At 42.6% G+C, this 70,735-nt stretch overlaps 3 protein-coding genes across 3 annotated transcripts; 2 read left to right on the forward strand and 1 right to left on the reverse strand.

The window, feature by feature from the left end:
- The first annotated feature begins 5,187 nt into the window (after positions 1 to 5,187).
- LOC129861492 (piezo-type mechanosensitive ion channel component 2-like) lies at positions 5,188 to 41,274 on the forward strand. The gene is made up of 52 exons (XM_055932874.1): positions 5,188 to 5,251; positions 6,524 to 6,619; positions 9,310 to 9,411; positions 9,634 to 9,679; positions 9,774 to 9,927; positions 10,194 to 10,410; positions 10,653 to 10,866; positions 11,668 to 11,839; positions 12,097 to 12,189; positions 12,291 to 12,300; positions 13,076 to 13,257; positions 13,832 to 14,210; positions 14,413 to 14,594; positions 18,424 to 18,572; positions 19,242 to 19,409; positions 20,375 to 20,416; positions 20,877 to 21,004; positions 21,181 to 21,353; positions 21,529 to 21,705; positions 21,934 to 22,086; positions 22,349 to 22,549; positions 22,693 to 22,897; positions 23,104 to 23,205; positions 26,525 to 26,690; positions 26,881 to 27,124; positions 27,423 to 27,519; positions 27,662 to 27,821; positions 27,953 to 28,042; positions 28,149 to 28,231; positions 28,546 to 28,611; positions 28,846 to 28,958; positions 29,041 to 29,161; positions 29,268 to 29,330; positions 29,435 to 29,601; positions 29,709 to 29,908; positions 30,136 to 30,297; positions 30,545 to 30,820; positions 30,976 to 31,234; positions 32,678 to 32,866; positions 32,953 to 33,154; positions 33,307 to 33,436; positions 33,635 to 33,782; positions 33,900 to 34,114; positions 34,207 to 34,365; positions 37,696 to 37,843; positions 38,108 to 38,296; positions 38,393 to 38,485; positions 38,580 to 38,749; positions 38,985 to 39,101; positions 39,304 to 39,383; positions 39,540 to 39,768; positions 40,320 to 41,274. The coding sequence occupies exons 1-52, from the start codon at positions 5,188 to 5,190 to the stop codon at positions 40,570 to 40,572; spliced, it is 7,998 nt and encodes a 2,665-aa protein (XP_055788849.1). The 3' UTR covers positions 40,573 to 41,274.
- Positions 41,275 to 50,323: 9,049 nt separating this feature from the next.
- LOC129861143 (PRELI domain containing protein 3B-like) lies at positions 50,324 to 53,002 on the forward strand. The gene is made up of 6 exons (XM_055932306.1): positions 50,324 to 50,586; positions 51,519 to 51,687; positions 51,842 to 51,931; positions 52,034 to 52,104; positions 52,209 to 52,311; positions 52,410 to 53,002. Exons 1-6 carry the CDS (start codon positions 50,555 to 50,557, stop codon positions 52,524 to 52,526), a joined length of 582 nt encoding a protein of 193 aa, XP_055788281.1. The 5' UTR covers positions 50,324 to 50,554; the 3' UTR covers positions 52,527 to 53,002.
- A 3,145-nt stretch (positions 53,003 to 56,147) lies between these two features.
- On the reverse strand, positions 56,148 to 65,628 carry LOC129861142 (lipopolysaccharide-binding protein-like). Its single transcript, XM_055932305.1, has 16 exons — positions 65,532 to 65,628; positions 65,231 to 65,340; positions 65,026 to 65,137; positions 64,640 to 64,768; positions 61,580 to 61,735; positions 61,431 to 61,494; positions 61,243 to 61,303; positions 61,056 to 61,147; positions 60,716 to 60,892; positions 60,253 to 60,312; positions 58,947 to 59,114; positions 58,776 to 58,843; positions 58,648 to 58,690; positions 58,393 to 58,456; positions 58,106 to 58,182; positions 56,148 to 57,057 (listed from the first exon to the last, which is right to left on the reverse strand). Exons 2-16 carry the CDS (start codon positions 65,328 to 65,330, stop codon positions 56,998 to 57,000), a joined length of 1,431 nt encoding a protein of 476 aa, XP_055788280.1. The 5' UTR covers positions 65,331 to 65,340; positions 65,532 to 65,628; the 3' UTR covers positions 56,148 to 56,997.
- Between the last annotated feature and the right edge of the window lie 5,107 nt (positions 65,629 to 70,735).

The raw sequence follows: 70,735 nt of genomic DNA on the forward strand, positions 1-70,735 counted from the left end.
CTTACTTTAAATGGGAGATTACCTAAAATAGTAGGATTCTATGGGAGATGAAAGCAAGCTATGAAACAAGGACCACATTTCGGTGGAGATATTGAGGGGATGAACATTTTAAAACGCATTTCCTTTAATTCACAGTTTGACATGGCGTATTATGCTTCTTTTGAGAGGTATTTTTAGGGATATTTGAAGGGGTATTCTGAAAAAACAATAAGTGGAAGGATAAGTGGAAGGCCTCCCACCCCCGTTTTGCCATGGGGCAGAGAGAAAAATGTGCTGTTTTATAGCTCATTTTATTGCTCATCTCAGTTTGCCATGAGAATGAGAGAACAATTTACTGTTTTAAAGTAACTATCCAGTGAAAATCTCACATGCTGTTAACTCATACCCAAATAATATTGTGGACTCATCATATATTCCTATTTGTGGCCAAAGCATAAATTCAAGAAAAAACACTTCAAAAACCTGACCTCAAACTTGTATCTCAAACAGATAATTTAAAAAATGCTTGCTATGTCCTCACAAAGGATGATGTCATCCTCCTGAGGAGGATGAGCTGGCCAATCAGCGGTATACTCGCCTGAATATTTTTTATTACCGATATAAGCCCACACCATTCCAACACAGAAGAGCTGATAATTTTTTTTATGTTTGGAAACAAAACTATTTCACTCATATTGTAACTAATTATAGGTCATATTTCAAAGAAATCTGGAAATCAAATCAAACTTTATTTGTCACACGCGCTGAATAAAACATGTGTAGACCTTACCGTGAAATGCTTAATTACAAGCCCTTAACCAAAAATGCAGTTCAATAAAGAGTTAAGACAATATTTACCAAATAAACTAAAGTAAAAAATTATAGAAGTAACACAATAAAATAACAATAACGAGGCTATATACAGTGCGTACTGGTACCGAGTCAATGTGCGGGGGTACAGGTTAGTCGAGGTAATTTGTACATGTAGGTAGGGGTAAAGTGACTATGCATAAATAATAAACAGCGAGTAGCAACAGTGTAAAAAACAAATGGGGGGGGGGGTCAATGTAAATAGTCCGGGTGGCCATTTGATTAATTGTTCAGCAGTCTTATGACTTGGGGGTAGAAGATTTTAAGGAGCCTTTTGGTCCTAGACTTGGCGCTCCGGTACCGCTTGCCATGCGGTAGCAGAGAGAACAGTCTATGACTTGGGTAACTGGAGTCTTTGACAATATTTTGGGCTTTCCTCTGACACTGCCTAGCATATAGGTCCTGGATGGCAGGATGCTTGGCCCCAGTGATGTAATGGGCCGTATGCACTACATTCTGTAGCGCCTAACGGTCAGATGCCGAGCAGTTGCCATACCAGGTGGTGATGCAACCGTTCAGGATGCTCTCGATGGTGCAGCTGTTGAACTTTTTCAGGATCTGGGGACCCATGCCAAATATTTTAATTCTCCTGAGGGGGAAAAGGTGTTGTCGTGCCCTCTTCACAACTGTCTTGGTGTGTTTGGACCATGATAGTTCGTTGGTGATGTGGACACCAAGGAACTTGAAACTCTCGACCCGCTCCACTACAGCCCCGTCGATGTTAATGGGAGCCTATTCAGCCTGCCTTTTCCTGTAGTCCACGATCAGCTCTTTTGTCTTGCTCACATTGAGGGAGAGGTTGTTGTCCTGGCACCACACTGCAGGTCTCTGACCTCCTCCCTATAGGCTGTCTCTTCATTGTCAGTAATCAGGCCTACCACTGTTGTGTTGAGAATCAGTGTGGCAGACGTGTTGTTGCCTTCCCTTGCCACCTAGGGGCGGCTCGTCAGAAAGTCCAGGATCCAGTTGCAGAGGGAGGTGTTTAGTCCCAAGGTCCTTAGCTTAGTGATGAGCTTTGTGGGCATTATGGTGTTGAACACTGAGCTGTAGTCAATAAGCAGCATTCTCACATGTGGGAAAGGGCAGTGTGGAGTGCAATTGAGATTTCGTCATCTGTGGATCTGTTGGGGCGATATGCGAATTGGAGTGGGTCTATCGTATCTGGGCTGATAATGTTGATGTGAGCCAGGACCAGCCTTTCAAAGCACTTCATGGGTACCGACGTGAGTGCTACGGGGTGGTAATCATTTAGGCAGGTTACCTTCGCTTCCTTGGGCACAGGGACTATGGTGGTCTGCTTGAAACATTTAGGTATTACAGACTCGGTCAGGGAGAGGTTGAAAATGTCAGTGAAGACACTTGCCAGTTGGTCAGCGCATGCTTTGAGTACACGTCCTGGTAATTCGTTTGGCCCCATGGCTTTGTGGATGTTGACCTGTTTAAAGGTCTTGCTCACATCGGTTACGAAGAGCGTGATCACACAGCCATCCGAAACAGCTGGCGCTCTCATCCATGCTTCAGTGTTGCTTGCCTCGAAGCAAGCATAAAAGGCATTTAGCTTGTCTGGTAGGCTCTCGTCACTGGGCAGCTCGCGGCTGTGTCTCCCTTTGTAGTCCGTAATAGTTCAAGCTCTGCCACATCCGACAAGTGTCAGAGCCGGTGTAGTAGGGTTCAATCTTAATCCTTTATTGGCGCTTTGCCTGTTTGATGGTTCGTCTGAGGGCGTGGCGGGATTTCTTATAAGCTTCCAGATTAGTGTCCCGCTCTTTGAAAGTGTCAGCTCTAGCCTCTAGCTCGATGAGGATGTTGCCTGTAATCCATGGCTTCTGGTTTGGATATGTACGTACGGTCACTGTGGGGATGACGTCGTTGATGCACTTATTGATGAAGCCGATGACTGAGGTGGTATACTCCTCAATGCCACAGACTGAACATATTCCAGTCTGTGCTAGCAAAACAGTCCTGCAGCATAGCATCCGCGTCATCTGACCACTTTCGTATTGAGCGAGTCACTGGTACTTCCTGCTTCAGTTTTTGCTTGTTTTCAGGAATTAGGAAGATAGAATTATGGTCATATTTAACAAATCGAGGCCGAGGGAGAGCTTTGTAGGCGTCTCTGTGTGTGGAGTAAAGCTGGTCTAGAGTTTTTTTCCCCCTCTGGTTGCACATGTGACGTGCTGGTAGAAATGAGTTCAAACGGATTTAGGTTTGCCTGCATTAAAGTCCCCGGCAACTAATAGCACCGAAACACTGGACAGTTACTTTAAAGCTGCAATATGGACCCAACCAAATTCACATAGAAATGTGAGTTATAGGTCTGACAGATTACCAGGACGCATACTCAGAGCATGCGCTGACCAGCTGGCAAGTGTTTTCACTGACATTTTCAACGCCAAAGGTAACCTGTCTAAATGACTGTCGCCCCGTTGCACGCACATCTGTAGTCATGAAATGCTATGAAAGGCTGGTTGTAGCTCATCGTCCAAGACACCTTGGACAACCTCCAATTCGCATACCGCCCGAACAGATCCACGCAATCTCTATTGCACTCCACACTGCCCTTTCCCACCTGGACAAAAGGAACACCTACAGTACAAATGTAGGATCGTAATTTGATCACTCTTTTCTTGCTGATAATTTTTTCTGCACTGCACAGCAGCAAATGCAAACTTGTAGTGTATTTGAGTTTTAAAAAGGCTTCCAAAGTTTGTAATTTCTACTTTGAAAATTCCTACTTCTTTTGCCCTCATGAAAAATGTATCAACCTCTACAAAAATGTCTGTTAATTATAATCCACATGATAATTCACATTTCCTGTTGCTTCAGGATTATTTTCCTGCTGTAGCAAACTGGCTCAAATTAAATTCCTACATCTGTATACACACTGCTATAGCTTGATAAATATCCCTGCGATAACTGCAATTATTCCTTATTGCTCCGATCATTGACTAACAGTGAAATGTTTCCCCTCAGAGCTTCTCATGTGCTTACAGTATCAACACCATGCTTGATTTACTTTGAAAGTACTCTAGACCTGCTCTATTATTGAGTCAGAGACAGAACCAGAAATCGGCCCGGGCAGGCCCACTGGGCTAAAGATTGACCCGTCCATCTGGCATTTGCCAGAATTGGCAGTCTGCCCCTTCAGTGAGTTCTCTTCATATTCAATAACATATTCCATGATCTCAGTGTTGATCTCAGATTGGATTAGTTTAGAACTCCAATATTTGAAGGTGCACGTTAATTGAATTGAATGACCTGATTAATAAATGTCCTTAGTAAAAGAAAAATACACTGGATGTGTAGCCTAGTTTCTCCACTCAGACAATTTGTTGTGTTCACCATGCGCTGCTGTCACGCCCTGACCATAGTAAGCTGTTTTTCCTCTGTGTTGGTTGGGGCGTGATAGTGACTTGGGTGGTCATCTAGGTGTTTTTTGTATTTCTATGGTGGCCTGATATGGTTCCCAATCAGAGGCAGCTGTTTATCGTTGTCTCTGATTGGGGATCATATTTAGGTAGCCATTTCCCCATTGGTATTTGTGGGATCTTGTCTACATTGAGTTGCCTGAGTGCGCACACCTGTAGCGTTTCGTTTATGCTTTATTCTTTTGTTTTGGTGAGTTTCAGTTTATAAAAAATATGTGGAGCTCTATTCACGCTGCGCCTTGGTCGACTCATTTCAACGAGCGTGACAGCTGCTGCTGCAGTCATTGGCTCTTAATGGCCTTACGGCCATGAATTTTAGATACACTTCCCCTCACCAGCAGACAATGATGATGAGACGCAATAAAGTACATGGGCCGGTCAAGAGCTGAAAAGACAATGTGTGAAAAACACATCAATGTCCCATATTTTATTTGAATTGTATAGCTTGGTCTCTGTAACAGTAATTGACAATACCAACAAATGGCCACAAAGTGAAATAGTCTAGCCACATCTATCACTAAGTGTATGATTTTGCTCTGCCTAATGAATACTCAGAGAGAGATGGAGAAAAGGGGGGTCAAAATGAGACAGAGGAAGGGAGTCACACATCTGCATCTAAAACCAACGAAACTCCATTTAGTTCTTGCTCCTCTTGTCTTGGAACTTCCTTTCATTTTGACTGAAGCTCCTCTAAATCAGGACCGCTGAGTGCGATCATTCTTCCAATGTATCACTGTGCCTGGTCTTTCCAGTCCTGTCTGTCTGTGTGCTGAGGTCTGGGATTCTACTGTTCAAGCCAGTGTGTCTGCAGTAGGGAAATGTGTCAGAGGATGGGAGTTACCTGCAGCCACAGGCAGCCCAGAGAGTAGTCTGATCAGAGAGCTGGGTGTCTCTCACATGCTAAGGAGACATGGTGGGGGATATTGTGGTGGGGATACTCTATAATTTAGTACTACCTCTTCTTCTGCTTGCAGGTAAGTTGGGTTTGGAAGAATATAAGTTAACAATTCAAGTGTCAGGTAATAATATAGCAGGATGGTGGACTTGTTAGTTATTTACGTCATAGCAGTGGTTTTTCCAGTTCTATTGAGAGATTTTGCTTTTATGAAGTGCTTAAAGAATATTGTTAGAAACACCATTTTGGATGCTTTACAGAAAGCACAAATAATGTATGTGAGACATGTTGTCTGGGGGAATGCGGAGATTAAGCCATTATTTCTTGTTTCCCCTGATGGTAACTCTTTGAGTGGACACAGAAACATTGTAATAATGTGATCATATAGTCATTGAGTAAATTGTGCCGTAAAACTGTAATGGGAAATAAAATGTTTTAGCTGTTGAATAGTATGTTATTGTATTGTTCTGTTCTCAACAGTACAATATTGAGCATGTGAGTTCAGAGATGTGTGTAATTGTGCACTAAAATCAGATAACTTTGAACTTTTCAGATTGTGGAATTTTCACTTTGCCCTCAAATGACATAATTTCCGAGTATTCCAAAGGCACATGTTGACAACTGGCCATGCCTCTCTTAATGTTATATCAAGGATACAAAATCAACTCTGACCAAAATATTATTGCAGATAATTTTATGATGTATTTAGCTGTTGTATAAGAAAGGAAACATAAACAAACAGGTAAACTTTTGCCTGTCACTTTTAAGACACATTTTCCATGTTAATTGTATTTTTTTAAAGTGTATTTTCTACCTCACCATCAAGTAAAGCAAATCAAGATTCCAAGTAATTTCAATAACAAAGAAATATAATACTCATTAAATTATACTTTCCTTCATTTGAGTGTTTTGTATTATTAAAAGTTTTAAGTTAAAACTAGAATCCATGATTTTGTTGTCAGTTTCATTGCCATTGTCGGCAATAAAATGTGGTGTGACCAGTAAGCAGCATTGTTTTTTAGCTAGCTACTTGTTTACTGTGTGATGGGGCTTTGTTCAGTCCAACACATATGCATTTTGTACTAGTAGGTGCAATGGATCAGAGCATTCTATTACCAATGCCTTTTCTCTTTGATGGATAAAACAGTAGGATATTTGTTTCTAGCAGCTGTTGATTAATTATTAATTTCTGTTTCAACTGTGCTTTTTTGGATTTTACATAAGATGGACTCAACATAATGAACAATCACATAAAATACAGCACCCAATAAAAAAAATACAGTATGTACCTAGATATTATATTATACATACAAATAAACATCCATGTAAAATCTTTGTTATCTCTCCATAGCGTCATCCTTCCGGTACAATGGTCTGTCTGTGGTGTATTTCCTTTTTCTACTCACCCTTCCCCTGCTGCCAAACCCCTCTCTCACCTCCATGCAAGGTAAGAGCTCAGAGGAACACCACTTGGTCTGAAATGGCACCTCAAGTTTTAGACTATAAACAATAAGGCACATTTTATTCCAAGTTACACTGTATTTTATTCTATGCTACAGGGTCCTCTATAGGTTTTAATGTTTGCTAATAAACACCATGTTTGATCAATGTGGCTCTTGGGAGACAAATCATTTTAATGTTCATGTTTATTGGGCTGCCTGTCTATTATTTCCAGAATAGTGTTAAATTACACTCATATAGGGTTCTTCGGTTTGTCCACAATGGGGAACCCTTTTTGGTGCTAGGTAGAACCCTTTGCAAGGTTCCTACCTAGAACCCTCTATGTGGGGTTCTTCATAGAGCCCCCTGTATAAGGTTCTGCTTGGAACCCTCTATGAAAGGTTCTACCAAGAACCATTTTATAGTCTAAAGATTCTTACTAGAACCATCTATGAAGGGTTCTACCGATAACCGTTTTATCTTTGGAGGGTTCTTCCTAGAACCGTCTATGAATGGTTACACCAGCCTCATTAGCTTTTAAAATAAAATTCTTTATAACAATAATTACATATATCAAAATGCCTTTATTTGAGGGCCTGCTTATACCCTAACACATCAGGCTTGGAAGTCACATTATGCTGGCTTGCAAATAGATGTCTAATTCCTACTGGAATCTAGCCAGAGTTAGGATATCCAACAAGTGGAACTTTTTATCACCCGCAACCTGCATTCAGAATGAATGCCAGGGTAGGGAAGATTGAATACTGAGACTACCTCAATCATCTAAACTGGAACTACAATCCCAGTAACAGGCATAATAAGTTGTGTGTAATAAGTACTAACAGATTGGATTAGTTTCAAAAAAAGGTTATTTATCTTTGTGTAGCATAAAATGTATCAACCAATTAATGTACATGCAAAAACACAGATATTAAAACCAACAATTCTGAAAATAACCCACAATAGAGCATGCTGGGAAATATGGCTCCATGTAGAACCCTTCTTGCCTTCCAAAGAACCCTTCTTGACTTTCAAAAAATCATTCTTGCCTTCCAAACAATCATCATAGGATGTTAAAGGTTCTAGGTAGGACCCTTTGCCTTACAAAGAACCATTGTCTTCCAAAAAGGGTTCTTTGGATAAAAACAGTTCTAGGTAGAACCCTATCCCTCCACAAAGAACCCTTTTGGAACCCTTTTTTCTAAGCGTGTTGCAGTGTGTGTGTGTGTGTGTGTGTGTTGTGTGTGCAAGTTTGTGTGATTCCTCAACTCATATTGACCAACATACAAACATGTGTGTGCATTCTATTGTATGTTTATCAATAAAGTTGATGAATTAAAAGATTGGCCATGTACTTTGTAAAGGGATGTAGCCAGTATGGCCTGATCTATAATGTATAACCTACTAATTACATACTGTAGTGGAATGAAATGTTGTGGTGTCAGCGTTTGCGAGATGGTTGCATGCTGGACTGTTAGCCTTTTTCTCTTTAAAAGCTTTGTTGATCATTTTTCAATCTTTGTCTTGCTAATATAACACCACCCGTGGGTTGAGTGGTCAGGGGTGGGGTGCAGAGATTAAACACATCATACTGAAGCAGAATTGACCGGCCTTCACTTAGTAGAGCAGAAATGAAACAAAGCTTTTAGTAAAAACCCGGGCATCGGAAGCCCATTTGCTGGCTCAGCTAATGCTGCACCATTCCACCAGGCCTTGTTTTCCCTCTTCTCTCTTAATTATAGGGGTCAGCCTCTGTTAATATGCCACTGATGTCTTACTGCTCTGTTCTGTTCGGTTATTGCCTACAAAGGAAATTGTTGTCTTTTGTTGGAGTTGAATATTTTAACATTTCAAGAACACCCCCTTAATATAAAGAAAAAACATACAAATTTCAAAGAGCATTATAAATCTTTGTCTTCATAGATACGGTACCTATTCGATGTACACACACAAATAAACTGAAACCAAATGTCTTTGTTAAGTACAACTGTTATCTTTTTTTTGATTGAATTTGTTCTGCTGTTCAGGGGAATCAAGATCCATGAAGCCTACTTTATTAAACTATCAATCACAGAAACTGCTCTTAAGACACAGAATAACTGTGGTTTAAATACTGCTGTTAGGCATCCTTTGGGAAGGCAGAATGTGACGATCCTCGTTTAGTAAGCTCAGCTCACTATGTCTCTGTAAGTACAGAGACCTATGGTATCTGCATTCTCACAGTAGACTCTACCACTATCCTCAGCCATTAAGATGGGGGAAAATGGAGTAAAAAAAGGCCATTAAAAGTAACAGCCTAATTACATGCAGTTTAATTTTGTAATTAAAAATAAAATAATATTTAACCAGGGAAGTCAGTTAAGAACAAATTCTTACTTTCAATGACGGCCTAGGAACAGTGGGTTAACTGCCTCGTTCAGGGGCAGAATGAGAGTTTTAGCAGGTCAGCTCGGGGATTTGATCTTGCAACTTTTTGGTTATTAGTCCAATGCTCTAACCACTAGGCTTCCTGCCAGTGACCCCCCTGTGGATGATAACAGAATACCGACTGGCTGATCTGAATACCTTGTATGTGTCTTGGAGGGGTAGGGAATAGGAAGAAAGACATATTATTTCTCACAAAAATTGAAAGTAAAGTTTCCATTCTCTTCTATTCTCCCCCCAGTAATCTGTGTCTCTGCTCTTCTATTTCTGAAGGAAAAACAGGGAAGTTCCTGCTGCTCATCTGTTCTACCAGCGTGACGTTTCTGGCTCTCCAGTGTTTCATGCAGATCACTTTTGCCTACGTGCCTCAGTATGGTAAGATAACACCAGCCGCTATCATCTCACTGAGCTACTAAAAACAAATACTCTGAGATGCTGCTGGACAGCAACCAAAGGAGAGACAGATGTTTGTTTTAGCATTTTAATACACAGAGAGTATAATGAACTTACTCATTCAAGAAAATATTTATGAGGGCGGATGTTGCTTTGGAATTTTGCTGATAAGATGAGACTTGATTTCTATTTGTTGTTCAACAGAGAACGAATATTGGGAGAATATTCTCTACCATCTGGGCATTGTACGGTAGGGCAACATTTTCTTTACTTTTTAAAAAGTGACTTTGGTGTTGTTTCTAATGTGGGTGTTGTTAATCACTTGTTGTGTGTTGTGTCCCCAGGTTCAGTTTGGTGGATGCAGGGAACATTGTGCGTCTCTTAGCCCCTGATCTGGGGCTCTTCCTGTCAGAGCTCTTCATACTGCGCTTGATCAGGAAGCTGCTGCGCCCCATGCCCCAACTTAACCAGAACTGTATCGCACCCTCTGACCCTGAGGTATGCACATGGCCAATTTCATCTGCCTCTTTTGTTCAATTCACAGTACACAGAAGTTGAACCATTATTGTTTTAAATGAGAGCGTTAGAAATGTACATCGTACATGCCAATATGTTGTAAAGAATTTGAAGGTGAGGCGCATCACCTTCTAATGCAGTATTTCAGCACTTCTTCTCTAGTGGTTTGAACATGGAACTCCTTTAGCTTGAATCTGTTACTAAGTAAAATGTTGTTATGTCTGTCAAACTAGTGCTCTTTTGACAAGCAGGATGTGGAGATGTCCGACTCAGAGTCTGAGGTTGGCAGTGAAGTCACAGACGGCTCGTCTTATGACAGCTCAGATGAAAGCATAGCGGTGTCGGCAGACCTTCCTCAGTTTGTCCAGAAGTTCATTGCATTTTCCCTTGGACTGCGCCTCTTGCTGTCTGCCATCATGAACACAGCAGGGAAAGTAGTGGTCACCATTCTACTAGGGCTGGCAGGTACATCTCAAAAGGCTTTCCTTTCCTTGCTGTGGACTGTAATCTAATTCATTGCATTCAAAGAAGTCACTTTGTACTCTTATGTACTATTCTTGAGAGCCAGACTCAAAGTCTTGCATTGGCTCAGCCTTCTCCGCTGTATAGCCCAGCCAAATTAAGACAACTCATTTACTATCTGCTCCCCCACACTACTATAATCTTCTCCTTTCTCCCCTTGACTGGTCCTTATCCCCATGTACCAGGCATTGCTCTACCCTCCCTGACCTCAGTGGTGTATTTCGGGACGTTCCTGGGCCTGGTGTGGTGGTGGGTTTTTCTTCACTCCGTCAGCTTGCTGCTCTTCGGTACCCTCTGTGTGATGATGGCTATATTCAGCGCCGGTCACCTGTTGAGCCTCTACCTGTACCAGCTGCCCCTGGCCCAACAGATCATACCCCCACAGGACATCTACGCCAGGTAGGGCCATGGGACCAGAATATAGCATCACAGGATACTGGCTGGACACCGACTGTACAGATACACACAGTCCTTTTTACCATATTGGTTTGCAGGCTGAAACACAGCCACTGAAAAACGTATTGTATTTATTAATATTTTTATTTTATTTTTTATTTTATTTTTTATTTCACCTTTATTTAACCAGGTAGGCTAGTTGAGAACAAGTTCTCATTTGCAACTGCGACCTGGCCAAGATAAAGCATAGCAGTGTGAACAGACAACAACACAGAGTTACACATGGAGTAAACAATAAACAAGTCAATAACATGGTAGAAAAAAAAGAGAATCTATATACAATGTGTGCAAAAGGCATGAGGTAGGCAATAAATTGAGTAATTACAATTTAGCAGATTAACACTGGAGTGATAAATCATCAGATGATCATGTGCAAGAAGAGATACTGGTATGCAAAAGAGCAGAAAAGTCAATAAATAAAAGCAGTATGGGGGGTGAGGTAGGTAAATTGGGTGGGTAGTTTACAGATGGACTATGTACAGCTGTAGCGATCGGTTAGCTGCTCGGATAGCAGATTTTTAAAGTTGTTGAGGGAGATAAAAGTCTCCAACTTCAGAGATTTTTGCAATTCGTTCCAGTCGCAGGCAGCATATTGTCGAAATAGAAAATAATTACACACTCTACTACACTGGACACAGACATACACAAATCCCTGTTAAATTTCATAAACTGATACATGCCATCTATCCACTGTGAATATTGTTTGTTAACCGATCTGGTGCATCTCTCTCTGATTTTGTTCAGGCTGTTTGGTATAACAGCGGTCATCCAAACCAATGAGACTGAGCCATACAGTCTGGGTCTGCAGCCAGACATCAGCTGGCCTGTCTTCACCAACCCCATGGTGCTGCTACTCCTTTATTACACACTGGTGGCTCTGCTGCACAAGTGGGTCAACCTCACTGAGGAGGAGGAGGTACTTTAACTAAGACTGAGGCACCAATGCAACTAAGAGGCCTAAGTTATTGATTGTGTCCGAAATGGCACCCTATTCCCTATATAGTGCACTACTATATGGCTAGGGCTCTATACAGTGAATAGGGTGCCATTTCATATGCAGCCAATGACTTGTTGATGAAAGAAAAATGGGGTTTAAGCTGCTGGTTTATGCTTTATTGGAGGTGTTCATTGTGTGTCAGTCATTTCATGGTGCTGTCTGTGTATTTCTGCCAGGATACTCTGGAGAAGTCTGAGAGTCCAGTAGAAGCTCTTGAGGATCCCCCCAGCTTCTCCAAGATCTTATTCATCTCAGGAGACAGATTGGAGGTGTTAAAATATTCTACATTTCCCAATCTAGCCACTTGTAGTGTTACCAACAAGATTCTCTACACATTTCTTGAACAGTTGTCTTTCTTTGTCTACCACAGCTACTGACCAGTACGGATGATGAAGCGTACATGCCAGATGAGGAGGTACATGAACTACATTCTGCTCTCCCAATCTACACCAAAGTCTTGTTGTTATAACTACTTTAAAGAGACTTCAAATGTTGGGTTAGACACTGTAAATTTGGTGTGCATCACTTTTCTTCAAAGACAAAATTCATAGTAAACAGTTTTTCCTCTGCAGCCAATGGTTTTACTGATGAGCAGATCATGGCATGATCTGAGAGGACAGGAGATGGGGTCACTGATGGGAGGGCCAGCGGCAGGATATACAAACTGCTACCCTCCACCACAATATGAAGGAATAGACTTGGCACCCTCACAAGGTAGATGACGTATGGGAAGTATTATTGGTCACATTTTATTTGGATAGTCCAGAATGCTCATCTGTAGATGCATAACTATCTGTTGCTGAGCAACTGCTTGCTAACGTTACGGTTAGGGTTACGGTTAGGTTTAGAATAAAGGTAAGGGTTAAGTTTAGGGTTAGATTAAAGGTTAAGGTTAGGGTTAGAGCTAGGGTTAGGATTAGTAAATAGTGTAAATGTTACTGATAGTCTGTAGAGAATCTACAGATGGACTATCCAAATAAAGTGTCACCGTATTATTTATATCCACTTGAATATTTTGATCTTACCCAGTCATGAATAAATGGTAGTTAACTGATATTGAATAAATATCCCTCACTAATGTAGAAACTGACACGGCACAGTTTTAAAATATGCCAATTATATGGAATAGAAACTCTTCTAAACTCCTTCTTCCAGCTGTTTCTCCTCTCTCAGAGTCAGAGGAGTTGAAAGAGATGAGTGAGGAAGAGAAAAAGAGGAGTGAGGTGTCTATGAGTGAAACAGAGACTGTTCTCAGCCCTCCTGGCCCCAGTGGACTGGTTGTGTTCGGCTTGTTCATCATGAAGCACAGCTACGTCAGCGCACTCATCATCATGATGGTAAACAACTTTAGTCACTGAACAATGAACTTTCTGAAAACAATTCCTTTAAAAGTCAAACTGAATAGAGATCAATTACCTTCACATCTCTGTAACATAAACATGGTTATATAACTACACTAGGGGAAAAAAGTGCTATCTACAACCTAAAAGGGTTCTTCAGATGCCCCATAGCAAAATCCTTTGAAGAACCCTTTTTGGTTCCAGATAGAACTGTTTCGGGTTCCATGTAGAACCCATTCCTCAAAGGGTTCTACATGGCACCCAAAAGGGTTCTCCTATGGGGACAGCTGAAGAACCCTTTTGGAACCCATTTTTCTAAGAATGAATTTAAGATGTGTAGAGTGTCAGCGGCAGGTAGCCGAGTGTTTAGAGCATTGGGACAGTAACCGAAAGGTTGCTGGATGGAATCCTCTAGCAGACAATGTAAAAATCTGTCATTCTGCCACTGAGCAAGGCGGTTAACCCACTGTTCCCCGGGGGCTGAAGCTGTGGATGTCGATGATCTCTCTGATTCATTCTGTTGGACAACTGACTAGGTACCCCTGTGTCCTGTGCTCCTTCAACCCCTCAGGTGTGGAGCATCACCTATAACAGCTGGCTGACGTTTGCCCTGCTGGTGTGGTCGTGTCTGATCTGGATAATGCGTGACCGTCGGCGCTACGCCATGATGAGTGCACCCTTCCTGGCAGTGTACGGCACCGTGCTGCTACTGCTTGCCTTCCTGAGCAGTCTGAGGCTGCGGCGGGATGAGCTTTACCCTGACCTAGCCCACGCCGTGCTGGTAGACTTTGACATGGCCAGTTACCCAGCACCCTGCGTCCACCTGGGAGCCAAGGTGTTCTACGCCTTCAGCTTCTTGCTTCTGTTCCGTCAACAACTGAAGGAGAAACAGGAAGAGCAGGATCTGAAGGAGTCAGAAGAGTCTCTGGATGAAGTCAAAGTGCTACCACGTCTGGACTCTTCTCCTTTTATGCATGCTTTATGGATTCAAACTGATAAAGTCACATTCTCTAATACAGTAACAAATGCATTAGAAGTGAAAATTATATTGTACCCAGGTGTCTGTAACATTCTTCACTTAACAGTGCTCTAACCCACAGAGGTGTTTGACCCTTTGAACCAGTTCTATGTTGTGTTCCTCCTCTCCCTTAGCGAATGAAGGTGATACCTCCCTCATAATGGAGATGCTAGGTTCAGTGGTCAAGGGAACCCTGGTGAAGTACTGGATCCTGTTCTGCTGCTCCATGTTCTTTGTGGTCAGCTTCTCCGGGAAGGTGATGGTCTACAAGATCCTCTACATTGTGCTGTTCCTCTTCTGTGTCGTCCTCTATCAGGTGGGCCTCATACTTACTTCTAGATAATGTTAAACCAATGTTGTTGTGTATACTATACAGGAAATACCATATGGATTGTGCTATATAAATAAAGTTTATATTATATAAGATTCTATCTACAATGTTATTAAAAAGAGAAGGGAATTAACAAACTGAGTGAAAGATTGTGTCAAATGAAAAGGAAAACAACTGTGAAATTGTTTGATTTAAGAGCCATATAATCTAGTTGACCAAAAAGTTAAGTTCAGACCATCGCTCTGTAAATACAGTACCTTATCACTGACCCCACTCACCCTTACACAGTATGATTGTCTCACACGCTAGTAATGCTACTGATATGATAATTAACTAACTAACTAATGGTCATCATTAGCTGTTTACGGCACTTAAGAAGCGAAGAGGGTCAACAAAACGTTATGACACATTTACTGCCCATTTGCATCCAATACCTCAACAACAGCTCGAGACTCTCATCAATACCTCAACGACAGCTAGAGACTCTCATCAATACCTCAACGACAGCTCGAGACTCTCATCAATACCTCAACGACAGCTAGAGACTCTCATCAATACCTCAACGACAGCTAGAGACTCTCATCAATACCTCAACAACAGCTAGAGACTCTCATCAATACCTCAACGACAGCTCGAGACTCTCATCAATACCTCAACAACAGCTAGAGACTCTCATCAATACCTCAACGACAGCTAGAGACTCTCATCAATACCTTAACAACAGCTAGAGACTCTCATCAATACCTCAACGACAGCTCGAGACTCTCATCAATACCTCAACAACAGCTAGAGACTCTCATCAATACCTCAACGACAGCTAGAGACTCTCATCAATACCTCAACGACAGCTCGAGACTCTCATCAATACCTCAACGACAGCTAGAGACTCTCATCAATACCTCAACGACAGCTAGAGACTCTCATCAATACCTCAACGACAGCTCGAGACTCTCATCAATACCTCAACAACAGCTCGAGACTCTCATCAATACCTCAACAACAGCTCGAGACTCTCATCAATACCTCAACGACAGCTCGAGACTCTCATCAATACCTCAACGACAGCTAGAGACTCTCATCAATACCTCAACAACAGCTCGAGACTCTCATCAATACCTCAACAACAGCTCGAGACTCTCATCAATACCTCAACGACAGCTAGAGACTCTCATCAATACCTCAACGACAGCTCGAGACTCTCATCAATACCTCAACAACAGCTCGAGACTCTCATCAATACCTCAACAACAGCTCGAGACTCTCATCAATACCTCAACGACAGCTCGAGACTCTCATCAATACAGATCCGGTTATGAATATTGATCCTACTTCGTAAACACAGACACAAAACATTTATGCTGCTGTTTTCCTGGTTTCCTGACCCATCTTGTATTTCTGCTGACCTTTTAGCTCTGAGCACTTACAGAAGCTTAATGGCTTGACTACTACCTCACACCACACATACTGTAAGAAAGCCAAGATGACCCTTTTGTTTATCATTGCCAGCAGTATAGTTGTTTCACATGCAGTCTGACTGAGGGGAAATATATATTGTGTATATTGCTGCATTAAATTTAATAATTTAGTTATTATTATATAAATAAATTGTGAATGTGTAATTAACATATGAAGACAGGGGACACATTCTTTTCACACCACTTTGATACAGCTACGACTGGAAGGGATTTTCATAGCAGGTTAGGAGAGCATTTTTGCTAACCCTAACCCTTTTCCTAGCCTTACCCTAATTCTCCAAACCTGCTAAGTTAATTCTCCCAACCTACTGCATAAGTTTTCCTAACCTGCTAAAAAAGTAACTTCCGGTTGTACACTCTTAGAAAAAAAGGGGCTAAGTAACTCTTTTATCTTTGGAGGGTTCTTCCTAGAACCCGCAATGAGCAGTTCCAACAGCCTTATTAGCCTTTACAATTGCATGATTTATGATAATACATTACATATATCGTAAGGCCTTTATTTGAGGGGCACAATAATACCCTAACATAGTGATGTTGCCATATCAGGCCTGCAAGTCACATTATGCTGGCTTGCAAAGTGATGTGTGATTCCTATTGGAATCCAGAGTTAGGAATTGTTAACCTCTAAGGGATCTTTCCCCCCCCCCCCCCCCCGCGGGACAGTTGAGCTAACCTAGGCTAATGTGATTAGCATGTTAGCATGGGGTTGTAAGTAACAAAACGTTTCCCTAGGACATAGACATATGGGCAGAAAGCTTAAATTCTTGCTAATCTAACTGCACTGTCCAATTTACAGTAGCTATTACAGTGAAAGAATGCCATGCTATTGTTTGAGGAGAGTGCACAAGTAGGAACTTGAAAATGTATTAATAAACCAATTAGGCACATTTGGGCAGTCTTGATACAACATTTTGAAGAGATGCAATGGTTCATTGGATCAGTCTAAAACATTGCACATACACTGCTGCCATCTAGTGGCCAAAATCTAAATTGCGCCTGGGCTGGAATAATACATTATGGCCTTTATTTTACATTTCAAAGATGATGGTACAGAATTTTTTAATTGATTCTTTGTAGTATCCTTTACTAGATCTAGTGTGTTATATTCTCCTACATTAATTTCACATTTCCACAAACTTCAAAGTGTTTCCTTTAAAATGATATCAAGAATATGCATATCCTTGCATCAGGTCCTGAGCTACAGGCAGTAGATTTGGGTATGTCCTTTTAGGCGAAAATTTAAAAAAGGGTTGGATCCTTACCTGCAACTTGCATTCAGTTTCGTGTAACACGGAACCCAAACCAACTGCGCGCGTGCGCCATCGTGCATAAATGTATTTTGTCCCCCCGCACCAACACGCAGGTTAAAATATCAAAACAAACTCTGAACCAATTACATTAATTTGGAGACAGGTCGAAAAGCATTAAACATGTATGGCAATTTAGCTAGCTAGCTTGCACTTGCTAGCTAATTTGTCCTATTTAGCTAGCTTGCTGTTGCTAGCTAATTTGTCCTGGGATATAAACATTGAGTTGTTATTTTACCTGAAATGCACAAGGTCCTCCACTCCGACAATTAATCCACACATAAAACGGTCAACTGAATCCTTTCTAGTCATCTCTCCTCCTTCCAGGCTTTTTCATCTTTGAACTTATATGATGATTGGCATCTAAACTTTCATAGAATTACCACGACGACCGGCAACAAAGTTCATCTTTCAATCACCCACGTGAGTATAACCAATGAGGAGATGGCACGTGGGTACCTGCTTCTGTAAACCAATGAGGAGATGGGAGAGGCAGGACTTGCAGTGTGATCTGCGTCAGAAATAGGAATGATTTCTATTTTAGCCCTTGGCAACGCAGATGCTCGTTGACGCGCGCGAGCGCAATAGTTGAATAACATAGATTCCTACATTTATTTTGCAACGCTCGCGCACACGACGCTCCCGGTGTAGTCGGCCTATTAAAGGTTTTAGGTAGAACCCTTTGCCTTACAAAGAACCCTTGTCTTCTTAAAAGCGTTCTTCAGATCAAAACAGTTCTTGGTAGAACCCTATCCCCCCGCAAATAACCCTTTATTCTAAGAGTGTAGCTGTATCAAAGTGGTGGGAAAAGAGTGTTTCTCTCGAAGACTGCGATGATAAATGGGTTTGAAAAGACAACTTGTTTTGTGGACGCCTGTTGTCATGAAATGTGGGTAGTAATTGAGGGAAATCAGAGTGCTTTAATGATCTATGTAAAATAACATATTTTACTGTTAACATTGCTCCCTGTGATTAGTATTTGTAGAGTGATTTGACCTTGATTATCATGGTATCGATGTTACCGTTCCTCAGATCCGTTATGACGTGTGGAGGCGAGTGCTAAAGTACTTCTGGGCGGTGGTGGTGGGCTACTCCATGGTCGTCCTGATAGCCATCTACATGTACCAGTTTAAGACAGTGTCTGCCCTGTTCAGACAGATCATGGGCATGTCTGAGGAAGGGTGAGTGTGTATGGTGGCACTGTGGCCAACCCTATACATTCACAGTGCTTCTTATGCCTCCATATTGTTGTAGTCACCCCAAGACTTTAAAGTGCTACAATGTTTTTTTATATTGATTTTAATTTTAACTTTTTAATTTTAATTTAAATTTTTAATTATTATTATTATTGTATTTTTTTAAGGGGTGGATCAGCTTAATATTGCGGAAAGAATGTTGCTTCCAATGTAATTGTCTGCATCATTTCCAATCCCCCATATCTTTTGGGTAAATATATATATCCACACACACACGCATGCATACATATACACATATATACATACACAAACCTATATAGACATACTTTTTTTTAAAGAATATACCATTATTAGTGCTACAGTGTTAAGTGATTCATTGATTCATTCATTGGACAGAAATTCCTCATATCTTGTACCCTGTGTCTGAAAGTCTTCCTGATGATGACTAATAACATACTGTAGGCATCCCAGGAGGTTGATGGCACCTTAATTGGGGAGCACAGGCTTTTTATAATGGCTGGAACGGAATCAGTGGAATGGTATAAAATACATCAAACATATGGTTCCCATGTGTTTGATGTCATTCCATTAGCACCGTTAACACCACTGGTAGACGTTATATGCTCAGTGCTGTCCCTGTCCTCTGTCCTCTAGTCTGCGTGATCTGGGGTTGGAGCAGTACGACACTGTGGAGCTGTTTGCTCGGATCCTCCTCCCTGCAGCCTTCCTATTGGCCTGCATCCTGCAGCTGCACTATTTCAACCAGGACTTCCTGGAGCTCACCAACCTGGACAACATACCTGTCCGCCAGGGACAATCCAGGTGGGACAGCTAACCTGATCACAACCCCTGGGATACTTAAGCAATAAGACCGGTGGGGTGTGGTATGAGGCCAATATACCATGGTTAAGGGCTGTTCTTACGCACAACGTAACGTGGAGTGCCTGGATACAGCCCTTAGCTGTGGTATATTTGCCATATACCACAAACCCCGGAGGTGCCTTATTGCTATTATAAACTGATTACCAACGTAATTAGAAGAGTAAAAATAAACGTTTTGTCATACAACGTATACGGTCTGATATACCATGGCATTCAGCCAATCAGCATTCAGGGCTCGAACCACCCAGTTTATAATGTGCTTTATATCAGGGAGGAGGGAACTGTTACTAGTTCATCAAAGTGGTCCTTTCATGTCATTTTCATGTCAACTGGTATTTTTAGAGGCATTTTCTTAAAGGTCCAATGCAGCTGTTTTCATCTCGATATCAAATAATTTCTGCGTAACAATTAAGTACCTTTTTTTCAATGAAAATGGTCAACAAGAAGCAAAAAAAGCTTCTTAGCAAAGAACAATTTCTCAATCAATAATTTTGCTAGGACTGTCTGGGAGTGGTCTGAGTGGGGAGTGGAAAACAGAAAACAAGCTGTTATTTGCAGAGAGGTTTGGAACTCTCTTTTGTATTGGTATATTAACTCATTTACCATCTAGTGATGTCTTCCCACCAAAACAGGTTGATAATAATCATAATTTTCACAATTTCACTGTATTGTTCCAACCTCATATTGTGGAAATATATTTAATAATGTTTTTGACTGTGCTGGGCCTTTAATAAAAAAAGATGTACAATGGCATTATCAGTATAATCTAAAAATTGAAAACGGAGTAAATTAATGTAATGATCTGATTGCTCCAATTATTTTTCTTTCTTTGGAAAAACATGCTGTCATTCTCCACTCATCTCTATGTTGTGTCTCATCTATTCTGTCCATCTCTCTTCATCCAGAGAGGAAGAGCTGAGAAAATCAGTCAATGTGATAGCTGACATGTAAGAGCTGCATTTCTGTCTCAGTGAATGGCATGCTTCACACACCGTGGTTTGCCCAGTGTCTCAGAAACCTTAAACACCCTTAGTTGGGCAAACTTAAAAAAGGAGTCAAGCTCATGCTTTGATAATGTGTTGCATTAATATACAGAGAAGGCAACCCCATTTTAATGGTCAAAAATATTTTTGGGTGATATCATTTCATTTCATCAGTCCATTACGAATTATTAAAAATGGTAATGTAATATTTTTCAGATAATTTAAAAGAATGTTAGCACTCTAAGTACAATGTTTAACTGATTTGTATCTTTCCTCAGAATTAAAGAAAACATTGAAAAGTTAAAGAAACGGTACATTCTTCCATACATTTCCTTCCTTTACATGTACTGTATCATTATTATACAGTATGTACTGTATATAGTGTATTACTTATTATATGACTTGCCTACCGTCTCCCTGCTAGGATGGCGAAGGAGCAGAGTAAGCAGATGAGTGGGGAGTCAGGATGTGTGGGGAGTCAGCACACGTTGGACAGTGATGGACTGTCTGCCTCATCAGAGAAGAAATCTGAGAAGGACCGGGAGGAAACAGGTGTGTGCCACTGAGATTCGGATTCTAATTCACTGTACCAAAAGTAAACTAATTTTAACAGCACATAGAGAGTACAAACAAATATGCCACATAAACAAAACAGTCTGTGAAATCGAGCACAGCATATCACATCTTTTATCTGACCCTGAGTCTGATGTCCTTGTTGTGTTCGCTAGGCGCCCCAGAGGAGAGTCTGACCCAATGGGGGTTGATGGTGGACCGGGCCGGCCTGCTGCTGCTCCAGGCTCTGGCTGTCTTCCAGCGGGCTCAAGAGATAAGTTGGAGGCTGCTGGAGCTCCACAGCCTCAAGATCGTCTCTACCGGCATTATCTGGGTGTCCTTGCAAGAGGTCAGGTGTCTTTACGTGACCCTGAAACTCCATGTTGTCATTGTACCTTTACCCCATTTAGAGTACATTTTATGTTGCATCAACTGCATTTACACTGCACTGATTTCACCACAAATGCTGTGTAGGGGGTCTGCACTAAACATGTGCTTTCATGCGTTGCGTTCCTTTGCCCAAGGTGTCTCTGATGAACTTCCTGTTTCTGGTACTGTGGGCCTTTGCCCTGCCCTTCCCCCGGCTCCACCCCATCGCCTCCAGTGTGTCCTCAGTCTGGGCCTGTGTCATGGTGGTGTGTAAGATGCTGTACCAGCTCAAGGTCATCAAACCTCTGGAGTACTCCTCCAACTGTACCACTGTGAGTTCACTTTCCTCTAGAATGCAAAACACTGATCAAATACTGAAAATTAATTATTCTGTAGCAGCAATATCTACTTGGTAATGGTTGGCTCCCAAGGGAATTATGTCATGTTTGCGTGCATGTGTGTGTGCGTGCGTGCATGTGTGTGTGCGTGCGTGTGTGCATGTATGTGTGTGTGTGTGTGACTATCTACATTTACAGTAGTATGCATCTCTGTTTGTGCAGAGCCTGGTGTCAGTTAATGGGACAGGGCTGGAGCTGGAGGGGAACATGGCAGAGCTGCTGAGGAGGTCTGTGCTTTATGTGAAGCCTGTTGACCCAGCCATATGGTGTGGAGAGCTGCGCAAGTGTGAAGACAGGATCCTGCCCTGTCTCAGGGTAAGACAAGCTTTTCACTCAGTATCTGTGGTTATTTAGTAATATTGATGTCAGATGTCATTTGTCAGTCATGCCATGCACTGTGTGGCCATGAAAACCATTGAAAGAGAGATATTGAGATGTATGCATTTTAATAACAGATTAATACATAATGGCAAGTACTGTACATAGAAATTAATATCCTATTATTAGTGTGGTAGCTTCATTAATCTATGGTTCTATCGTCTGAGTGTTCTTTGGTTGTGTTTTTCTTTGATGTCAGAACCACCTGATGGTGCTGGGGCTGCTGGTGTTTGAGGTGACGGTCCATAGACATCAGCTCTACTATCGCCTCCACAATGACCTCAAGGTCCCCACCTTCAGCATCATCTTCCAAGGCATCACACGCCAGCACCTGGACCAAGGTATCCTGCCCTGCATCAAGTACTTCATCAACTACTTCTTCTACAAGTTTGGCCTGGAGGTAGAGTAGCTACAACCAATATAGCTCTTTTACTGTAGCTTCCATTTGAGATTTTGTACTGTTAATCTATATGTTTTCATTTTGAAGGATCATCATGTCACAGTGGTTGCATAGCTCTTTGAGATGCTCTACCTGTCCCTCAGGTGTGCTTTGTGGTGGCGGTGAATGTGATTGGCCAACGGATGGATTTCTACGCGCTGCTGCACTCCTGTGCTCTGATGGCTGTTCTGTCACGACGACGCAGGAAGGCCATAGGGGAGATGTGGCCTAAGTACTGCTGCTTCACTGCAGGACTCATGGTGCTGCAGTACCTGCTCTGTATCGGCATCCCTCCCGCTCTCTGTGTCGGTAAGGAGAGATATCTGGAGATTACAATGTACTACAGTAGTAACTACACCATAATTGATGTGTGATTAGGATTTGAGTCACACGATTGCATATTACATAGGCCTCATTCTAGAGTTGCTGCCATTAAAAACATGTGCAGTTACCTGGTGATAGAATAGTAAATAGTTTCTATCACTGCTTTCTTAATTTTCTACTCTATCTGTCAGATTATCCATGGAGGACCTCCAGTCAGGCCCTGACCTCCAACCTCATCAAGTGGCTTTATCTGCCTGACTTCGCCATGCGTCCTGCCCCTTACTTCATTTTCTGTGAGTCTCTCTGTCTTCATCCCAGCCATTTCCAATTTCAGTCATTTGTGGGAAATCTCCTATTGACATTCTTTCTTGATTTACATGAAAGTATGAATGCATATCTCAAGGATTCAGGCCATTGTCTAATATACAGTGCATGTGGAAAGTATTCAGTCCCCTTCCCTTTTTCCACACTTTGTTACGTTACAGCCTCATTTTAAAATGGATTAAATAAAAAAAGTCCTGATCAATCTACACACCATACCCCATAGTAACAAAGCAAAAACAGTTTATTCTTATTTCAGCAAATGTATTACAAATAAAAAACAAAAATACCTTATTTACATAAGTATTCAGACCCTTGCTATGAGACTCTAAATTGAGCTCAGGTGCATCCTGTTTCCGTTGACCATCCTTGAGATGTTTCTACAACTTGATTGGACCCCACCTGTGGTAAATTCAGTTGATTGGACATGATTTGGAAAGGCACACACCTGTCTATATAAGGTCCCACAGTTGACAGTGCATGTCAGAGAAAAAACCAAGCCATGAGGTGGAAGGAATTGTCCGTAGAGCTCCGAGAAAGGATTGTGCCGAGGCACAGATCTGGGGAAGGGTACCAAAAAATGATTGCAGCATTGAAGGTCCCCAAGAACACAGTGGCCTCCATCATTCTTAAATGAAAGAAGATTGGAACCACCAAGATTCTTCCTAGAGCTGGCCGTCCGGCCAAACTGAGCAATCGGGGGAGAAGGGCCTTGGTCAAGGAGGTGACCAAGATCCTGATGGAGATGGGAGAAACTTCCAGAAAGACAACCATCTCTGTACCACTCCACCAATCAGGCCTTTATGGTAGGGTGGCCAGACGGAAGCCACTCCTCAGTAAAAGGCACATGACAGCCCGCTTGAAGTTTTCCAAAAGGCACTGTTCTGCCTGCGGCTATGGAACCCTGACCTGTTCACCGGACGTGCTACCTGTCCAAGACCTGCTGTTTTCAACTCTCTAGAGAGCGCAGGAGCGGTAGAGATACTCTTAATGATCGACTATGAAAAGCCAACTGACATTTACTCCTGAGGAGCTGCACCCTCGACAACTACTGTGATTATTATTATTTGACCATGCTGGTCATTTATGAACATTAGAACATCTTGGCCATGTTCTGTTATAATCTCCACCCGGCACAGCCAGAAGAGGACTGGCCACCCCTCATAGCCTGGTTCCTCTCTAGGTTTCTTCCTAGGTTTTGGCCTTTCTAAGGAGTTTTTCCTAGCCACTGTGCTTCTACACCTGCATTGCTTGCTGTTTGGGGTTTTAGGCTGGGTTTCTGTACAGCACTTTGAGATATCAGCTGATGTACGAAGGGCTATATAAATAAATTTGATTTGATTTGACCTAAAGGACTCAGACCATGAGAAACAAATTTCTCTGGCCTGATGAAACCAAGATTGAACTCTTTGGCCTGAATGTCAAGCGTCTTAACTGACTTAAATAAAGGTTAAATAAATGGTGGTGGCGGCATCATGCTGTGGGGATGTTGTTCAGCAGCAGGGACTGGGAGACTAGTCAGGATCAAGGGAAAGATGAACGGCGCAAAGTACATAGAGATCCTTGATGAAAATCTGCTCCAGAGCACTCAGGACCTCAGACTGGGACGAAGGTTCACCTTCCAATAGGACAACAACCCTAAGCACACAGCCAAAACAATGCAGGAGTGGCTTTTGGTCAAGTCTCTGAATGTCCTTGAGTGGCCCAGCCAGAACCAGACTTACCCGAGAGACCTGAAAATAGCTGTGTAGCAACGCTCCTCATCCAACCTGACAGAGCTTGAGAGGATCTGCAGAGAAGAATGGGAGAAACTCCCCAATAACAGGTATGCCAATCTTGTAGCATCATACTCAAGAAGACTCAAGGCTGTAATCGCTGCCAAAATGTGATTCAACAAAGTACTGAGTAAAGGGTCTGAATACTTATGTAAATGTGATATTACATTTTTTATTTTTATGAATTTGCAAAAAATTCTACAAACCTGTTTTTGCCTTGTCATTTTGGGGTATTGTGTTCTGTAGTTAGATTGGTGAGAAAAAAAAAACAATTTAGTAAATTTTAGAATAAGGCTGTAACGTAACGAAAAAAAGTCAAGTGGTCTGAATACCCTGTATATAGTGTGTAATGTAAATCCATTCATACAACATCAATTTGTATCTCCTACATACACTATATATTAGTGGTTTCGGCTATTTCAGCCAGACCCGTTGCTGACAGCCATGCAATCTCCATAGACACACATTGGCAGTAGAATGGCCTTACTGAAGAGCTCTGTGACTTTCAACTTGGCACCGTCATAGGATGCCAATTTTCAACAAGTCAGTTCGTAAAATTTCTGCCCCGGTCAACTGTAAGTGCTGTATTTGTGAAGTGGAAATGTCTAAGAGCAACAAGCTCACAGAACGGGACCGCCGAGTGCATAGCGCATCAAAAAATTGTCTGTCCTCAGTTGCAACACTCACTACCGAGTTACAATCTGCCTCTGGAAGCAACGTCAGCACAATAACTGTTCATCGGGAGCTTCATGAAAGGGGCTTCCATGGCCGAGCAGCCGCAGACAAGCCTAAGATCACCATGAGCAATGCCAATCGTCAGCTGGAGTGGTGCAAAGTTCACCTCCATTGGACTCTGAAGCAGTGGAAACGAGTTCTCTGTAGTGATGAAGCACGCTTCACCATCTGGCAGTCTGATTGACGAATCTGGGTTTGGCGGATGCCAGGAAAACGCTACCTGCCCCAAAGTTTGGTGAAGGAGGAATAATGGTCTGCAGCTGTTTTTCATAGTTCGGGCTAGGCACCTTAGATCCAGTGAAGGGAAATCTTAACGCTAGAGCATACAATGACATTGTATACGATTCTGTGCTTCCAACTTTGTGGCAATAGTTTGGGGAAGGCCTTTTCCTGTTTCAACATGACAAAGCACAAGGTGAGGTCCATACAGAAATGGCTTGTCAAGATCGGTGTTGAAGAACTTGACTGGCCTGCACAGAACCCTGACCTCAACCCCATCGAATACCTTTGGTATGAATTGGAACTGGCCAGGCCTAATCGCCCAACATCAGTGCCCGACCTCACTAATGCTCGTAGCTGAATGGAAGCAAGTCCTCATAGCAATGTTCCAACATCTAGTGGAAGCCTTCCCAGAAGAGTGGAGGCTGTTATAGCAGCAAAGGAGGGTCCATATTATTGCACATGATTTTGTAATGAGATGTTTGACGAGCACGTTTCCACATACTTCTGGTCATGTAGTGTAAGTGATCAAGGCAGCCATTTTGTTTGTCTGTGTGTCCAGACGACCACCTCCTGCTCATGTGCTCATCGCTGCAGTGGAAGGTGTTTGAGGAGGAGAACCGTGCCGCGGTGCGCCTTATGGGGGGGGAGAACGTGGAGATCAGCCGCAGCTTGGACCCACGCTCCTTCAACCAGTACATCCCCGTCAACAACTTCCTCCACTGCAGGTCAGAGGACTCTCTAAGCTAGCGTGGTTGCAGACCTGTAAGTGCTTTAGACAACTCTTTTATAGTTTTCATGAAACAACTTACAGCCTACAACCACGGGCCCAGAGTTTTTTCCAGTCTGGTCACATGGTATAGAAAAACTCCTGCACCTACTCAATTGGTAATATGGATGTGTCTCTCCTTCCCTCAGGTCCTACCTGGACATGGTCAAGGTGTTTGTGTTCAGTTACTTCTTCTGGCTGGTGCTGTGCCTCATCTTCATCACAGGCACCACCCGCATTAACATCTTCTGCCTGGGTTACCTGCTAGCCTGCTTCTACTTCATGCTGTTTGGGGGCAGCCTGCTCATGCAGCCTGTACGATACATCCTCAGGCTCTGGGACTGGCTCATCGGATACACCTGTTTTGTCATTGGCATGAAGAACCTGATATCTGTATGTTAGCTAGCTAATCACTCACTTTCTCAGCTAGCCTATCCTCAAACCTAGCCTATCCTCATTGCTGAAAGGGATTTTTCATTCATATACTATGTGTACCACATTGTATTATGCTAATAACACAGTCGGTTTTAATCACTCATCAATGCTAACAGCCTGTTCTGTGTTACTGCACTAATCTAGTCTTCATTCTTTGATGCTAATGTAACAGCTTCACTTACTGACTATCAGTGTCTCATGTCCCATCTTCTGTCTCCTCTGAGCTATCTGTCTTGCTGTATGTGTGTGTCCACAGCTTGGCTCATGTGCTTATTTGGACAGCCTGTTGAAGAATGGTTGCTGGCTCATTCAGGCCTTCAGCATGGTCTGTACAATCAAAGGCTATGATCTCCGTAAGTGTGACTGATAATCACATTAACACACTGTGTGTGTTGTTGTGCATTTATGTTGCCTGCTCTATCTGTGTCTGTGTGTTTAGCTACGTGCACACCTGCGTGTGTGCTTACATATGTGTATGTGTGTGTGTGTTCCCAGCTGCTCCTGATGATGAGTGTGAGCTGCCGGAGGGGGAGGCGGGCATCGTGTGGGATGCGATCTGCTTCACCGTGCTCCTGGCTCAGAGGAGGGTTTTCCTCAGCTACTACTTCCTGTATGTGGTGTCTGACCTCAAGGCCTCCAAGATCCTGGCCTCCAGGTTAGAATGATCTAGTTACTGACCTGACCACCTCCTTACCAGTAAAGTTTTGAGATGACGGTTTATTCATCTATTGAATGGAACCAGCTGAATGTATGACCACATAGGTTGTTTTTCTTTCATATTTCAAGGGGTGCTGAGCTCTTTGAAGCCAAAGTGAAGAAACTGGTTGCTGCAAGACTGGAGATGGAGAAGAAGTCTGTGGAGACGCTGAAGAAGCAGTAAGACTTATGCCACAGCAGTTTGTTTGTTCTCATCTAGTGTTCAGTCAAAGGGGTTTGCTATTGTTGCATTGTTTTAATTCACTGTGTTGAACCTTTCCTCTAGGATGGAGAAGATCAAATCCAAACAGAAGAGTAAGCCTGGCCAAGGCGACGTACCAGCGCCCCCTACTGATACAGTGCGAAACGGTGAGTGTCATGAAGCTAGTAGAAGTTGTCCATAACCACTGACGAAGGGTCCGTTCTTAAACGTATACTCTTTGATATTTGTATTTACCCCTACTAGAATTGGGAGGTAAGATAATTTGATCCTAGCTCTGTGGTTAGGGGCAATGTTTACCTCCAGCTTTAATATTAGATTCAATAGCACTAGACTATTAAAACTGCTCAAATCGCTTTACATTCTAAGGTGGGGGGAGACTCGACTCATTATTCTTCTCAGTCTCACTGAATGAAAGGATACATTTATGATGATGGGATGAAGGGGTGAATATGTTTTCCAGGTGAAATTGAGAAGGCAGAGAATGATCAGGAGAAACGGTGGAAACCATGGGTCTCACGGCCTGGTGGTAAGTGTTCCATAAACCTAAGTAATAAGATTCAGATTTGTTCAGTTACAAACAGAACTTCAATAGGGGGATATGGTTCAATCATTTTAATTTAATCTCATTATGAATTGTCATTTTTATATTCAAATTCAAGTAATTTTAAGTGGTCAAAACAGCTCACATACTGCAATAGTATAAAGTGGAATGAGCAGGAGTTCATGTCTTTGTTGTTTTACACTTCTGTCTTTCCTCCAGTTGAGAACAACTGTGGCTACCATCTATTTGAGAGTGACAGTGAAGAGGAAGAGGAGGAAGTCCAGGAAAAGAAAGAGGAAGAGACACTAACAAAGAAGAAATCTGCTTTTCAGGTGAGGGACATAGAAGACAAATTACAAAGAGTTGTAAAATAGTCTTAGGGTACGTTGTTGAATGTGCCTCCTTTCTCCACAGTTAGCTTATGAGGCATGGGTCACAAGCTCCAAAGCAGCCCTAAATTTGCACAAAAAAGAAGAGTCAAAGATGAAAAAAGAGGAGAAGAGGAGGGCAAAGAGACAGCTGCAGAGACAGCAAGGTAAGAGGGTCTGGTTTGTATGGGACTGTTTGCATAATTTTGTCATAGAGACAGAATAACTAATGTGTTATTTTGTGTCATCATGATTTTAATTGTCTGATCCAAGGCATTGAGAGGGCCGAGTCTAGTGAGGATGAGTTGGAAGAGGAAAATGAAGTGGAGGAGAAAGGTCAACATTTCACCTCAACAGACCCTTCATGGATATACAGTATAATAACTCTAGAAGTCCGTGTACTGCCACTAACTTGATACAATGTTTCTGTCTTCTCACAGAAAATATATTTCAGAGGATTATCGACTCGCTCAAGTTTTTATGGGTGTTTATCCTGTCTCTTCTGGATGACCTCACTGAGGGCCTGAACTCCTTCTGCAAAGATGGTCTGGACATCTCCAAAGTGCTACGTTTTGAAAGGGCTCTTCTCGGCCAGCAACAGAAGAAGGTGAAGTAACATTCATCCACAGGGGATACGTCATTTGACTTGTAAAACTCTGTTTTAAGTTATGTCCTCCCTGCAGTGTTGACAAAAATAAAATGTTCCTTTTACAGGGGAAAGAGGTGTCACAGGAGAGTGTGAAGCGCTTCTATGAGAACTGGATGTCCAGACAAAACACCCTGGCCTCCCTGGAAGACGAGGAAGACATAGTTCCCCCTGTCTCCTCCCCTCCACCTGTACCGTCATCAGCGAGAGGTTACTCCAAGCTGAAACACACCCACTCCAAAATCTCCTGGGGTAGCAGCTTGTCCAGGTCAGCATTGATGTAACACCTATAGAGTCTTGATTTGTTAATTCATGAAATTCGTTACCTATTCCATAAGCAGGCTGCATGTATTATACAGAACCAATCAGTTTTAAATTTATTATTGAGTATTTATACTATTATGCTATTCTGCATTATAACCTCTTTATGGAGGCTTTATGAAAGGCTTCATAGGACCAGGATGGTCAACATGTTTCCCTGTCAACATGTCTTAGCTGCATGACGGATGAGACCCTGCTGGGGTCTCGTCAGCCCACACTGGATGAGCTGGATGACCCTCCTATACTCCAAACCGCTGCCGACCAACTCAGACGGAAACTACTGAAAACTACCAACCTGGACATTGACTCATTTGACACTGAAGACCCTCCACTAAGGTGATGGTGACACATATACACTTATGGTTTCCTCAGCTCTTTATACCGTACACCATTATTCAAGATGGCGCCAATAGAGAAGGTGGCCGTTTTGCCAGCTCCTCCTCAACAAATAAACTCTTATTTTATTTGACTTACTGTATATTTGGTTTCATATCTACTAACTCTCTATACCCCTCTATAAACTCATAGTTTGTTTGACTCCATCTTATATCCATCTTTCTTTCTGAATTACATTTTTCATCAGCCATGATGATACTGTTCCCAATAAGGAGGACAGTAAAGAAGGAGAGGATGCATATGAAGAAGAGGAGGGGGAATATAAAGTGGAGGAGGAGTATAGAATGGAGAAGGAGGAATGGAGGGAGGAAGAAGAGGAGGAGAGGGAAAAAGCTGTGATGCTTTCAGGATCCATCTCCCTGGACTATCTGGAGTGTGATGAGAATAGCGAAGATTTCCCAGACTCCTCCAGACCTCTTAGTGAGACCAGGAACCTCACGGCCAGCGAGCTACTGCTCAACAAGTCAGTCATGGGAGATTGGGACTTGTTTTTTCTTGTTACAATCATGGTATAGTCAAGTGTACCCATTCAGTTGTATCACAGTACCTTATAGTAAAGTTGAGTATCACAACAACAAAAACATTTTTCTCACGTACTGTGATTCTCCTCTGTTGCAGTATGTTTGGTAACGATGAAATTGAAGAGTCTGATCAGTTCTTCCAGTCTCTACCGAGACACCTGAGACTAGTGTTTGCCCTGTACAACACCATGGTGTCTAAGTCAGAGATGCTGTGCTACTTTGTGATCATCCTGAACCACATGGTGTCGGCCTCGCTGCTCAGTCTGATCCTGCCCATCCTTATCTTCCTCTGGGCCATGCTGTCTGTGCCACGCCCAACCAAGCGCTTCTGGATGGCTGCCATCATCTACACAGAGGTACACACAGCAGGCACCCCCAACGGAGTGATATGTTGATTGATTGGTTGGCTGGCTGGTTGATTATTTAGATTGATGGTTAATTATATATAATATACACTATAAATACAAAAGTATGTGAACACCTCTTCAAATGAGTGGATTCGGCTATTTCAGCCATATTGTTGCTGACGGGTGTATAAAATCGAGGACAAAGCCATGCAATCTCAATAGACAAACATTGGCAGTAGAATGACCTTACTGAAGAACCCAGTGACTTTCAACGTGGCACCGTCATAGGATGCGACCTTTCCAACAAGTCAGTTAGTCAAACTTCTGCCCTGCTAGAGCTGCCCCGGTTAACTTTAAGTGCTGTTATTGTGAAGTGGAAACGTCTAAGAGCAACAACGTCTCAGCTGCGAAGTGGTAGGCCACACAAGTTTACAGAATGGGACCGCAGAGTGCTGAAGCGCATTGTGTGTAAAAATCGTCTGTCCTCGGTTGCAACACTCACTACCAAGTTCCAACTGCCTCTGGAAGCAACGTCAGCACAAGAACTGTTCGTCGAGAGCTTCATCAAATGGGTTTCCATGGCTGAGCAGCCGCAGGCAAGCCTTAGATCACCATGCGCAATGCCAGGCGTCGGCTGGAGTGGTGTAAAGCTTGCCGCCATTGGACTCTGGAGCAGTGGAAACGCGTTCTCTGGAGTGATGAATCAAGCTTCACCATCTGGCAGTCTGACAGACGAATCTGGGTTTGGCGGCTGCCAGGAGAACACTACCTGCCCGAATGCATAGTGCCAACTGTAAAGTTTGGTGGAGGAGGAATAATGGTCTGAGGCTGTTTTACATGGTTTGGTTTAGGCCCCTTTGTTCCAGTGAAGGGAAATCATAACACTACAACATACAATGACATTCTACGATTCTGTGCTTCCAACTTTGTGCTAACAGTTTAGGGAAGTCCATTTCCTGTTTCAGCATGACAATGCCCCTGTCCAGAAAGCGAGGTTCATACAGAAATGGTTTGTCAAGATCGGTGTGGAAGAACTTGACTGGCCTGCACAGAGCCTTGACCTCAACCCCATCGAACAATTTTGGGATGAATTGGAACACCGACGGCGAGCCAAGCCTAATTGCCCAACATCAGTGCCCGACCTCACTAATGCTCTTGTAGCTGAATTGAAAGTCCCCACAGCAATGTTCCAACATCCAGTGGAAAGCCTTCCCAGAAGACTGGAGGCTGTTATAGTAGCAAAGGGTGATCAACTCCATATTAATGCCCATGCTTTCGGAATGAGATGTTTGACGAGAAGGTGTCCACATACTTTTGGTAATGTAGTGTGTATATCTATATATAATAATGTAATAATATATGCCATTTAGCAGACGCTTTTATCCAAAGCGACTTACAGTCATGCGTGCATACGTTTTATGTATGGGGATTGATGATTCCTATGTCTTCCAGCTGATTGTGGTGGTCAAGTATTTTTTCCAGTTTGGCTTTTTCCCCTGGACCACCTCGGCCTACCGAGGCATCAATGCGGACCGGCCCTTTGCTCTGCCCAACATCATTGGGGTGGAGAAGAAAGATGGCTATGTTCTCTTTGACTTAATACAACTCCTGGCTCTGTTCTTCCATCGCTCCATTCTAAAGGTACTGAAGGGAATGCTGGTTTATGTCTTACATCATATAAAAGATAATGAAGCACAATTTCGCAAAACTTCTTCTTCTCTCCGTAGTGTCACGGTCTTTGGGATAACAAAGAGGTTGAGATGCCGGACTTCTTCAAGAAGTTAAAGAAGAAGACTGAGAAGAAGAAGATGAGTGGAGGAGACAAAGCAGGGGATCAGCCGAAGCTAAGACTGCCCTTCCTTCCTCTACAGGCCTCAACTACATCCTTGTTTCGCAGACGGGGAAAAGCCAACTCCACTGAGACAAACGGTACATACATTCAGTAGCCTAAACAGTGCTGAACTAATCACTTTGTTTGAGAGTGTATTATTGTTGAAATGGGGTGTTGCCTGAACAGATGGGAAATGTTACCCAACCTGAATATACTAATGTATCTTGATGTAAATGGGATATTCTTGCAGATGATATGCAACTCAAAAAGCGCCACTCGAAGAAGAGGCACCACAATAAAGTTCCCCTGACCAGGAAGGAAAGGATCAAGAAGCTGATCAGAGAAAGGATGCTGGAGGCTAAAGCTGCTATCATAGAAGTGTGAGCATTTAGCACTCTATACTTATGGATATTCATTGTAGGTGTATTCTGTTACTTTCATTCCATATCCCCGGTGATAACTGGCAGTTTACAAAGAAATCCTGGAGGCAGGACTTTTGACAGTACATGAATGCATCTTTAATTACTGGTTTAAAATGAATGGACATTTTCAGCCATGGTCCTCTTTTGTCTTCGCAGTGCCCTGCACATATACCTACCTATCAGGCAGTTCTTCTATGACATCATTCACCCAGAGTACAGCCCAGTGTGTGACGTCTACGCTCTCATGTTTCTGATTGACGTGGTCAACTTCATTGTCATCATATTTGGATACTGGGCTTTTGGGGTGAGAAAAGAGAAAAAAGAGAATACCTGTCTTGAGTCACAATTGAATTTGGAAAGCTATTTGGCCTACTTGTTTCAAGTGGATTTCTTCCACTGTTTTATTTTTGTGTTGGAACAGAAACACAGTGCTGCTGCTGACATCACAGATGCTATTGGGGAGGACCAGGTCCCATCGGCCTTCCTGGTCATGCTGCTTATCCAGTTTGGGACCATGATAGTGGACCGCGCTCTCTATCTCCGCAAAACCCTCGTGGGAAAATGTATCTTCCAAGTGGTGCTGGTGTTTGGTATCCACTTCTGGATGTTTTTCATACTCCCTGGGGTGACTGAGAGGTCAGAGTTAATGTTCATTAATTTACAATTTTAATTACAGTGTGAATAAATGTGTAACCATCCTTTTTCATGGTCATTCTCTTGTGTTCTAGGAGGTTCAACATGAACCAGGTGGCACAGTTGTGGTACTTTGTGAAGTGCATCTACTTTGGCCTCTCAGCCTACCAGATCAAGTGTGGCTACCCAAATCGTGTGCTGGGAAACTTCCTGACCAAGAACTATAACTACCTCAACCTATTCCTCTTTCAAGGGTACAGGCAATGCTCTATGATAGATTAACAAAGGCCAGAGCATCCCCTAATACCAGAATTGTCCCACAGAGTTAGTGAGGACTCTAGGGCCCAAAAGCCTGTTTTAACATGGGCAGCGCCATTAAGGACTTCCACTATTTTGAAGTAGTCAACTGGGTGGTACATCCTATGAGGAAGGATCACATCACACACACACACACACACACACACACACACACACACACACACACACACACACACACACACACACACACACACACACACACACACACACACACACGTTTTTAAATGTAAAGTTGTGGTCGGAAGTTTACATACCTTAGCTAAATACATTTCAACTCAGTTTTTCACAATTCCTGACAGAACCATTTCCTGTCTTAGGCCAGTTAGGATGACCACTTTATTTTAAGAATGTGAAATGTCAAAATAACAGTAGAGAGAATGATTTATTTCAGATTTAATTTCTTTCATCACATTCCCAGTGGGTCAGAAGTTTACATACACTCAATTAGTATTTGGTAGCATTGCCTTTACATTGTTTAACTTGGGTCATTCCTCCTGACAGAGCTGGTGTAAGTGAGTCAGGTTTGCGGGCCTCCTTGCTCGCATACGCTTTTTCAGTTTTTTTTCACATATTTTCTATGGGATTGAGGTCAGGGCTTTGTGATGGCCACTCCAATACCTTGACTTTGTTGTCCTTAAGCCATTTTGCCACAAGTATGCTTGGGGTCAATGTCCATTTGGAAGAACCATTTGAGACCAAGGTTTAACTTCCTGACTGATGTCTTGAGATGTTGCTTCAATATAACCACATAATTTTCCTTTCTAATGATGTCATCTATTTTGTGAAGTGCACCAGTCCCTCCTGTAGCAAAGCACCCCCACACCTGATGCTGCCACCCCCGTGCTCCACGGTTGGGATGGTGTTCTTCGGCTTGCAAGCCTCCCCCTTTTTCCTCCAAACATAACGATGGTCAATATGGCCAAACAGTTCTATTTTTGTTTCATCAGACCAGAGGACATTTCTCCAAAAAGTACGATCTTTGTCCCCATCTGCAGTTGCAAACCGTAATCTGTTTTTTTTAATAGTTTTGGAGCAGTGGCTTCTTCCTTGCTGAGCGACCTTTCAGGTTACGTCAATATAGGACTTGTTTTACTGTAGATATAGATACTTTTGTACTTGTTTCCTCCAGCATCTTCACAAGGTCCTTTGCTGTTGTGCTGGGATTGATTTGCACTTTTCGCACCAATGTACATTCATCTCTAGGAGACAGAACGCGTCTCCTTCCTGAGCGGTATGACGGCTGCGTGGTCCCATGGTGTTTATATTTGCGTACTATTGTTTGTACAGATGAATGTGGTACCTTCAGGCATTTAGAAATTGCTCCCAAGGATGAACCAGACTTGTGAAGGTCTACAATTTTTTTTCTGAGGTCTTGGCTGATTTCTTTTGATTTTCCCATGATGTCAAGCAAAGAGGCACTGAGTTTGAAGGTAGGCCTTGAAATGCATCCACAGGTACACCTCCAATTGACTCAAATGCCATCTGTGTTGTCACCAAAGCTCCATATACTACCCACCACTGCGACCTGTATGCTCTCGTCGGCTGGCCCTCGCTACATATTCGTCGCCAGACCTACTGGCTCCAGGTCATCTATAAGACTTTGCTTGGTAAAGCTCTGCCTTATCTCAACTCACTGGTCACGATAACAACACCCACCCGTAGCACACGCTCCAGCAGGTATATCTCACTGGTCATCCCCAAAGCCAACACCTAATTTGGCCGCCTTTCCTTCCAGTTCTCTGCTGCCAATGACTTGAACGAATTGCAAAAATCACTGAAGTTGGAGACTTATATCTCCCTCACTAACTTTAAACATCAGCTATCTCAGCAGCTAACCGATCGCTGCAGCTGTACACAGCCCATCTGTAAATCGCCCATCCAATCTACCTACCTCATCCCCATATTGTTTTTTAAAACTTTTTTGCTCTTTTGCACACCAGTATCTATCACTCCAGTGTTAATTTGCTAAATTGTAATTACTTTGCTACTATGGCCTATTTATTGCCTTACCTCCTCACACCATTTGCACACACTGTATAGAAACTTTTTTCTATTGTGTTATTGACTGTATGTATGTTTATTCCATTTGAAACTCTGTGTTGTTTGTGTTGCACTGCTTTGCTTTATCTTGGCCAGGTCGCAGTTGTAAATGAGTACTTGTTCTCAACTGGCCTACCTGGTTAAATAATGGTGAAATATATATATTTTTTAAATGATGTCAATTAGCCTATCAGAAGCTTCTAAAGCCATGACATCATTTTGGGTAATTTTCCAAGCTGTTTAAAGGCACAGTCAACTTAGTATATGTAAACTTCTGACCCACTGGAATTGTGATACAGTGAATTATTGTCACGATCGTCGTAAGGATTGGACCAAGGTGCAGCGTGGTAGGCGTACATTTTCTTTTATTTAAATGAACACCGAACAAAAACAACAAAATACTGAACGAAACGTGAAGCTACTGGTGTGCACACAGGCAACTATCTGTAGACAAGATCCCACAAAACACAAAGGGGAAATGGCTGCCTAAATATGATCCCCAGTCAGAGACAACGATAAACAGCTGTCTCTGATTGGGAAGCATACCAGGCCAACATAAACCATTAATCACCTAGATGACCCACCCTAGTCACTATCACGCCCCAACCAACATAGAGAATAAACAGCTCTCTGTGGTCAGGGCGTTACAATTATAAGTTAAATAATCTGTTTATAAACAATTGTTGAAAAAATGACTTGTGTCATGCACAAAGTAGATGTCCTAACTGACTTGCCAAAACTATAGATTGTTAACAAGAAATTTGTGGAGCGGTTGAAAAACGAGTTTTAATGACTCCAACCTAAGTGTATGTAAACTTCCGACTTCAACTGCATGTAAATTGTAAACTCTTTTGTCAATTTCTTTTTCGTTATGTGTCAGACTCCAGTAAGACTAGCTGTCACCATTGGCGTTGGCTAATCGGGATCCTAATAAAAAATAAAAAATTCAGGTCATCAGGAGGGATCAGCTAATTAATTATACTTGTGAGAAAACATTCCATAATTGCAGGTGGCAGTAAATCACCAACCTTGGCTTTATATCTCTAGGTGGCAGTATAAAACCTTTCAGTTTGTTTTCCAACTCATAGTTGTAGAATAATAAAATGGACTACTTTAAAATGAAGATGGCCTCAATGGCGCTGCCATGCTCACAGACGCCATAATGTAACAAATACAATGTTGTGTCCTCTAACTATCTCTATGGGTTGTCTCTGTCTCCTTCTCAGGTTCCGCCTGGTTCCGTTCCTCATAGAGCTGCGTGCCGTGATGGACTGGGTCTGGACCGACACCACCCTCAGCCTGGGCAGCTGGATCTGTGTCGAGGACATTTATGCCAACATTTTCATACTCAAGTGCTGGAGGGAGTCGGAGAAGGTAACTGGAATGCCCGAACTGCCAATAGGCTGGTAGCATTTGTCAGTCTCAAACTCACCTCCATAGAGAGTAGATCTGACTGATAGTTAATGGTGAATCACTGTAAAATTATAGGGTTTTTATCTGTCTTCATGTTTTTTTATATATCTATGAACATTAGACTAAGAATTATTGTATCAAGAATAATTGTGGGCTAATAATTACAACTTGAACTGACCGAAATTGTGTTGAACTATGAATCATATGCCTCTTTAATTTGTACAGAAATACCCACACACCCCAGGGCAGAAGAAGAAAATGGTGGTGAAGTATGGAATGGGCGGCTTCATCATATTCTTCCTCATCAGCGTAATTTGGTTCCCCCTCCTCTTCATGTCATTGGTCAAGTCAGTGGCTGGGGTTACCAATCAGCCTCTAGATGTCTCCATTCAGCTCAGCATAGCAGGATATGAGGTATAGATGACCCCATAAACTCACACTTTCTATTTTGGTAAAATGTCCTTCTGTGAGACTGTTAGTGCTGATGTTTTCTGTGTACGTTTTATACAGCCACTGTTCACAATGAGTGCCCAGGAGCAGAACCTGATGCCATACTCAGAGGCAGGCCTCAACCGGCTCACCAACCTCTATGCCACTCACCCGGTAAGAGGATCTTGTTACAAAAAGTTGCACGTTTGAGGGACTGTGGAATTGACCCAAAGGACCTCTGACATACTCCGCTTTCTAACTCTCTCAGTCAGCCATGCAGTTCCTTGTAAACTACATGGCCGAGGACATTGTCATTGCAAAGATCAAGAGTGATGCCAGTCTACTGTGGAGCATCAGCCCTGCCAGCCGTGATGCTATGATCCATGAACTCAGCAACTCCACCTACATCTACATCACCCTGCGATGGGTACTACTCAGGTACAGTGTAGCAGGGTTGGATAGGGCTCTCGGTTGGTTACATGTGAAAGGGGTATATAACGCCGTTAAGTCTTGAGGTCTGACTTTTTGACCTTGTGTCAAAGCTAAGATTGCATGGTTTGTGCTATAAACATATGCCATATGATACAGCCATAATAAACAACTTAACCAGTTAGTGATAGTGGTAGTGATTTCACTCTGTGTATGTGTGTGTACGTGTGCCGCTCCTCCCCAGGAATGCGTCTCTGTCGATGAACGTGGAGACCGTGGGGGAACACACTGTCAAGTATGAGGACAGGGCCTTGAGGGACCAGATAGTTCAGATGCTCAAAGGGACACGCAGTGACTCTCTGTGAGTCTCATCATCACAGCACTCTCACTACATCATCAACTGTTACTAGAATTTACAGCCACAGTCAACATGACATAACTGTCAATAAAAGCTAGTTGTAGAGGAACCTATTACATTCAAAAGAACTCCACATACAAAAGATATGATCACAATGGTAATATAATGTTGGTGCTGATATGGTGTCATTCATTCTCTCTGCTAGGGTCATTGAGTCTCTCCTGCCCAAGTTCATCAGAGGTCCCGGAGGACTGGAGTCCAAGATGGCCACCCGTCTGGAAGTAGGTAAGTAACCCTCTATCCAACCATCATACTGTACAGAAAAAACCTTTAACAAATGCAAATGCTTGTATAACCATGGATCTTAACCAGTCAACTGAAGGTCACGGTCTCTGCTTCTCATTTATTCAAATCTTCCCTGTCCCGTCTCCAACATTCCAGAACACTCAGATAGGCCTGAGGACCTGCAGATGTTGGCCTTCTACCGGCCCCTGTCCATCAAACTACAGTGGGCAGAAGACAGTGGAAGTGCAGAGGGGGGTCAGTGGTGGATGGTGGAGGAATGCACTCCTGGACAAGGGCACATCCAGAGCAGCTGTCACAGCATTGAGATAGTGGTGTTCAACGACAAAGTCAGCCCCTCCAGCCTGGGTGCTCTAGCAGGACAGGGGTAGGTAAAGAAAAGAAATCAATGCTGTCCCAGGAGCTATTTTAATTTTAGGAGAACTATCCCTTCAAAGTGACAATCAGCAGTTGATACAGACAGTTTTGGACTTATAAATGAATACTGTATGTACCCATTGACTCTTGAAGAATATAACTTATGAGCTTAGTTCAACTGTCGTTCCCCATCAGAACCCAAAATATAAGCTTGTTTTACTAAATAAAATGTAAACAAACACTATATAGCCTCAAAACATGGTTAGAACTATAATTTTGATATCGTGGATGATCAGTCCTTGCATCCATAGCTTTGTCTATGAATTTCAGTGGTTACATTTCTCCAGCCCCATCACTCAGCTTTTTACCAAACCCGGGGCAGGGAAATTGATTTGTTATTGTTTCTACTGCTGATTGACGCTTTTACTTGTTGATTTGTTCTCACTGCTAAATAAACTCTTTGTCCTCTTTTCCATGAAATCCCATATGCTTACGTTGTTTGTCTGGCCTCGACCTGCAACCTGATACCACCTACTGTGCCATTCCACCTTGCTACGGTAGAATCGTGGGCCTGTACATGTCTGTGGTGCTGGTCGTTGGAAAGTTTGTCAGGGAATTCTTCAACGGGATATCCCGCTCCATCATGTTTGAGGAGCTGCCGTGTGTGGATCGGGTGTTGAAGCTCTGCACGGACATCTTTGTTGTGCGAGAGACTGGTGAGATGGAGCTGGAGGAAACACTTTTTGAGAAGCTCATTTTCCTGTATCGCTCGCCGGAGACCATGATCAAGATGACCAGAGAGAAGAGAGACTAGAGAGCACAATGACATTTTTGTTATGAAAAGGACGATTTGTTTGTTTGTATTCCTACTGTACAATGCATGCATTTTGAATCACTGACTACTTTTAAATGATTCAAATTTTTACAAAGGAAGACTGTAGGCCATAATCATAGAAATGTGCTCCAAGTGTGAAAGTATTTAATTGAAGTTGAGAAGCAACACTCTGCAGTTTTAGATACAAATGGCTTGTATAGAGTTTACAGATGCACGTCTGCTCTACAGAATGTATTTATCTCAACATTCTGCAACTTTACACATCCCACTGAACACGACCCTGTTTCATTGCACTGAAAAGCTCATCTAGAAGTACTCACTCTCATTTCACACTGTACTCCAAGTCTATGTACAGTATTTAATTAAATGAATAAAATACAATTCAGAGATTATATCCTACTTATACATAAGACTCCTGAAGTGTTAACTTATGAAGATCTACTCACAGTCCATGTTGCCAGGTAAAGTACAGTGCTTTGCAAAAGTATTCATCCTCCTTGGCATTTTTCCTATTTTATTGCATTACAAACTGTAATTTAAATTTATTTTTATTTGGATTTCATGTAATGGACATACACAAAATAGTCCAAATTGGTGAAGTGAAAAAAATAACTAGTTTCAAAGAATTAAAAAAAATATATTAAAAAGAAAAGTGGATATGTATTCAGCCCCTTTGCTATGAAGCCCCTAAATAAGATTTGGTACAACCAATTACCTTCAGAAGACCTTCAGAAGTCACATAATTAGTTAAATAAAGTCCACCTGTGTGCAATCTAAGTGTCACATGATCTGTCAAATGATCTCAGTGTATATATACACACACTAGAGGTCGACCGATTATGATTTTTCAACGCCGATACCGGACGAATAAAAAATATATATATATGTATTTATATATCATACACACACACACATTTTTGTAATAAGGACAATTGCAACAATACTGAATGAACAATGAACACTTTTATTTTAACTTAATATAATACATAAATAAAATAAATTTAGTCTCAAATAACATGAGCACATATGTTAAAACGAACCACCAGCTTTCATGGGTCTTCAATATTCCCAGTTTTAGGTTGTAGTGGTCCCCTGTTAATCTGCTCCTCCGCGAAACACAGACCTTATTTGAAGTAGATCAAGACATTCTCTATGGAAGACATGAACGGTAAAATAACGAAGGAACCCCTTTCAAGTTCAGCCGCAAGTTATTACAGGAATTATAACGCGTCGACTATCTCTCTAAACCATATATCTTTGACTAATCCGGAAACTATCACCTCAAAAACAAAACGTTTATTCCGTTCCGTATTTTATCTAACGGGTGGCATCCATGAGTCTAAATATTCCTGTTACATTGCACAACCTTCAATGTTATGTCATAATTACGTAAAATTCTGGCTAATTAGTTCGCAAAGAGCCAGGCGGCCCAAACTGTTGCATATACCCTGACTCTGCGTGCAATGAACGCAAGAGAAATGACACAATTTCACCTGGTTAATATTGCCTGCTAACCTGGATTTCTTTTAGCTAAATATGCAGGTTTAAAAATATATACTTGTGTATTGATTTTAAGAAAGGCATTGATGTTTATGGTTAAGTACACATTGGAGCAATGACAGTCATTGATTGATTGTTTTTTATAAAATAAGTTTAATGCTAGCTAGCAATTTACCTTAGCTTACTGCATTCGCGTAACAGGCAGGCTCCTCGTGGAGTGCAATGTAATGAGGTGTTAGAGCATTGGACTAGTTAAATGTAAGGTTGCACGATTGGATCCCCCGAGCTAACAACGTTAATCTGTCGTTCTGCCTCGTTCCTAGGCCGTCATTGAAAATAAGAATGTGTTCTTAACTGACTTGCCTAGTCAAATAAAGATTAAATAAAGGTGTATTTTTTTTCTTATTTTTTTTTCTTATTATTTTTTTTTAAATCGGCGCCCAAAAATACCGATTTCCGATTGTTATGAAAACTTGAAATCGGCCCTAATTAATCAGCCATTCCGATTAATCGGTCGACCTCTAATACACACACCTGTTCTGAAAGGCCCCAGAGTCTGCAACGCCACTAAGCAAGTGACACGATGAAGACCAAGGAGTTCTCCAAACAGGTCAGGTACAAAGTTGTGGAGAAGTACAGATCAGGGTTGTGTTATAAAAAAAGATCCAAAACTTTGAACATCCCAGGGAGCACTATTAAATCAATTATTAAAAAAGGGAAAGAATATGGCACCACAACAAACCTGCCAAGAGGAAAGGTGAACCAAAACTCACAGAACAGGCAAGGATGGCATTAATCAGAGACAACAAAGAGATCAAAGATATCCCTGAAGGAGCTGCAAAGCTCCACAGCGGAGATTGGAGTATATGTCCATAGGACCACTTTAAGCCTTACACTCCAAAGAGTTGGGCTTTACAGAAGAGTGGCCAAAAAAAAGCAAACACTGTGTTTGTCAAAAGGCTTGTGGGAGACTCCCCAAACATATGAAAGGTACCCTGGTCAGATGAGACTAAAATGTAGCTTTTTGGCCATCAAGGAAAATACTATGTCTGGCACAAACCCAACACCTCTCATCACCCCAGAGAACAACATCCCCACAGTGAAGCATGGTGGTGGCAGCATCATGCTGTGGGGATGTTTTTCCATAGGCAGGGACCGGGAACCTGGTCAGAATTGAAGGGATGATGGATGCCGCTAAATACAGGGAATTACAGGGAAACCTGTTTCAATCTGCTAGAGATTTAAGACGGAGACGGAGGTTTACCTTCCAGCAGGACAATGACCCTAAGCATACTGCTAAAGCAACACTTGAGTGGTTTAATGGGAAGCATTTAAAATGTCTTGGAATAGCCTAGTCAAAGCCCAGACCTTAATCCAATTGAGGATCTGTGGTATGACTTAAAGATTGCTGTATACCAGCGGAACACATCCAACTTGAAGGAGCTGGAGCAGTTTTGCCTTGAAGAATGGGCAAAAATCCCAGTGGTTAGATGTACCAAGCTTATAGAGACATACCCCAGGAGACTTGCAGCAAAAGGTGGCTCTACAAAGTATTGACTTTGGGGGAGTGAATAGTTATGCACGCTCAAGTTCTGTTTTTTTGTCCTTGCTTGTTTCACAAAATATTTTGCATCTTCAAAGTGGTAGGCATGTTGTGTAAATCAAATGATACAAACCCCCCCAAAAATATAATTTAATTCCAGGTTGTAAGGCAACAAAATAGGAAAAATGCCAAGGGCAAATACTTTCGCAAGCCACTGAATGCCTTTACAAAACAGGGGTGAACATGAGTCATGGATGCAAGCTTAAGTAATCCAGCAGACAACTTTTAGATAGGAGTTTTAATTCATTTTCTTAATTACAAATGAAAGGAAAAACAACATTCCCATTCTGTTAGGTCCCCCATCTATCCACAAATCTAGATTTAACCCTTGCATTTTCATCCATTCACAAAGACAGACATGTTGGCCGGGACTTTGAAAAATCCTCTTGGCCCCGAAGAACATCCACTACATGTATTCAGATCCTGCAAGATAAAGAGGGGAAAACGATCTTAGAAACTTTGATCTTAGAAACTTTGAACTATTGATGTTATCTAGCTACTTGTTCTGATTGCTTGAGAACTGCAGATTATGAAAAGAGAGTAATGCCCATAGCCAATCAGACAATATATCATTTATGGTGATTACTGTCTGTTGATAATCTGTTGATAATCTGCAGTTCTGTAGTGTTCTATTTCTCATTACTATGGTAATGAGAAATAGTTGACTTGCCGAATAAATCAGACTAGATTTAGTAGGCAAATACTTGACATGCTTACTTGGCAGCTGCAGTAAATAGAATCAATATAAATCAGGTGTGATAGCCCAAGCAGCAAGAGTACATGAAGCAATATTGTGTAATGGTTAGGAGGTGGTAGATGGATACAATTAATATTAAAAAAGATTGTAGTGATTTGTCCTTTCAATACTCACATGCTATAGCCTTTGGGACGTAGACTTTGACGCTGGATTCTGCAACTTTCATTGCCTCGACTTTGAACTGTGGTTTCAGTGCTGCTCGCACTGCACTCGCGCAGATCGCAGAGAAGCGAATGTAGCTGCAGTGGACACAGAAAGAAACACACTTTAGCCAGGGCTGCCAACTTTTGAAGAAAGCTTCGAGTGAGATTTACTATGAATTTCCTTGCCCCCTGGCACGATACCTAGACGGCGGGATTGAGGGTCCTCCCCCAGGAAGATTGTACTGTTTTAAAGCCAATTTCCTGCAATTCTATGTATTTTGACATGGCTTACACCTATGACCGGAGGAGAGAGAGAAGAAAAAACACTGGTCAGGTGTATTCTGGATGCTTTGGACATGGAATTAACACTCAATTCTACAACTTTGTGATTTTTGGAGGGGATGAAATTAAAGTTCTTAGGTGGTTTGACACTTTATTCAGACAGTAATGAAATGTGATAGGGAAATGGGAGAAACATTGAGAAGGTTGAAGCAGGGATTGATTCCTGTTCTTAGGTGGAAAGTTGTATATGACAAGTGTCCGGGGAGTGTTACCACTACACCAAGGTTCTGCACAGGAAATATTCATGGTTGATGACAGTGGGTAACCAAATCATAGATTGCAGTCTCCTTGTTAAGAGACTCCTTTCATGGTAAGGACAAAAATGTTGTATCTTTCAAATAGGACTGAAAGAAAATCTTTCTTGCTCTCAAGGAAGGTTGGCCACCCCTGATCCGTTTCCCAAGCGCTGGGTGTTTGAAAATGTTCTTGCTATAACAATTCATTTCTCAAAATCACCCAACCTTTAAGAAAATCTATTGAATATCAACATGCAGGTAGTTTATGCCTACTAGTGGAAGATCCTTGCCATTATCTAGCTCTACATAGGATGTGTTTATGAGTTGAGAGTCCCCCTACCATCACTGCCTAGCATGTACAAAATACTAAAATGTCAAATTATATTTGATTCTTGGAGCATTTAATATCCCATGCTTATGTAACAGTATAACGTTATGGCGTCCCCTCGCCCCGACTCGGGCACGAACCAGGGACCCTCTGCACACATCAACAACAGTCACCCACGAAGCGTCGTTACCCATCGCTCCACAAAGGCTGCGGCCCTTGCATAGCAAGGGGAACCACTACTTCAAGGTCTCAAAGCGAGTGATGTAACCGATTGAAACGCTATTAGCGTGCACCACCGCTAACTAGCTAGCCATTTCACATCCGTTACTTATTTGTATAACTTATTCAAAACTGTCCATGAATGGCTGCAAAAATACATGGCCTCAATTCATTTTCAAAGACAAGTAGGCATACCAGATTTCAAACACTGAAAAAATTGTGAAGAAGTCAAATAAAAAAAAGGGTGGGGAATAACAGTAGTGTTCTTGCAGACAAAACAGTAATTACTATGTTTTAGCCCATTGTTAAGAATGAGAATTGTTCCACTCAGACAAAGTAAATAGATAAAATCGCCTGAAGTCAAGACGACATCAATTAGACCCTACACCCTAACCAAATTATTTGTCGATGGATTGTTCCCCCTCTAGAATCTTAATGTACAATTCTGGGTTCACAATCTGTTTGACAAAATGATTTTCATAGTTACAAATCAGGTCACCCTACCAAACTTCCCTGCTTACATACTGCAGGTCTCTGCTGCCTTTTCGTTGTCACAACCTAAATTTCAATCACCAAACAAGGGGACTAATGCAAGTACGGATTAAATCGACTTTAGTACATGCTGTCAAACGGCTGATTTCTGCAATAGGGACGGGAGTAACAGGAACCTCATTTTGCTCACCACATTGTACATAAAACAGCGCTACCATGCTGCTCTTTTTACAGTTTTATAAACTCAGCGGAGAACGTTCTGGCTCTCCATTCAACGCCACTGTAATCCTGAGGGGTGTTTCTTTTAAAAAACGCATCCAATCCAATTGATCCCTTACATAACTAGACCAATCATATGTGTCAATGTGGCGCGGTTCAGTGTTGTGGCAAACCAGGACAATGATAGACGTTCCGTTTATGATGTTAAATTGCAATCGCAGATGTTCCGACTTCAACACAATTTGGAGCACAATTGAAAAGTTAACGCACTGACTATACAATGGACTAATTAGAAATATAATTGCAGTACTTTTCAATGCGTGAGATATGAGCCGTGCCTCGAGCGTTCAAATGCGTCACGGCCAACGCATGACTTGGCAGCTCTGCTTTAAACCGACTGAGTATAGCATTTCGATTATACACATTTTAATTAATTTTTGTCCTAAAAATAACGGCGATACGTAAGACAGAGTGATATCACACCAATGATATGACCACTTTGATTATAACTCACGGGAAACACGCTATATTAGCTAACTCGTCAAGTTTGTTGAACGTTTATAATTTCGTCTAACTAGGCGCTAGCTGGATATCAATCACACCAGAGCTCTCAAGCAAATATGCAACTTAGTAGCTACATCGTTTAAGTGCATGACCTTACAATCAGAATACAGTCAAAATGTGACATTGTTCAATATTGAATACATTTACCTAAGGCCCGCTTGTCTCCAGTATGCAACCATTTTGCCAGTGATGTTCCGCTCAAGGACAATTCGGATATGTGTACAAAAACAGAGCGGAAGAGGCGAGAATGACGTCGCTAGGGTTGACACGCTTCCTGGGGCGGGACTTTTAGTCTGAGTCTTTGTGATCGACAGCATGTAAAATCTGATAAGTACCGTTTTTTACGTTATGTAGCTAAGGGGATTTTAGTTCTTATTTATGCTACATTTGTCTTTGTTCGAAATAAGGTGCACTCTCTCCTCTGAAATACGCGTCAGGAAAATTCCAGACATTTCAATGGATGTTATTCGGTAATTTTTCACTCTGAAGGACCAGGGTGTGTCGGACGTAGTGATAGGCATTCCGGCTCTTTTCAGTGAGCTGGCTCGTTCGGCTCAGCTCACCAAAAAGAGCCGGCTCTTTTGGCTCCCAAACGGCTCTTTAAAAAAAATATGTTTTGTATTTTTTCAAGTCAAACCGTTTGCGAAATTTTGAATATGATTGGTTCGAAAACAATGTATTTAAAAATGGATTGGTTTGTTATGAAAAAAGAATGCTATATAGTATAAGTGTTTAATGTATATAAACAAAGTGCATATAAATCTAACCATTCAAAACAAATACAATCTGAACAGCATAATAAAATATTGCACCATATCAAAGAAAAATAAATAACAATTTGCAAAACTGCAGCATCCCACAAATTGAAATAAATGTAAAAAAAGAAGGATGCTATTACACATGTGCATTTAAAGTATAACTTTTTTAATGTATATAAACAAAGTGCATATAAATGTAACAATTCAAAACGAATACAATCTGAACAACATAATAATAGAATATTGCACCATATCAAAGAAAAATAAATAACAATGTGCAAAACTGCAGCATCCCACTTAAAGCATTAAACTGGTCCCTCTTTTCTCTCTCTTCTTTATTGCCATGTTATAACCAGCAGAACACATCAATGCTGACCATATTTTGCTTTAATGGGAGATTTGCATTCAGAAATGCAAGCTGCCTCACTTTGCTGATGCGATTTCTTCTCTCAGTAATCATTTGTCCCATTTTCAAGAAGACACCTCAGAGGGAACGGATCTGGCCACTTTGCATAGTCTCCCTGTCATGACTTCAGTAAGCCGTGGGTAGACAGAGGCCTTGTTCTTCCACCAGCTCAGAGGATCTGCAGATCTTTGGAGGAGGGGCTCCTCCAAATAGGCTCGGACCTCCATTATGGCATCTGCTGAGGGATTCCTTCGTGCTGCATCCCCAGTTGCTCTCTCGTCAAACAGCATCCAATCAGCAGATGTTTGTGGGACTACTGCTGGTGCTTCTGCTCTATCTGATCCCTCTTCTTCCTGGTGCCTGAGCCAGCTGACTGCTGGGGCTGTCCCTCCCTGCTGCTGAGGTTAATCTTTGAAGAGCCTCATCAATCGCTCTGGCATCACTGAAGGGTAACTTCTTAAACCTGGGGTCAAGTGCAGCGGTTTCTGATAGCACGTGATTATATTCCATTCTGTGGAACTTTCTGTCCATTGATGAACATAGGGTGTCCAACTCTGTCACATGTCCTGTGGTTACGTTTGCTTCTCTCTGGCGGTTGGCTGTGATTCGCTGCAGACCCTTACACAGGAGTATCATTTTTGAGGCTGTCACATAGCTGAAAAGAGAGAACAGTAACTTATTAGTTCAGGTTCATGTTTTGTCTGCTGATATTACATTCTCATCTACTGCTCATATACATATGTAATACTGGATTAAATAATGATTTAGTAATAACTGCTTACTGATCTCCACAGTGACCTGTTCAAAGGGTTCCAGGACTCTGCACACCACCTCCCATTCCTCTTGGGTCAGAACATCAACAGGTGCATTGCCAATGGCCAGGGTAGAGATGATGGTATCCTTTGACTCAAGAAACCGCTTCAACATATGCTCAGGCATTCCCATCTGGCGTTGTGTAGACTTTAGTTTTTCAGCACCTACTGTGCTCCTGTGGAAGTATTCCACAGCTGCTTTCACTTTGTCCACAGTGGGCTTCATCACCTTCAGAGCATCTCTTACAATCAGGTTGATTGTGTGGGCAAGACATGGATGATGGGTCCATTTAAAAATGGTTATGTTATCTGCATTGTTGCTAACACAACAGAACACTTTTCCATCTACTTGCCATTCTCTGGCCACTCTCAACAGTTCCTCTCCCAAGTTCTCTGAGGTGTGTCTGTCGCTGAACTCAAAGCAGTCCAGAAGACAGCTAGACATCGAAAAATCTTCAATGAAGTGACATGTAACTGACATGTAAGTAGTTACCCTTGATGTCCAGCAGTCAGTGGTAAGGCAAACTGCAGTAGCTTTTTGGACTCTTTCCCGCACTGAAGCCTGTGTGCTCTCGTACAGTTGTGGAATAAGTGATTTTGAAAGGGTTTTCCTGCTTGGAATTGTGTACATTGGATTTGGACTATTGCTATAATTTCTAAAACCTCTGTCCTCAACAATCGAAAATGGCTGGAAATCGGTGGCAATTATTTTAGCCAATGCAATATCAATTTGGCCTTATTTTGCTACAGACATAGACTTTGGCATAAACTGGTCCATAGAAGACTGCGTTGCTGTGGGTCGTGGAGTAGGCCTACTTGACTGAGTGGATACATCTTCACGTGTGGAGGTGCTGGCTCCACCACTATCACTAGCAGGCCCGCTAGTTTCTCAAAGCTCCACTACAGCTAGCTTCACAGTTGGGTGGACAGTTCGCATATGCCGGTGTAGGTTGTGCGTAGAACAGGCTTTATATGAGATTTTGTTTTGGCAAATTCTACACTGTGCTCTAACATTGTCTACATTATTAAAATGATGTATCCAAATGCCTCTGTGCTTCCGACTCATTTTCCAGCTGTCCTTCCTCTCAGTCCTCTGTTGCTCAGTGTGTGACTGTGAGTGAGTTGGCTCCGCCCTCCCTCATGCATCTTTGGTTCATTGGTTGACACTGCGTGTCTGATTGACAGGAACAACAGGTGAGGCTGTTAGTCTGAGCAGACAGTCAGAACGAATGTCTGTGCGCTTGAGCATTTAGAACCATATTATTTTATTTCTTTTTTCGTTCTTTGAATTAGCTAATTCTATTCATTTAAATCTTTTGATTATTAATATCTTAATTTGTATATATTTTTATTAATAGATTCGGCTCTTCTGATATGCGAGGCGTCTCCCAACGTTCACCTACAAGAGCCGGCTCTTGTAGGTGAACGTTCGCGAACGACCCATCACTAGTCGGATGACATACTTCTGGTCGCCACCAGAGGGAGCACCACTTGTTGGGCAATTTGGCAACATCTTTCCTTTATAGCTGCTGTCACGCTGTCAAGCTACCGGCGCCCAAGTACTGACTGAACGGTCTAAAACATGAAGATCTGGACATCAGAACACATATTCAAGTGAGTCATTTATAAATGATCTAAAACGTGTTTAATTGAAATACCTTGATATTAGCTAGCTTATTGAAGTTTGTAGCTAGGTTAGCAACCAGCCAGTTAGCGCGCGTTAGCTCTTTGACTTTAGTCAACCAGCTTCTGGTACAAGTCAATGGGTTTTAGGTAGCAAACAGCTGACTTTAGCCAAATATTTGGCTAGCCAACACATCAAACTTCCATTTTACCATTACTAAACTAGGAAAAATAATGATAGTTAGCTAACTATACAACAAAGACAGTACAGTAAGTGACTGCAAGTTAGCCAGCCACATTACCATATCTTTGACATTACATTAGTTAACTACATTACAAGTAGCTAAAGTTAACTGTTAGCCCGAAGTTTACAGCAGAATGTCACGGGATTCCGGTACTTTGCTTCAGCTAAATGTTACTTGTTTAAGGTCATGTGAATTCATCTATTAATCGAATTTTAGCTCAGTGTTATTTTTGGTGATGTCCCGTGCCGCACCACTAGGCATGCACTCTCTGAGACTGGAATAAAGGTATTTCTATTCCAACTAGCTATACCGGAGGCTCTGTCAATGATGGAATCATGGTTGTTATGTCACTATATATTCAGGGCTTAATACTCCTTGGGGAATTAATTGAGTGAGGAAATGCCTCTGTTTACCTCACATCATGAATAGGGATTGTAAAAAAATATACATTGTCAAGGTCAAACCAAGTACCTTTACTTGTCTTACTGAACCCATAATGAATATTTCTTAACCCAATCGACATAACACAGTACAATAATGTCAGGACAGTTTTTCAAATGTATTCATGTGGGGGCACACCAGAAGCTCCACATGCACACATGGTAACATTATTATATGCACACATTATGATACTGTATTATTACAGTAATATTGATTTCCTGTGTTGTCCCCCCACAGCCACCCGTGGGAGACAGTGACCAAGGCGGCAATGCAGAAGTACCCCAACCCCATGAACCCTGGCGTGGTAGGGGTGGACGTGTTGAACAGACACGTGGACACACAGGGTCGGCTATGCAGCAACAGACTGCTCAGCACAGAGTGGGGACTGCCCTCCTTGGCCAAGACTGTAAGTCCTCAGCACAGTGGATGCCTGTCTCCAATGTTGCCACTAATACGATTCTCCTGATAAGTGCATTCAACAGATCTGAGGATGTATTATTTTGTTAGTGATGTCAAACATATTTCACTGACAGTGAGGATGTCATTCTCTTTTCTCACAGCTCATTGGTATAACACGAACAAACACATACATCCAGGAACATTCGGTGGTAGACCCCAAGGAAAATACCTTTGAGCTACAATCTACAAATGTGAGTTCACCGCTGTTGTCGGATGTTCATTTGTGAAAACTATAGATAACTCCACCTTTTAGCCTTGTTGGCTAACGTTGATGCACTTTCCTCTGCTTTCAGATTTCATGTACTAACATAGTATCTGTGGACGAAAAGTTAACATACAGGCCACATCCGCAGGATCCCGAAAAGTATGTGATTTGTTGATGGTTTGAGTTTATATACAGGAAAATTGATAAATAGGTTTGCTTTTCACAGCTAAACTGTTTGTTTTTCTGTTTATCCTTATGTGTAGGACCATACTGACACAAGAGGCACTGATCTCTGTGAAAGGAATTAGTCTGAGCAGTTACCTGGAGGGGCTCATGGCCAAAACCATCTCAGCAAATGCAGGCAAAGTACGACCTCTATCCTTCGCACATGCAGCCTGGATTAAATATTTATGAGTGGAAATGTTCAGCCCCTAACTTTCCCCTGTGTGTTTTGTTGTGTCCAGGGACGAGAGGCGATGGAGTGGGTCATCAGGCGGTTAAACACAGAGATCGAGGAGCTGGCAGCGACTGCACAGGCCACAATCCGCATCCCCATGGCAGCAGCAGTCACAGAGAAATGATCATCCTCCATCTCAATGGACCTCAGACATTTCCCCTGAAAGGGGAGACCCACCTTATCTGCCAGCACAGCCACCTCCTGTATTGGTCCACTCATCTTCTGTCACAAGAACGCACGATTCCCTCAGCGGACTGTCTTTACAAGCAGGGTACATGCTGTTGGGTACACAGAGTGAAGCTGATGACATTGAACATGGTGGAGCCAAGTTGCATTTGAGGCTCATGGGATTTGTAGTCTAACGTTTTCAATCACACCGTGCCTATAGGTCATCAAGTTTCTATTTTTTCTCCCCCTGTCTTTTTTCTATTGTTATTCTATGGTCGGCTGTCTTAACAGGTTTACTCTGGCACTTGACCATTCCATTTAACATCATTCTATGTTGCCTATGCATGCCATGTACTTACCAATCTTAAAAAGGCTATCAGTCATTTTCATGGAACTGTTCTCTTACTGAGAAGATAAAATAATATATTTTTATGCTTGTTTGTGGGTCTGTTTTATTTGCGATGTGAAGTTACTGTGCTACATATTCAAGAATGCAAACTTGAATTTTAAAGCAGCAATCAGCAGTAAGAAACAATAACAAAATGACTTCCCCACCCCTGTTTCGGTAAAAAGCTAAAGGATGGTGCTGGAGAAATGTAACCACTCTCAAATTCATAGACAAAGCTATGGATGCAAGGACTGACCATCCATGATATCAACATTATACTTGAGGCTATATAGTGTGTTTACATTTATTTTGTTGACAAATGATTGCAAATCTTTTTTCTGGTTATGAAGTGGTATGACAGTTGAACTAAGGTATGTGGCATTTATAAGTTATATCCTACAACAATCAATGGGTACATCAATTTATAAGTACTGTTGTGGAAATTCACCACTAGGGACTCAAATTGAAAGTAAAGGAAACCTTTATCATGGCTGGAGAGGTTCACAAACTCTACATGCCTGATGGAACTCTGAGAAGGGGCATTCCCTTTGTACTGCTACACAAACAAGTCTTATAAGCATGGTTGGTTCCTGCATGAAACTGACTGATAAACGCCAGGCTTCTTACCTTGAAACTGAGATACTCCTAGATCCCAGAGCAATGTTCTGGGTGTACTGCCAAATTGCTTATCAGTGATAGTGTGGTTGACTCTTGTGTAGTCAATATGTCACTCGCATGAACCCAACCAAGACAGGTTATTAGAAAGCAGCATTATTCTAAACAATTCCCCCCCCTCCCATCACACTCAAAAAATGTTTGTACCAACTGCTGATTACCCCTTTAAGGACTTTAGTTTATTGCATTTATTATTACAAAGCAGCACCCAAGTAACAAGTGTACCACCATTGTGTTTTCGATGTTCAGAAGTGTAAATACGTTTGGAAGAATTGAACAAATGGCTTGACCATTACTACAGTATGCGATTTACACAACCTTAGTGTTGAGTGTAGTCAGTGAATGTCAACAGTGGACACTGGGACAGGGTTATGTTCAGGATAATTGGACAGGGACAGTTGATTTTAAACATGCCGAACCAAATGCGCCTTGGTTCGAGCATGTTCAAAAACCTTTTTTCTGAGGGCTCTTTTTTTTATATGTCAAAGGCAGAGGATGATACTGTACATTCCAGTCACACTTTTGCTACATTGTTTAAACCCTCCAGTCGTTTCAAGACCCAAGCTCCCTATCTTTTTGCATGTTGTACAGCCCAGTTTTGAATTCTGCATGACAAGCTAGGGGTTATATTTTTTCTTGTTCTTGAACTGCAAATTGCATCTGCTCCCCCCCTGCCTTGCTGAGCCTGATTCGCTAGTGGTGTGGGTGGTGATGCTGAACTGGCGGGATTAACAGCGCTTCTAGCTAAGGCATCGCCATCAGGAACAGTTTGCCCTTCACTCCTTTCCTCCGGCACTGACAGTTCTATCTCATTCTGGGTTCGATTCACCAGTTTTCTCTGGATTTTTGTAATCAACATTTAATCAAACTCGATGACTACACAGAAGGATCACCGCGCATTAACGTAAGGGTCTTTCTGGGGGCGGGAGAAATAACGAGGAAGCAACTTGATTTAACACTCATCGCTTTTATTATAATGTTTACAGTGCGAACAATGAAACAATGAATAAAACATGCCGCGAGAGGTACTGGATCCGGGTAAATAGGTGCCGGTGTTGTGCCGAAAAGCTCCCCCATGCCACAATTCTCCCCCACCCTCCTTCGCGTGAACGCGCACGCACTCAATTCTTCATTGCTGCGACTTGCTTGCTAGTTGAGATTTCTGATCACGTTCGGCTGCGTTTCATTTGATTTTTGATGTCGGTTTGATAGCGGGGAGGCACCAGTAATTTTCGGGTTGGCTATTTTTTTCAAGTGTATTAGACTATAAATACATCTCTTTGCCAAAATTCGTCATCTCTCCCATGTCTTATTTGACTAGTAGTTGTTCTGAAATGTTTATTGCTTGCCTACATTTTACTCCCTCTGTGTTTCATATATCACATATATATTAATTATTAATTTCGGTTGCCTATCCTGACATGAAGTGTGTTCTATAGAAAGTATTTGACTCTGATGTGTGCACCAGAAAGTATTTGACTCTAGCCACACAAGAAGGAAATTAGAAGGGGGGAAGGATTTCAGCAAGGCTGATTTCAGCAAGGCTGTTTTCTTGCCTGCTGAACCCCCCCCCCCCCTTCTATTTTAGGACTGCAAGGCCTGGCACACATCATAATCATTTTGGTAGCTTATGTTGACCAGTAGTGTGTGCCACAGAAAGTATTTGACTCTAGCCACAAAATGTATATTGGAAAGCTGCACCTATATCTCACTGGTCACCCCCAAAGCCAATTCTTCCTTTGGCCGCATCTCCTTCCAGTTCTCTGCTGGTAAATGACTGGAACAAACTACAAAAATCACTGAAGCTGGAGACTCTTACCTCCCTCACTAGCTTTAAGCACTAGCTGTCAGAGCAGCTCACAGATCACTGCACCTGTACATAGCCCATCTGTAAATAGCCCATCCAATCTACCTCATCACCATACTGTATTTATTTATTTATCTTGCTCCTTTGCACCCCAGTAGCTCTACTTGCACATTCATCTTCTGCACATTCTACCATTCCAGTGTTTAATTGCTATATTGTAATTACTTCGCCACCATGGCCTATTTATTGCCTTACCTCTCTTATCCTACCTCATTTGCACATGCTGTATGTAGATTTTTCTACTCTATTATTGATTGTATGTTTGTTAATTCCATGTGTAACTCTGTGTAGTTGTAAGTGTCAAACTGCTTTGCTTTATCTTGGCCAGGTCTGTTGCAAATGAGAACTTGTTCTCAACTGGCCTACCTGGTTAAAAAAAAGGTGCAATAAATAAAATTAAAGCAACAAAATTAAGGAAATTAGAAGGGGGGGTTCGGCAAGGCCATTTTCTTGCCTGCCGAAATTCTCACCCCCCCCTTCTATCTTGGGACTAGAGTCAAATACTTTCTAACGAACTTCACGTCAGGATAGGCAACGGAAATGAATAATTCATGTATGTGTGTTATATTAAACATAGGAGGGAGTAAAATGTAGCAATCAACATTTCAGAACAACTACTAGTCGAATAAGAGATGGGAGCGATGACACATTTTGGCAAAGAGATTTATTTATAGACTAATACACTTGAAACAAATAGCCAAACCGAAAACTGCAGACAATACTCGTGCCTCCCCCGCGATCAAAATTACATCAAAAATAAAATGAAACGGAGCCTAACGTGATCAGAAATCTCAATTATCAAGCAAGTCGCAACAATGAAGAATTGCGTGTGTGCGCGTTCATGTGGGGGGGGGGGGGGGGGGGGGGGGGTCTGGCAGGGGGGATCTTTTTGACACCACACCTGAACGAAATAAGTCAAATCTGTGGTGCCGGATCCTGTTCCGGCTCAAATTAAGCACTGCTTGGGGGACTACCTGTTTACTGTAGCCTTGTTAAACCTTGCCATAGCGAACACTTCAAGAAAACAGAAATACACTTTTAGTAAAACCTTAATTTATCGGTGTATTAATGTGGTGTTTCATTGTATTGCATCACACAGCTTTATTGTCCAGAGTTGCAATCAGGTTTATTGTGAGCTGCAATCAGTTGTTTTTAGCAGCGTTACAGTACAAGTTGTCTTGTTCCTCTCTTTAATCAGTGAGTTATCCATTTCCAAAATGGGGCAATGCTCAAATGTAATTTCCGTAGAAGCAGTACATTTCATGTGATAATTGATTAACTGAAAACTAGGTAAAGCTGAAAATTGTCTCTTGAATAATAGGTTTTAAAATCTATAAGAATCGGCTGGTGTTTCAGGTGCAAAATGTATCCAGTCATTAGTTACTGTGTAGCTACTTGCAGTTCTACATTAAGAAATTAGTAATGCATAATTTTTTTCTGGGATAATAATGAATGATATTAGCAGGCACCACCTAGAGTCGGTAAGGGTAAATCCCTTCAGAAATGCTCTCTCTCGCCAGATTTAACATCAAGGTCTGATGCAATGGACACAAATCCCTGTGGGAGAAAAAAAACATCTGAATGAACCCAAAATACTGTCTTTCTTTTAACTTTATTTAACCAGGAAGACAGTTAAGAACAAATTCTTATTTTCATTGATGGCCTAGGAACAGTGGGTTAACTGCCTTGTTCAGGGACGGAACAACAGATTTTCACCTTGTCAGCTCAGGGATTCAATCTTGCAACTTTTTGGTTACTAGGCCAACGCTCTAACCACTAGGCTACCTGCCGCTCCTAGTCCTGGCGTATCTGCCAGAACTACTTTGGTGAAAGTAAAGATACACATACACACTGTTAAATAGTTAATTAATGGTACCCAAACTATCCCTATCTGCACTGCACACTCACTAGACTATGTATACACACCACACTGTATACTCACTCACACACACTACATTGACACTCCTACACAAAACCCACACACATAAATATTACACGCACAGACATAAACACACACTTTTACACTCATCACTTGCTGCTGCTACTCCATTCTTTAATTTACTTTTAGTATTATCTATCCTGATAACTAGTCACTTTACCCTGCTTTCAGGTACATATCTACCTAAAATATCTTGCACCTCTACACATTGATCTGGTACTGGTACTCAATTTTTTTTTCAATGTATTCCTCTTGTGTTACTATTTTATTTTTAAACTCTGCATCGTTGGGAAGGGCTCGTAAGCAAGCATTTCACAGTAAAGTCTACACTAGTTGTATTCGGCGCATGTGACATAACATTTGATTTGATTTGACACACTTACATACTCAAAATAATGTAGCCATAACTGGCAAATTAAACACATTTACAGATTTCCCAACCTACACTAATTGAGGCTGGTTTAATAGATACACTAATAGATCAAATCAATCAAATTTTATTTGTTACATGCGCCGAATACAACAGGTGTAGGTAGACCTTACCGTGAAATGCTTATTTACAAGCCAACAATGCAGTCTTACGAAAAATAACAGTTAAGATTTTTTTTTTAAGTTAAAAAAAAAAAGATTAAAAGTAACACAATAAAATAATACATGGTATCAGACCTGCTGGATCTTCAGCGCAGGGTTAACCAGATGGATGTGGTGCATGGTGGGTAAAACAATGCCCTCCTCCAGTTTGGCTGCAACAAACAAGCACCAGTAGTTTACGATAACTATTTCAGCAGTCCAGTCATTAGGCTTACACACAATGGTTTTGTATGTTAAAAGGTAATACCATGATGAAGTGTGGTTTGACAATGTGTATATGGTCAATATGAACATGAATAGGCCGACTGTAGTACTATTCTAGAATTGTATGCTCTTTTTCCAGCATACATTTCAGAACTTACCGTTCAGTTTAGCTAACACTGAAATCTTCATCCCCAGCTTCATAAACTTTTCCAGGGCTGCAGTCTGGAAAATAGTGATCGTTGTCAACATTTGGTAGCTCTTTATTTATCCATACAGGGCCAGTTTCCCAGATACAGATTAAGCTTAGTCCTGCACTAACAAGCATGCCTAATGGAGAAACTGTCCCACAGCGTACTGAGGTTAAGCAGTGCACCATATCATTGTAAAGGTAATGTAGTGTCTTTGCATCCTACCTGGAATGTTCCCACTTCACTTGATGCAAGTGTCAGGGTAAAACTAGCAAATGGAGAGTTGTATTACTCAATTAATTTACAAATCAACTGTATTTATTTAATTCAAGTGGAACTGAAACTCATCTTACTTGCTTAGTTCTATCAAGCCTTTGAGTTTCTCTTCTGAAATGCGTATCATCCCACTAAAAATGGAGTCCTGGAAGAAAAGAAGAATTGATTGGAATTAACCCTGCACAGAATGCATTCTGAAATTACATAATAACGAAAAGGATTTACATGAACCAAAAAAGCTAACTTACAACATTGAGCTTGAACAGTGGAGTCCGTGAAGCATTTGGCTGGATGGCAAAGGCCTTAACAGCACCTGGAAATTCCAGTGTCACCTTATCAGCCTGGAAGGAAAACATTGGAACGTCCCTGGCATACACCTGCAGTTCCATCAGCATGTTGGGGAAGAGCTTGGGAAGCTGGGGGGAATTAAATAGTGCATTTAGAAAGATTTTGTTCAAGGGCAGAACTACACTGTCCATACACACTCGTTGACAGTTTATTAAATACACCACCCCGTTCACGAAAATGGATCGCTCCTACAGACAGTGATTCACGTGGCCTTGGCTTGCTATATAAAGCAAGCAGACAGGCATTCAGTTACTGTTCGATTGAATGTTAGAATGGGCAAAACTAGTGACCTAAGCGACTTCGAGAGTGCTATGATCGTGGGTGCCAGGCACGTCGGATCTAGTATTTCAGAAACGGCTGCTCTCCTGGGCTTTTTTCATGCACAACAGTGTCTAGGGTTTACAGAGAATGGTGCGACAAACAAAAAACATCCAGTCAGCAGCAGTCCTGTGGGCGAAGCAGCTCATTGATGAGAGAGGTTGAAGGAGAATGGCAAGAATGGTGCAAGCTAACAGGCGGTACACAAACAGACATAACGGCGCAGTACAACAGTGGTGTGCAGAACGGCATCTTGGAACGCACAATCTGTCGATCTTTGTCACGGATGGGCTATTGAATCAGACGACCACACAGGGTTCCACTCCTATCAGCTAAAAACAGGAAAAAGCGGCTCCAGTGGGCACGCGATCACCAACACTGGACAGTTGAGAAGTGGAAAAACATTGCCTGATCTGACAAATCCCGGTTCCTTTTAAGTCATGCTGATAGCAGAGTTAGGATTTGGCATAAGTAGCATGAGTCCATTGATCCATTTTGCCTGGTGTCAACAGTACAGGCTGGTGACGGTCGTTACTGGTGTGGGGAATGTTTTCCTGGCACATGTTAGGTCCCTTGATACCAACTGAGCAACAATTGAACGCCACTGTGTATCTGAACATCGTTGCTGGCCAAACCCAATAGAGCATTTTTGGGATGAGATGGAATGGGCTGTTTGCAGTATGAATGTACCGCTGTCCAATCTGCAGCAACTGCGTGATGCCATCGCGTCAGCATGGACCAACATCCCTGTGGAATGTTTCCGACAAGAATTCAGGTTGTTCTGGAGACTAAGGTGGGTCCGACCCGGTACTAAAATGGTGTAGCTAATAAACTGGCCACTGAATGCATTTTACCTTTGGCTACGGCCAAGGATTTTCTGGGTGTTACCTGAGGGATGAGAGGCCCGAAGGAGGTTGTGTTGAGACGGAAAGGAGAGGTCTTGGGGATCTGAGATAAATAGAGGAAGTAAGGGGAAGGGTTAAATAGGAAGATTTCTTAACAGTTTGCATACTTAGATTAAAAGGAGCAAAATGACTGTAGTTGACAGAAAAACAGACAGACATACAGACAGAGAGGCATGAACATTTGCACGCACACACACACACAGACACACAGAAACACGTTTGTTTTACTGTTCTTGTGGGGATCAAACAATTGATTCCCATTAAATATCATACTTTCCCTCACCCCTAACCCTTAACCATAATTCTAAACCTAACCCTAATTGTAACCCTAAACCTAACTTCTAAACCTAAAATAGCCATTTTCCTTGTAAGGACTTCTGGTCCCCACAAGGATAGTAAAACCAAAAACACACACCGCACATGCCTAAACACATACATGCACACACCATGCTGTCATTTATTTGGGCCTGCAGGAGTCCAGCGGAGAAGTAAGCATAGGAGGCAGAGTTGACAGTGAATTCAGACAGGCCCAGGGAGAGCATGTGGCCTTTGTCCTCTGGCAGATTAAAAGGCTCGGCCTTAAAAGGAGGATCGGTGTGACTCTGAACACTGTAGAACTCACCCTGGAACACACAAATCAGTAAATCTGAGCAAGGATCCTGAGTTTAAAAAAGACAAAATTTGTTACTGATGCAAAGTATGATACCCCTAGTGCCCACCCTATCTTCTTCATGTAACACAATCATATTGGGTTATGTTGTATCCATTCACATTAGGTAAAGCTACCTTCAAATCCAGACCAAGGCTAATAGAATCAACGAGGGGTGAGTTAGTGAGGGGGACGTCCAAAACGAGAGCAGAATTGACCTTGAAGGACACTGTAGTGAAAAAACAACACCATGAGCACCACAATACTGGTAGAAAGAATATTTGTGAAGCCTATTTTCTTTCTTTGTTCTCCCTACTGCAATACCTTGCATTTCTGCTAGATGTTGCTCCAAATCTGTAACACGCTCTTCAACCACTGGGCAGATCTGGGTGCAGTGATATACATTATATGGTCATGCAGTCAGTTGAAACCCCCCCCCCCCCCCCCCACCACATCATTTGAACATTTACTGGTATAAGGAATACAAATCGTGAGTGAATCAATTTACTCACTCTTTCCTCAATTATAGCTTTAATGCGATTGTGGAAAAGGCTCACAAATGGCTGGAAGATCAAACTGTTAACAAAATGGTTACCAAATTATAATGATGATTATAAATCTCTTTCTCTCTCTCCCTCTCTAAATACATTTTGAAACATACCTGGCTCCTCCATGGAAATTGATTGATGCGTCGCCGACCCTGACATCACAGTTTTCACTAGAGATAGAAATGTGTCCACTCCAATCACTTCCTATCTGCACCACAGAGGTCACGTCCACATTGAACACTGCCAGATCAAATGAGCCACCATCGGTTCTGCAAACACACAGAGAGTGGGACAAGACATCATGTTATTAGAAATTTGATTCGTTTTGAAGTCCTTACAAAAGGAACAGGTGTAACGGCAGCCTTCCTTCTCTTCAAGAGAAGGTGTAGAGGGGATCGGACCAAGACGCAGCGTAGCTCGTGTTCAACGTGACTTTAATAAACAAGACGAAACTGTGAACACTTACAACTAACAAAATAACAAACGTGGCAAACCGAAACAGCCCTATCTGGTGCAGAGAAAACACAGCGACAGGAAACAACCACCCACAAACCCCAACACAAAACAAGCCACCTATATATGATTCCCAATCAGAGAAAAATCAAAACATCTGCCTCTGATTGAGAACCATATTAGGCCAAACACAAACTAGACACACAACATAGAATGCCCACCCAGCTCACGTCCTGACCAACACTAAAACAAGCAAAACACACAAGAACTATGGTCAGAACATGACAGTACCCCCCTCCTGAGGTGCGGACTCCGAACGCATCCCCTAAAACTCTAGGGGAGGGTCTGGGTGGGCATCTGTCCGCGGTGGCGGCTCCGGCGCTGGACGAGGACACCACCATTGTCTTTGTCCACCTCCTTAGCGTCCTTTGAGTGGCGACCCTCGCCGCCGACCTTGGCCTAGGAACCCTCACAAAGGGCCCCATCAGACTGAGGAGACAGCTCCGAACCGAGAGGTAGCTCAGGACAGAGTGGCAGCTCATGACTGGAGGGCAGCTCATGACTGGAGGGCAGCTCATGATTGGAGGGCAGCTCATGACTGGAGGCTCTGGCAACTCCTGTCTGGCGGGCGGCTTTGGCAGCTCCTGTCTGGCGGGCGGCTTTGGCAGCTCCTGTCTGGCGGGCGGCTTTGGCAGCTCCTGTCTGGCGGGCGGCTTTGGCAGCTCCTGTCTGGCGGGCGGTTCTGGCCAGACGGGCAACTCAGGGCCAGACGGGCTCGGGACAGACGGGCGGCTCAGATGGCGCTGGGCAGACGGATGGCTCAGATGGCGCTGGGCAGACGGATGGCTCAGATGGCGCTGGGCAGTCGGATGGCGCTGGGCAGGCAGGCAGCTCAGACGGCGCTGGGCAGGCAGGCAGCTCAGACCTGCTGTGGCGCACAGTAGGCCTGGTGCATGTTGCCAGAACTGGTGGTACCGGTTTGTAGACACGCACCTCAAGGCTAGTGCGGGGAGCAGGAACAGGGCACACTGGACTCTCGAGGCGCACTATACACCTGGTGCGTGGTACCGGCACTGGTGGTACCGGGCTGAGGGCACGCACCTCAGGGCGAGTGCGGGGAGAAGGAACAGTGCGTACAGGGCTCTGGAGACGCACAGGAGGCTTGGTGCGTGGTGCCAGAACTGGTGGCACCGGGCTGGAGACACGCACCACAGGGAGAGTGCGTGGAGGAGGAACAGAGTTCTGGAGACGCACAGGAAGCCTGGTGCGTGGTGTAGGCACTGGTGTTACTGGGCTGGAGCGAGGAGGTGGCGCCGGATATACTGGACCGTGAAAGCGTACTGGCTCCCTTGAGCACCGAACCTGCCCAACCTTACCTGGTTAAATGATCCCCGTAGCCCGACCAGTGCGGGGAGGAGGAGTAGCCCGCACTGGGCTGTGCTGGCGAACCGGGGACACCATGCGTAAGGCTGGTGCCATGTACACTGGCCCGAGGAGACATACTGGAGACCAGATATGTTGAGACAACTTTATGACACCTGGCTCAATGCTCAATCTAGCCCGGCCGATACGTGGAGCTGGGATGTACCGCACCGGGCTATGCATACGTACAGGAGACACCGTGCGTTCTTCCGCACAACACGGTGTCTGCCCGTACTCTCGCTTTCCACGGTAAGCCCGGGAAGTTGGCGCAGGTCTCCTACCTGCCACACTCCCATTTAGCCCCCCCCCCCCCCCTTCTCAGGCTTCCAGCCACGCTTCCGTGCTGCCTCCTCATACCACCGCTCCTCGGCTTTAGCTGCCTCCAGCTCTTCACGAGAGCGGCGATATTCTCCAACCTTAGCCCAGGGTCCTTTACCCTTCAGAATTTCCTCCCATGTCCAGGAGTCCTGTGTAATAAGCCGCTGCTGCTGTCCGTAGCCACGCTGCTTGGTCCGAGATTGGTGGGTGGTTCTGTAACGGCAGCCTTCCTTCTCTTCAAGAGAAGAGGAGGTGTAGCAGAGATCAGACCAAGACGCAGCGTAGCTCGTGTTCAACGTGACTTTAATAAACAAGACGAAACTGTGAACACTTACAACTAACAAAATAACAAACGTGGCAAACCGAAACAGCCCTATCTGGTGCCGAGAAAACACAGAGACAGGAAACAACCACCCACAAACCCCAACACAAAATAAGCCACCTATATATGATTCCCAATCAGAGACAACACAAAACATCTGCCTCTGATTGAGAACCATATTAGGCCAAACATAGAAACAGACAAACTAAACACACAACATAGAATGCCCACCCAGCTCACGTCCTGACCAACACTAAAACAAGCAAAACACACAAGAACTATGGTCAGAACGTGACAACAGGCTTCAAAGCTCAAAGCTTCTGATGTGAAAACAGGATGAGCCATTGAGAGAACTACTGTACTCATTCTTATCTGACTAGTCACAGATATAATATGTTTGTTCTCTGTACAGATTTAGTGTATCAGTGTATCAGTTCCTCTTATACTGTCATCAGCAGTTGTGTTACCAGTAGGTGTGTTACCTTGTGTCACCAGTAGTTGTGTTACCAGTACATTTAACAAAGATTCTCCCTTTTCAGGAGACAGACATCAATAATGTACCTGACCCTCATAATCCAATAACATGGAAAGATTAAAAGATGGAAAAATAGAAAAACAGGCACCTATCAGACAACAGAAACTGATCGCTGTCACTCACATGATGCCAAAACGTGTGTGCCAATTTCCACTCATTGAAATGCTGAGGCCACTGATCACAGCCTTGAGTCCCACGCCCTCATAGAACTCCACTGAAGGCTCTGGAAAATCACACCCAGACACTGAGATTCTAGAGAGAAGGATGATGGAGACAGTCAATGTTGTGGACATTGTGTCAATAGCACTGTTTTAAATAATAGAACATCTTCGGAGACTATGTTATAATATTAGACCCAAACTCATTCTTGGTACTTTGCCACCAAAGGACAAAGCACAAAATGTCCGTAGCAGGTTCTTTGACTAATGATGATTAAGTTAAACGTTATTCTGAGATTATAAACAGTAATGGTTTACTTTAATTTCATAAATAAAAGCCACAACATGTACCCGTCAAGGACGTAGTGCACCGTTCCTATACCAATGTCAACACCACCTCTGACATCTGGTATGATCACACTCCCTATCTTCTCCTGCATCCAATCAGCCCCAATGTGTGACCCTGGAGGACACAAGAATAAAGTAGCTGTTGAAATGCAATTTCTCTGGTTTGGTATTTTAACTCAAGACAATTGAGGAAATAGCATTTTCTTACCATATTGAAGTCCTTTATTTGTCAATATGGCCTTTATTGCAGGATTTTGTCCAAAAGCATGATTGGTAAGATTCAGCAGCAGTATTAGGAGTGATAACATGCTTAACACCCTATATGGAGAGATATACAGTATTGTTCCTCTGAAATAGTACTGCTTCATAAAATACCATAAACAACTTTTTTTCAACTATATCCAGCAAATCAGCAAATAAAGATAATTTTGTTAACATGATTTGCATAAGAGATACACACATACAGAGACTATAGATTGATGCATGTACAATAAAATTAAGAATTTTACCTAGGTTGATTTCTAGCTCTAGCGTAGATAGATGGCTGTAGGTCTGATTTGGGACTGTGCTCAAATCATGTGATATTTATATATAGTCTATTAGCTTCCCGTTTCATTGTAAAGTGAAACTGCTGAACACCTATCCCCTTTGGTGAGTGGTGCTGAGATATACTGTTGCTAAGTAGAGTGTGAAAAACAGGAACCATACTCTCCATGTCTGGTGACTGTTAAACTTTTCTTTTTGACTGCTTTATAATCTCCACGTTTTAATAGCAGTGCTTAGTAGAATCAGGATAAGGCTCATAGTAAATAAATGTACCATGAAATAAGGCCTCCCTCTATACTCATTGTCTTCCTCCATCTTGGTCTAAGCTAGCACACTCCAGTCTAGATACAGTAGCAGATATTTATCCAAATAACAACTGAACAGAATAATAGTGCATCAACCCAGTGTCTAAATTGTGACATTTATTAGGCTTACAAAGAATAAAACGTATTTTTTTTTTTTTTTTTACTATTTTTTCTCAACAGTCCCTGATGTCCAGTTGGCTTTAACCAACATTTGGTCAAGAGGCCCATGGACCGGCTCCCAACCAACAAGACATGAAATATGAGTGATGTCTTTATTAACGAAATGTTGTTTTATAGTTTTTTTAATGTATGCTGATGACTCCTTGGGATAACTCCTTGGGATGACTCCTTGGGTATCCACTGCTGGCCCCTTATGAGAGCATCAGAAGTCCACTTTAACAAGCAACATGTGTGATCCATATCAGAACATCCTCATTCTGAGAAGAATTGTTATTTACTATAACTTGGAAATCAGGAACTGAAAGAGGTGGTGCAGAATAATGCTATGGCATATTTCAAAGAATATTCATTATGTTTGTGTTGTGATATTATGTTTGTATTGTTATATACACTGACTGTACAAAACATTAGGAACACCTGCTCTATCCATGACAGACTGACTAGGTGAATCCAGGTGAAATATATGATCCCTTATTGATGTCACCTGCTAAATCCACTTCAATCAGTGTAGATGAAGGGGAGGATTAAGCCTTGAGACAATTGAGACATGGATTGTGTATGTGTGCCATGCAGAGGGTGAATGGGCAAGACAAAATATTTAAGTGCGTTTGAACGGGATATGGTAATAGGTGCGCCTGGGGTATGGCACACATTTGTGAGTGTGTCAAAAACTGCAATACTGCTGGGCTTTTCATGCTCAACAGTTTCCGTGTGTATCAAAAATGGTCCACCACCCAAAGGACATCCAGCCAACTTGTCACAACTGTGGGAAGCATTGGAGTCAACATGGGATAGCATCCCTGCGGAACAATTTACACGCCTTGTAGAGTCCATTCCCAACGAATTGAGGCTGTTCTGAGGGCAAAAGGGGGTGCAACGCAATAGTAGGAAGGAGTTCCGAATGTTTTGTACACTCAGCGTGTTGTGTGTACACACACACACACAGCCAGTCAAAAGTTGACACACCTACTCATTCCAGGATTTTTCTAAATTTTTACTATTTTCTACATTGTAGAATAATAGTGAACACATCAAAACTATGAAATAACACATATGGAATCATGTAGTAACCAAAAATGTGTTAAACAAATAAAAATATATTTGAGATTCTTGAAAGTAGCCATCCTTTGCCTTGATGACAGCTTTGCACACTCTTGGCATTCTCTCAACCAGTGTAACGGAATTCCTCCTCCTCTTCATACAAAAAGGAGGAGTGGTGATTCGACCAAGACGCAGCGTTGTAACTTGACATTATATTTATTAAACAAGACGAAAAAACACGAAAAACACTTGAATAATTAACAAAATAACAAAACGGAGTAGACAGACCTGGACATGGAACTTACATAAAACACGAAGAACTCACGAACATGAACAGACTACATAAACCGAGACAGTCCCGTGTGGCGCGACAAACACTGACACAGGAGACAACCACCCACAACAAACAATGTGAAACAACCTACCTTAATATGACTCTCAATTAGAGGAAACGCCAAACACTTGCCTCTAATTGAGAGCCATACCCATTAACCCAACATAGAAAACACATAACATAGACTACCCACCCAAAACTCACGCCTTGACCAATTAAACACATACCAAACAATAGAAAACAGGTCAGGAACGTGACAACCAGCTTCATGAAGAATGCTTTTCCAACAGACCTGCAGAAGTTCCCACATATACTGAGCACATGTTGGCTGCTTTTCCTTCACTCTGCGGTCCAACTCATCCCAAACCATCTCATTTGGGTTGAGGTCAGGTGATTGTGGAGGTCAGGTCATCTGATGCAGCACTCTGTCCCTCTCCTTGGTCAAATAGCCCTTACAAATCAAATGTTATTTGTAACATGCGCAGAATACAGTGAAATGCTTACTTACAAGCCCTTACCCAACAATACAGTTAAGAAAAATACCCCAAAAATAAGAAAAAAAGCAACAAATAATTAAAGAGCAGCAGTAAAATACCAATAGAGAGGCTATATACAGGGCAATGCAAATAGTCTGGGTAGCCATTTGATTAGACATTCAGGAGTCTTATGGCTTGGGGGTAGAACTTGTTAAGAAGCCTCTTGAACCTAGACTTGGTGCTCCGATACCGCTTGCCGTGTGGTAGCAGAGAGAACAGTCTTTGACTAGGGTTTTTGGAGTCTTTGACAATTTTTAGGGCCTTCCTCTGACACTGCCTGGTATAGAGGTCCTGGATGGCAGGAAGTTTGGCCCATGTGATGTACTGGGCCGTACGCACTACCCTCTGTCGTGCCTTGCGGTCGGAGGCCGAGCAGTTGCCATACCAGGCAGTGATGCAACCCGTCAGGATGCTTTCGATGGTGCAGCTGAAGAACCTTTTGGGGATCTGAGGACCCATGCCAAATCTTTTCTGTCTCCTGGGGGGGAATATGTTTTGTCATGCCCTCTTCACGGCTGTCTTGGTGTGCTTGGACCATGTTAGTTTATTGGTGATGTGGAAGGCAAGGAACTTGAAGCTCTCAACCTGCTCCACTACAGCCCCGTCGAAGAGAATGGGGGCGTGCTTGGTCCTCCTTTTCCTGTAGTCCACAATCATCTCCTTTGTCTTGATCACATTGAGGGAGAGGTTGCTGTCCTTGGACAACACGGTCAGGTATCTGACCTCCCCCCTATAGGCTGTCTCAGCGTTGTCAGTGATCAGGCCTACCACTGTTGTGTCATCTGCAAACTTGATGGTGTTGGAGTCGTGCCTGGCCGTGCAGTCATGAGTGAACAGGGAGTACAAGAGGGGACTGAGTATGCACCCCTGAGGGGCCCCCATGATGAGGATCAGCGTGGCAGTTGTGTTGTTACCTACCCTTACCACCTGGGGGAGGCCCGTACGGAAGTCCAGGATCCAGTTGCAGAGGGAGGTGTTTATTCCCAGGGTCCTTAGCTTAGTGATGAGCTTTGAGGGCACTATGGTGTTGAACGCTGAGCTGTAGTCAATGAATAGCATTCTCACATAGGTGTTCCTTTTGTCCAGGTGTGAAAGGGCAGTGTGGAGTGCAATAGAGATTGCATAATCTGTGGATCTGTTGGGGCGGTACGCAAATTGGAGTGGGTCTAGGGTTTCTGGGATAATGGTGTTGATGTGAGCCATGACCAGCCTTTTCAAAGCACTTCATGGCTACATACGTGAGTGCTATGGGTCAATAGTCAGTTAGGCAGGTTACTTTAGGGTTCTTGGGCACAGGGACTATGGTGGTCTGCTTGAAACATGTTGGTATTACAGACTCAGACAAGGACAGGTCTAAAATGTCAGTGAAGACACTTGCCATTTGGTCAGCGCATGTTCGGAGTACACGTCCTGGTAATCTGTCTGGTCCTGCGGCCTTGTGAATGTTGACCTGTTTAAAGGTCTTACTCATATCGGCTGCGAAAGGTGTGACCAGACAGTCGTCCGGAACAGCTGATGCTCTCATGCATGTTTCAGTGTTACTTGCCTCGAAGCAAACATAGAAGTAATTTAGCTCGTCTGGTAGGCTTGTGTCACTGGGCAGCTCTCGGCAGTGTTTCCCTTTGTAGTCTGTAATAGTTTGCAAGCCCTGCCGCATCCGACGAGCGTCTGAGCCGGTGTAGTACAATTTGATCTTAGTCCTGTATTGATGCTTTGCCTGTTTGATGGATCATTGGCGGGCATAGCGGGATTTCTTATAAACTTCCGGGTTCGAGTCCCGCTCCTTGAAAGCGGCAGCTCTACCCTTTAGCTCAGTGCGGATGTTGCTGCCTGGAGGTATGTTTTAGGTCCTTGTCCTGTTGCAAAAAACAAATTATAGTTCCACTAAGCGCAAACCAGATGGGATGGCGTATCGCAACATATTGTTGTGGTAGCCATGTTGGTTAAGTGTGCTTTGAATTCGAAATAAATCACAGACAGTGTCACCAGCAAAGCACCCCCACACCATCACACCTCCTCCTCCATGTTTCCCGGTGGGAACCAAACACGCAGAGCTCATCCGTTCATCTACTCTGCATCTCACAAAGACACGGCAGTTGGAACCAAAAATCTCATATTTGGACTCATCAGACCAAAGGACAGATTTCCACGAGTCTAATGTCCATTGCTCTTGTTTCTTGACCCAAACAAGTCTCTTCTTATTATTGGTGTCCTTTAGTAGTGCTTTCTTTGCAGCAATTTGACCATGAAGGCCTGATTCACCCAGTCTCCTCTGAACAGTTGATGTTGAGATGTGTCTGTTACTTGAACTCTGTGAAGCATTTATTTGGGCTGTAATTTCTGAGGCTGGTAACTCTAATGAACTTATCCTCTGCAGCAGAGGTAACTGAGTCTTCCTTTCCTGTGACAGTTCTCATGAGAGACAGGTTTTTCAACTGTACTTTTATATACACTGCTCAAAAAAATAAAGGGAACACTTAAACAACACAATGTAACTCCAAGTCAATTACACTTCTGTGAAATCAAACTGTCCACTTAGGAAGCAACACTGATTGACAATAAATTTCACATGCTGTTGTGCAAATGGAATAGACAAAAGGTGGAAATTATAGGCAATTAGCAAGACACCCCCCAAAACAGGAGTGATTCTGCAGGTGGTGACCACAGACCACTTCTCAGTTCCTATGCTTCCTGGCTGATGTTTTGGTCACTTTGAATGCTGGCGGTGCTCTCACTCTAGTGGTAGCATGAGACGGAGTCTACAACCCACA

This window comes from Salvelinus fontinalis, chromosome 8, assembly GCF_029448725.1.
Source record: "Salvelinus fontinalis isolate EN_2023a chromosome 8, ASM2944872v1, whole genome shotgun sequence".
NCBI classification, from domain to species: domain Eukaryota; kingdom Metazoa; phylum Chordata; class Actinopteri; order Salmoniformes; family Salmonidae; genus Salvelinus; species Salvelinus fontinalis.

What these genes read in the sequence shown, in the direction of transcription:
- LOC129861142 (XM_055932305.1), bottom strand. Translation starts at nt 65,330, where the DNA reads ATGTTATCACTCCTAATACTGCTGCTGAATCTTACCAATCATGCTTTT. An exon ending in AAGCTATAATTGAGGAAAGA is followed by an intron (nt 61,304 to 61,430) that starts GTGAGTAAATTG and finishes CACTGCACCCAG; the next exon opens with ATCTGCCCAGTGGTTGAAGA. An exon ending in CACTGTTCAAGCTCAATGTT is followed by an intron (nt 58,844 to 58,946) that starts GTAAGTTAGCTT and finishes CTTTTCTTCCAG; the next exon opens with GACTCCATTTTTAGTGGGAT.
- LOC129861143 (XM_055932306.1), top strand. Translation starts at nt 50,555, where the DNA reads ATGAAGATCTGGACATCAGAACACATATTCAA. An exon ending in TTGAGCTACAATCTACAAAT is followed by an intron (nt 51,932 to 52,033) that starts GTGAGTTCACCG and finishes CTCTGCTTTCAG; the next exon opens with ATTTCATGTACTAACATAGT. An exon ending in TCTCAGCAAATGCAGGCAAA is followed by an intron (nt 52,312 to 52,409) that starts GTACGACCTCTA and finishes TGTTGTGTCCAG; the next exon opens with GGACGAGAGGCGATGGAGTG.
- LOC129861492 (XM_055932874.1), top strand. Translation starts at nt 5,188, where the DNA reads ATGGTGGGGGATATTGTGGTGGGGATACTCTATAATTTAGTACTACCT. An exon ending in ACCTCTATGCCACTCACCCG is followed by an intron (nt 38,486 to 38,579) that starts GTAAGAGGATCT and finishes TAACTCTCTCAG; the next exon opens with TCAGCCATGCAGTTCCTTGT. An exon ending in GGGACACGCAGTGACTCTCT is followed by an intron (nt 39,102 to 39,303) that starts GTGAGTCTCATC and finishes TCTCTCTGCTAG; the next exon opens with GGTCATTGAGTCTCTCCTGC.